This window comes from Epinephelus moara, chromosome 6, assembly GCF_006386435.1.
Source record: "Epinephelus moara isolate mb chromosome 6, YSFRI_EMoa_1.0, whole genome shotgun sequence".
Lineage (NCBI taxonomy): Eukaryota > Metazoa > Chordata > Actinopteri > Perciformes > Serranidae > Epinephelus > Epinephelus moara.
This window is the reverse complement of record NC_065511.1, coordinates 13501031-13573119: the sequence shown is the minus strand read 5'-3', so window position 1 is coordinate 13573119 and position 72089 is coordinate 13501031.

Here is a 72089-nt window from a genome sequence, read left to right as displayed (position 1 = left end):
TTTAATTAATTTGAACCTGACCCCTCGTCCAATACTTTGGAGTGTGCAGACTTAAAAGCACTCTCTGCTGAAACCACAAGCTCTTAGCCAATTGGATCCACTTACCTATACACATACCTCACTTTGTTAATGGACATGAGAGAATAGTATTAGCACTTTAGTAAATAATATGACTCTACTAATAGTTGACTTGGAAGCCACAAAGGAAGCGGTGCTAATTATGTTTCATTTAACCATGTTTTTTTAATATTTGGTACATGAAATAACACGATATGTTGAGACGTGGACTTTTGAGTTTCCCTTGAAACAGTAAGTCTGCAGCTCTGAATGAAGTCTGACTTTTTTTTCCCCTACACGTCAAAAAGTCGTGGAGAGTTTAAATCAGATTGCCAACCGACGCAGCTCATCAAATCATAAAATAAGCCAAGTTCAACTTGGGAGAAATCCTTTATCACTGTCAAACCTGACTCCATATTTTCCCCAGACTTTAATTCATTCATTTCCTCCCTTCTAAAGCTCTTCATTATTAACCATGATTGGACATAAAGACAATATGTGAGGAGTCGTGCCGCCGCGTAGATGAGTGCTCTTTCTGTAAATGACCAGCAGTGGGCTGGTAAAACAGAGAGTGCATCGGGGCAAAGGGAGGACAGTAGGACGACTAAAAGCACTTTAATGACATGGCTGGACTCGTGTTTCCTAATGATGCAGGCGAGATTAATTATGCTCTGCGTATGGGTCATAATTATACGAGCACTGATCCTTTCCACCGGCTATGCTCGGGCACTCTCCACCCATGCCTTGAGTTTCAGACAATCCATCAACACATTCGCATATTCCTTTCATTATCTGTTATTTATTTATTACGGTTATATATTTATTTCTCTATGTTTGACATTAGGAAAGGAAGAGTGGATATTATATCCTGCAGAGTGATCGCATAACATCCTCACTGTGCTGTTATGAGTTGGACAAGAGGGAATTGAGCTGTAAGTAGTTCTGATAAAGCACCCAGCAAAAAATCACTTTTGTCTTTAGGTCTTTAGGTCTTTTAACTATTTACATCTCCATTCACTATTTTAAGACAAGTAAATTGCCTATTCCTGGTTTTTAATGCGGCTTTTCATACATTTCTTGTGTAGCACTGATTTGCATGAGAAACATGTGGATTTAGTTGGCCCATCTGGCTGATTTTTGGAAAAAATGCCGGAGTTAATGACACATTAAGATGAACATTTCTGGCCATATTTGGTGTTCATGGAACAATTTAATGAACTACAAATGTCTTTAAATGACTATATTAGTCATCTGATCCACAGGAATGAAACTTGTAAAATTAGACTTTGTATGATAAACAGACTAAATATGGATGAACTCTGGACATCAAAAGATGACTTCCTGCCATCAGAAAGAAAAATCATGAACAGGGTTAAACAATTGTGATTGGCTTGGTAATGACAGCTCTTCTGCACATGCTCCAACAAACTGTCATAAGAAAACTAACAGTGTTTTCTTAAAATTGAAGCTTTTGGGAAAGTTGACACTTGGCAAACTGTCAATGTCTCACTGTCTACATTCATATGGGTCCAGAGAACTAGCAGCGACAAGAGCCCCCTGCTGTGTTGCCCTTTGTCGCCATGTCTCAGCCAGAAAGTACTACAAGCACATGTGCTCTCTGCCTGCATGAGAGGACATACTCCTCAATACCAGCAGACGGTGGTATTCTGTATTCACATCAAAAAAGGGTGACTGGAAGACCGTCTTGGTGCTAGTTAGCCAGTTGCATATCAACAACACAACTCAAGGTTGAAAAAACAAAGCATATTTACCAGGAGGCAGTACACAATAACACAAACCATCAAACGTTTCTGCTGAAGAGTTCAGTGGCTAAAGAAAAACTATCTTACCCCATATAACAAGTTTGTTTTGACCTCACTCTCTCTTGACTTTAGCTTTTTCCTTACTTCTGTGTACTTCTGTTTTACTTCTGGCACTACATTTGGTGAAGAGCACATTATGACTTCCTCAGGGCTCAAAACTCAAAGTTTAGGACTTTAGACTTACTTGTGACTTGTGGCAAAACAATAGCTTGGTCCCACCTCTGGGTAGAGTCACAAGCAATGTGAAAATACTGATCAGTCTTTTTCTGGCTGCGTTTTTGTTAAAAAAAGAAAAGAAAAAAGTACAGATGTGAAAAATACACGCAGTCATGAAAAGCAATTTACTCTGCAGTCTCTTAATATGTATTCAGGGAATAGAATGTCTACTGTACATCAGTCATGTCTAATATTGTCACATAATGCAACAATGTAACACTCAGTGGATTTTCTTGGAGAGCAGAGGAGTGATCTTCAGGCTTATGTAGAGACCTGAGAGGCTGGAAGGGGGAACAGGAGGCAATTTTCTTTGAGGTAAGTAGAGTCAGTACTTGATTTAATAAATCTCTATGAGATGCTCCCATCGAGCATCCTGAGAGACCAGAGCTGGAGGGGGGGTGTGAGTGTGTGTGTTGGGGAGAGGGATGACGGGCTAACAGGGATGTCTTAATTCCTTGACATAAACATACACACAGATTAATGAAGCCTTGGGAGATTGTGAAGAAGGGGAAAGATTGCTTATCGATCCATATCAAAATTTTCATGCTAATCCCAGTCAGGAGACAGAGTGTCTGGTATCAGAGTTAATAATCTGATTTCTAGGCTGTCCAGGACAATTCCAGCCAGCGTGAGAGCCTAATCACAGCGCCGTCTTCCCATCTGAGAGCAGCTGCCTTGGTTCTGCAGCACGTCACCCCCTCCCTCACCCACCAGACCCCCTCCCCCCTGGGCCTCTGGTCCCTGCCACCGGCCCGGACAGTGATGGAGCATATGATAGAAAGACAGTGACAAATTAAATTTTTTAAATTTCAGAGGAGATTTGCAGCAGGGAGAATGGTTGATGACAATGGTGGCGCGCTAAGTGCTGGTGGAGCAGTGCTGACCTTCGCCTGTGAGTGTGCTCATGGGATTCCTCGGCATGTTCCTTCCCTGTGTTGTTTGACCTCCTGAGCAGTTGCAAATCCTGAGTTTAGAGTTACAAGGTTGTATCTGGGTGAAGTACACTTTGGAGACACCAAGACTTGGCTAGCTGGCTTAATTGTTTTGCCATTTTAAAATAACCAAAAGTTCATAGAAGACCTGCAAACCTTCCATTTCAAAACCTAAATGGACCCAACAAGTATGAATGCATGTTGTGTGAATATCTCTTATGCATTCTGTATTTTTGCAACATGTCCGATTGTGCGTCCTGCTCCTAGTGGCCCCCTGCTTCAACAAGGGATGTGAGGAGACAGGGTGGGGCACCCTGAGGAGAACCGGCTGATGTGTCTTAGTTAGGCTAATATCCTCGCCTCACATTTTTCTCTATTAAATCTTAATCACAGACTTGTCGAGTGTCACTTGACATTTGCATTTTGCCAGGCGGAGCCGTGATGCACACGGCTCTAAGAGGTTCGACAGCTTCCTTCCACTGAGCGCTTTGTTCAATCACCAGCTCTCATCTTCAACAGGGTTGAGGTAGCAGATTGGAGATGATGAGACTGGGTATATTCCTCTTTGGGCATGCTGGGTTTTGTTTTCTACAGTAGAGAATGGATAGCACAACACTTCAAACTAAAAATCCACTAAAGGGCATGAAGGACCATTTGTAAAACACACTTAAGCTTTCATGTATCTAATCTTTAGTTTTGATGAAAGACATACTTAGCTGTGGCAAATGGAGATGTGAAGCACAACAGCAGAGATAAATGACAAGGACATGTGAAAAGAAGCAGTCGACACTGCTTTAACTTCTCTCAATAATCAATCTCCTCATCTTGATGTTTACAAAAAAGAGTCAATAAGTGGAGAGGGAGCTTTGTGATTGGCTTTGATTTCTACTTCCAGTCCAAATCAGACATTATTGTCTCTGTCTTTCATTCTCGATATGACATTGATGATGGAAGGCATGATGAAGGCCATCCGCATTGATAAAACAGGCACACATTTTCTGTGACAGACTGTACAGACAGACTCACCTTAGTGCTGTAAAGCCTCAGTAGTGTGTTGGTGGCACCAATGGTAGCAAGTGTGTTACTGAAAAACTGTTGTTTAGGAGAGGTTCAGAATTGTCACCTTTTGTAGGCACAAGTGACCAACCCAACAACAGAACCTGATTTGAAAAAATAGCTTCAATCAACTGGATCTTAATTAATGAAGATGAGGCACTCTTTCTTTGCATCCTTCCTGTCTGACTTAGACTGGTAAAATGGTAAAGTGTTGCCTTAACCCAGCTTTAAAATTTCAAATGTGTTAGAGAGATAGTTAGGTAATACAAACACACACATTACTGACCCTTCCACTGCCAAAAATGTGCAATTCTGCAGGACTAAATCCCTGAATGTCAATCACAGCTAGCAAGCTAACATCAGCAATCGCGGCTACACTGACAAGTAATGAGGGACTACCCATTTAAGTGGCACAAAATTCTGAAGCCCCATTAGTCCAAAAAATGTCCCATTGGATTGAAAGCCCATTATCCCAAAAGCAAACGCCCATTTCTCTCAAGTTCTGTTTCTTCTAATTGTTTGCATTGTACCTTTCTGTAACCGTGGACATGTTACATTTGTTAACAATGCTGTGGGGACAGTGTGGTTAGGTTTAGGCACAAAAACTACTTGGTTATGGTCAGGAAAAGATTTTTGCCTAAAACATCTACGTTTGGTGGCACACAAGTTGCTGGAAAAGCCAGGATGGGTTTGGGAAAAACAGCTGGGTTCAGTGGCTCAGACACCACCGAAAAATGTTGCAAAGGGTCAGTAAAAACATCCAGGATTGGTGGCTCAAATGGTCCTGAGAAACATTGCAAAGGGTCGGTTATAACAAACCCGGGATTGGTGGCTCAAACACCCTAAAGAAACACAGTGAAGGGTCAATAAAAACACCCAGGGTCGTTGGCTGAAATGCTGCTGGGAAATTAAATCTAACTGCAGGGAGCGTGTATTTTTGGAGAAATTTTTCAGACTTTGAAGCAATGGCCATTTGTTTGGGGGATAACAGGCTGTCAGAGAAATGGGCTCTCCGTCTAATGGGACATTTTTCGGACTAATGGGGCTTCGAAATTTTGGGCCATTGCAACAATGGCTTGGCACCAAGAAATGTTAGCTGTACACACTAGTCACTAGTCACTAACTAAAAAACACACAAAACAAACAATTCAAATGCTACACAAACACATGACTGACTTACTTTTCCACTGTCAAAACACTGTCTTTTAAAAGTCTTTTTTTGCACAGGAAAAATTCTTTTGACTTACCCTAATGCGGAGAATGCTTCGTTTGGAGTCGCTTGTTCAATTTGTTTATTTCTAAGCTCCGATTACTGAGCACCTCCCCACATAAAACAACTGAGGCTTCTCCAATCAATTTTGAATGACTTTGGTGAAGCAAACCTTTATACACTCTTCTTTGTATTTTGGTTTCGCCATCATGCACACAATTGAGAGTGAGGAAATCCCAGAAGTCACACTCAACGCTACCTCAGCCAGACAGTGTGGACACGTTGTCAGGTCAAGGTTCACAAGGAGAAAAGAGAGAGAGAGCATTGTTATCCATTTAACTCTGCCAATTGGCAACCCAATAAAAACGGGTCCATGACCCATTTTGGTCACAACCCTTACTTTGAGAAAGACTGGTCTACAGTAAATGCCTGCTATGATTCAAAAACATTAGGCAGCTTGAATAGGTCCAATGTGCCAGTGGATGTGGTTTCATTATTGTAACGTGTGTACATGAACGTGTAGCTGTATCTGTGTAACTGTGTGTGTCTGTGGTGCGAACAGCCTCTTGCAGTGCCTGCCAGTAAGAGCAATAATTTGACAGTAATGTTGCCAATAAACAAACAAAACCCGGCCTCTCTCATAATCTGTATCTGTTTGGGAGAGCATAATGATGTGTTAGCATGGCCCGGTTTTCCATTGTGCTGCAGCCTTGTCATGGTGGCTCAGGGGAAGACTTATCCATATGAGAGGCTTAGGGAAGCCTGTTCAGATCCGCCAGGATTAGGCCCAGGCTAATACACTGGGTCAACAGCATGGTTCTCCTAATGAGACAGGTGTACAGTACTTACGACTGTCTCTCCACGTAGCTGAGGCTCAAACAAAAGCTGATATCATCCCTCCCGGCTTAGCCCGACTCATATGATATCCCCCACTAGTAAATACAGTCGCTATATCAGCCATCCAACAAGCTCAGAGGTGATCTGGGCTGCACAGCATGCGCGGGAACTGGGATGCCAATGGCCATTTTTTAAAATAAGAAATAAAACATTTTAGGCGGATTTAAAATGCCTTTGTCTCTGTTTGTCTTTTCCAAAGCCAGATATTCACAATATAGCTGTAGGAAGGCCTGGGAATACTGGGCCACATTCTGTGGTACTACAATGCAGTGGTGAAAGAAGCATTCATTCCCTTTACTTAAGTAAAGTGTATCAGTATCACTATGCATATACTCCATTAGAAGTATGAGTCCTGAATTCAAAACTTACAGTACTGAGGTAAAAGTACTAAAGTATCATCAGCAAACTATACTTAAAGTGTCAGATGAAAAGGTAAGATATAACATTTTAAATTACAAAAATAGAATTCTTTATCCACAAAATGACCTTCTGCATATCAGTTACTTGCCCCATGTTATGCTGAATTTGTGTAAAAAAATAAAAAATAAAAAATAAAAAAAAGTTTTTGTCCTGCATGCCATGGTGAACAAAGAATCAAAAAATGGCGAACATCCGTGAGCTATTTTTTAACCACTTGTTTGTTTAGCCCAGGAGTTCTCAGATAAATCTGAGAGGTTATTAGATAATGATAATGAAGATAACAGAAAAAAATAACTTCTGATATACATTTTTTTTTCTTGTGACTTTTCTCTAGCCTTTGCTTGTTGGTAAAATATTACATAGTTTTACATGTCTTAGCCCCAAAGTGTCAATTAAATGAAACCATCTCTGATGTTTACAGGGGCAAAGTCTCTTTGGTGAAACTAATAATGCACGGTAATCTAAAACATGACAGGAGGCCTGAACTAGACATTTCTTTTCCATCCGTGGTCACAAGCCCAAACAGTTGGTTCCAACAAGTTTAATTTTCAAACCTGCAATAACTAATTTTTTTTTTTGGCCACTAGGGGGTCAATTCTGAGCACAACATTGACATATCATCACTTTTTAAATAGATATGCTGAACTTGTTAGTAAACAGTTGAATGTAAATACATCCAGACGTTACGAAGCAATATTAGCATTCATTTGGAGACTTTGGTGTCTCTGGACACCTTTTTGCTGTTTTTGGTGTCTACCGACTCCTGAGTGAAATATCTGCTGCTAAATGCTTCACTGTGTTCACCAGGAAGCTGCTAACTTTGTCTGCTGTTTGGTGCTGAGCAGGTGGTGTACAGTGTTTTTTCTTAAAAGAGCTTTTTTACTGAAAAAGCCTGCAACTGAAAGCAACATTATTAGAGTGATCAGAGTGAATCAAAACAGTAACGTTGCCAACAGGACAACTAAAAAAAGGATTGCTTTATCCTAAACAATGAGCTGAAAAAAAAAAATAATAATTCAGCTGCTCTAACAATGTGTTGTATTTTATAAGCTCATCATATGTGTTATTGTCAGTGGCTGACACAATTACAATACACAGTACAGTACAATTTCCCTAGGCAAGCCTCCAAAATGCAAATAGACAACCTCACTAACAATAAAAAAAAGATAAAAAATATATGCTAATTTGCTTTCAGTAACATGTTGTACATGTGTCTTGATAATCATATAAAACAATAATCAATAAAAAAAATTACAAATGAACATGTTCAGAAGAATAAACAGTAAAGTAAAATGAACTTTCTAATTGAACTAGGGATGCACTGTTTTTTAAATTCTGGGCAGATACTGATACCAATGTTTAAAATAACAATTTTGCCAATAGATGATACCAGTGTTTTTATATTGGTGTAGTTATGTTGTTTTGGCCTTATGTAATATTTCAAAAATAATAGTAGAATAGTCTTGAAAGAAACTGTTAAAGAAATAAACATTTTGATTTTCTTTTCTTTCCCCATTTGTGGCGCCCCCTATGGATGATGGCATTCTCAGCATTTGCCTTCACTGCCTATGCCATGGGCCAGCATGGGTTACTGTGTGTAAAAGCTTAATCCGAAAACAATAGCTGTCAGATAAATGTTGTGTTGTTAGTACAGTGATTACCCTTAACATGTGGTGGAGTGTAAGTAAAAAGTAGCACGATATAAACAGTAACTCACAAATTGTACTTAGGTGCAGTACTTGAGTGAATGTCCTTTTTTTTTTGCTTTCTATCACTGCTTACAAAACGTGTGTGTTTATTTGAAACTAAATATCAGATGTAAATATTCACTAAAGGAGTAAAATTACAGACCATTAAATAGAACTTGGTTCAACTTTCAGTAAGTAAGTGGCACATTGTAGCCAATAACTTCCACAGTTTGTGGTCCTCTCCATCATGGATTCATTGTAATTAATGTGTGATCACATGATTCACAGTGTGTATGGTTGCTTAGATACAAGTAAGGGGGCTCATCTCACCCCTCTACACCCCCCTCCCAAATCCTCTGTCATGCTGTGATTTGTGTAGCAAAGATGAGACAATCACCCATAGTCAAAACTGGTGTGTTGGCTCTCGCAGCCTCCAGGTATTCCATCTCCACGAGTTGCATTTCCCACTTTTCTTTACCTAACCTTTTTCATGAACCTTTCTCACAAACCATGAATCAAGCCTCTTCTGTTGCCGTCAACACCCCCACCTCCCCCCACCCTTCCACCCTGCATCCCCACCCTACCCCTCCTCCTGCCCCCCGCTTGTCAAAACATTTGTGAAATCCTATTTTCCTTTAATAAAGTATAGTTCTGTCCTGCAGATGTATGCTTGGATAACATGTCATACTCTGTCTTTGTTGAGAATGGCGCCCCGCTGATGTTCTTAGGCAGTGAGAAAATTGCCTTATTGAAACACGTTGCTTGGAGTGACTATAATGCCACACTGAGGGCCAGCATTATGCACATGACATATTCAAGACCTTGGAGTGGAAAAAACTATGAATATAAAGTAATCACTGAAGGCACCTACATGTTTCTCTACCATGATAGCTTTGCTTTTCCTCTAACCTTTGTCAAATATGATGATTTCATGATTTTAGACAAAGCATTTGGGTCCGAGCTGGCTGCTTCCACAGTGGATTCTCTCTTGCATCTTTGCGAGGCCCTCACACATCCACACAGACACACACGCACACACATGTAATGGCATCAACAGTGAGTGAAAATAATGAAAATTATAAAGATTATTAGACACACTCCCCTCATAAATCAATATATTCCTAATTATTAGAAACACCCACTTTCGAAAAAATTGATCTCATGTTGTTCACGGGCCTGAAAATAATGCTGCTACATTGCAGTCAGTACAAGCACTTTGAGTTTAATGGGCCAGGCTGTGTGTGTGTGTGTGTGTGTGTGTGTGTGTGTATGTTTGTTTATGTGTGCATGTGTGAGTGAGAGAGAGAGAGAATGTTCTGGGGAGCTGTGTAAACAGAAATACTAAGCTACCCCAAGAGTGCACTTTCTCTGTGAAGTTAAGAGCCGGGTACACATGTTTATTACAATTTCAAACAAAATGCAAATGCCATTAAACAAATGGGGTTGAGGCAAATTAGCCAGGAATTTAATATTCGCCGAGTCTATGATATAGGACATCTTGTTACGAGACAGTGGTCTGAAGTATCAGTCGCGAGCCGAGCCTTTCATCCAGCCGGCTCTCTTGAGGATATTTGTAATTAGCATCATTTGCCTAATACTTCAGGTTAATTAGAATATTTAATTGAATAGCTCTAATCTTCGGAGATGACTATATTATAATCAAATTAGCACCACCACTAGGCTGGCTATTGAACGTGGCAGACTGCCTGGCTCCTGGTCTCTTATCTGCTCCATCTCCATAGAGCATTCTCACATACTTAATGGTCCATTTGAACTATGCTATCAACATTTGATTATTCCTGAACAACAAAGGCAGCCACACAACCAGTAGGCATAAAAGGAGAGATGATAAAGAAAAGCGCTATGGCTCCCATATGGCAGGTTGGGGAGAGCGCGCTCGCTCTGTGTGAAGCAGCCGAGCCAGGCAGCGGGGCCTGCGAGGCCATCAGGGAAAGGAGTCGACTCAACTCTTACTCTCCTCCATCCGCCCCTCATATACCCAGCCAAGTGTTTGCCAAGATAAGCAGATGAGGAGACATATGCTTGAGAGGCTTCTGGAGAACTATTGAGAGAGTTTTAGTAGTCAAACCAGATGAAAGGCGGTCTGTAACCCTGTGGTATTTATGCCGCTGCATACAGTAACTGTGTCTGTCTTTTATATACCTATACTGGGCATGGATGAGCTCCAGAAGTACATCATTTGCCTTAAACCCTGTGATAGGCGTCTTTATATTCTGAAATGCAGCCACACACATACTGTATAAGGAGGCTATCATTATGAATAATGCACTCAAACTCCATTATCAAATAAAATCCTGGCTTTATTGAACTCAAACAGTCCTATGCTCATACACAGTGATCTGTCTCGCTGAGAGAAAAACAAACTAATGAAAAGCTAAATATTACAGTGCGTTCAATTGCAACAAACAGATGGTAGCTAAATTAAAAGAAATTACATATACATTATCTTCGCTTTATGGCTTCGCTCTAATTGAGGCGATTATAACTCCTACCTTTCTACTCTATAATGAAGTGAATTAATTCATTTAGGGTGGAACGTGTTGAAATTGTACTTGCCAGTATTTTGTGTTTAGCGTCTCAAGTGATAATTTTTGACAGTGCCATATGTTTCACTGGCAATATTTCTTCTTGGTTGAGTTTTATTACATAATTTTATTTGTCCCCGCGCTGATTTCTTTATATATCTGCAAATGAACTCTTGTTGCAAATAGGTAGCCATATGCCACTAGGATGCAGAATAGAGGGTAAAAAATATTCCTTAGGCTTTCCGCTAATTTGTTTTCCTCGGCTCTGCCTCGCTGTATTGCAGCTGATTGTGCACTGTGGCTATATTAAAATGATAATGAATAAATGTATCATTAATTCAACCCCGCCTTCAGTGGATCCATTCAACATTGCCACTAGGAGGAATGAAAATATAATTGTGTCCTCGGCCCTTTCAGTTTCACACGTTGCTGGAGTGAAAAGGCGAAAAGCAATACAGCAGGCCATCATGGCACCTTTTATATGGGGAGAATTTAAAACCAGATCATTGCTTCTTTGCAATCAGGAGCTCATCTCTTAAATAACTTCTTTAAATGTACTTTTACAGACTTTTTGTGCCTTTTTATGGTTTAGTTTTGCTTTTCTTGCTTCGATATTTTCTGCCTTACTGGTCAGCTTAATATCTTTGTTTTTCGTCTTTTCCTTTGTAGGGTACTTTACACTGGTTCTTTAAATATGTGTCATTTAGCACTACTGTTGCTGTCATCATTATTATAAAAATCATTGTTAGTTCTGAGGGCTGTCTTGCTCCCATCTGCCTCTGTTCCTCTGGATGATGTCAGTCAAGAAGCACCCTTGCATTGACTGTCACCCTTATTGTTGAATATGGGATTCAGACTAATTATATGTGTCTGTGGGTGTCATGTTGTGGGGGGTTAGTGGTGCTGACATCACCCCCTGTGGTGGCAGAGGACAGCCTGATGCGTCTTCCGATGCGGAGGCTCCAGCTCTGTAAAGCAGGCCCAACAGTTTCCGAGTCGGACCCCCTGGGTTTTAAATTGCCACATAACGGATGCAGAGTCGAGAGGTAAATGTTGTCTAAGCAGCACTCATGCATTTCAATCCATATTGTTGTCATTCTGGAAACAATGGCACCATGATTGGCATACCTCTTCAGCCTTGGAGAGGACAGTGTATGATTGGTGCCACAGCTCGTCAGTGGAAGCAGGCAATTAAATCATTTACAAATGCTCCATTAAGGTGTCTGTAATAAGCGGCTTTGAGCACTAAAATTGTATTTCTCGCCTCTATTTCTAAAAAGCAATCAATTATTATTAGGAATTTGGAAACAAGAAACAAGGCCTCTGGTGATTTAGGCTGCCTTTCAAGTTGTTTCCAAAAACACTCACATTGTTGTTGACACTGTAAAGCTCCTCATGCACAGCCTGACAAATTTTCACAACATTTTTTTCCTCCCCTCCAGTCGGAAATGAATGAAACACGCAAGCACATATGCTGAGTGTACTTCCTTAACTCTACCAGATAATTAGAAGGTTCAACATGTTTGTCCAAGGCTTTCGGGGTTGCGATCATTCCCACAAAAATCCCATGCTCTCATAAACATTTCAATTTTAGAATATATTTGGGTGATTAAAAATGATTAAAGTCAACCCAATTATATGAAATACTTAATTATGTCAAACTAGTAACAGTTTTATTTGGGAAGTGCGGTATGGTAAGTTGAGATGCTCGAATTGAAAGCAGTTCAAAGTGTGCGTGTCTTGATGCCACATGCTTTGATATTAAATACTACACGGTGCAAAAGTCTGGAAGATCTAACTAGACCCCTTTAAACTCAATAACTTGGACATAAACAGAATATAATTCAAACCTTCATAATTCTTCTTCTGCAACAAAAATAAGAGCACATGCTGCACTGCTAGTGTAAATAAACTGCCTGAGTCTTCTTCTAAAAAATGCATCTAAAATTCCTGAAATTCTACAGGGAGAGGCAGTGAGAAAGAACCCTCTGTGATCTATATTAGGATTGTTTAAAAAAGCCTGCACCGGCCTACTCCGTGATGTCCGAAGCAGTCAGACCCCAGTGTATGGTCAGAGGCGGTTTGATGCTGGGTTTGATGGAGTATGTCAGTCCAATCAGCCCAGCTTCCAGAGTCTGATTGGGTCTGCCAGCCAGAGAGGCAGCCCTGATATTAGCTCTACAGCCAGCTGACAGCCGGCATAGAGAGCAGCTCATACGACACACAACAACAGAGCCGGCACACTGAAGGGGGCCACACTTTGTCTGGCTGAGTGTAAAAGATAGAAGAAGAAATGTAAAGAAGAGAAAGTGGTTTTCAAGCACCAAATGTAGATAGAGACCAGAGAGAAGCACTTTACTCTCTTCACCCTTCACTGCTCTGTTTTTTCTATGTGACATACACAGATTTACATTTTATCGTCACAGCAAAACAAGTTGTAAAGCTTTGTGTTATATGAATGTCAAACACCAAGGTCATTATTGTGCTGCGTACTTGTGGGATCATACAAATTCTTTCTTAGGACTTCAATGACTTAAAACCTGCAGGGATGTGCACAGACATGTTGAGGGGCTGTTACACAAACCTGAAATAAAGGGCACCCCCCTCCCCAAAGCAAAGATTACAGAACAATTACAAAATGTCATGTATGATTTCATGAACACATTTTCTGTTCCCACTATCCCATATTTCACTACAGCTATTGGAAGTATTTTACTTGATCACCAGACTCTCTAATGCTCTTTACCAGAGCTTTTGGAGTTAGCTCCCTACAGAATAGCACTTTCTTCAACATTATCTTAAAGATGAAATCATTCACAATACTATGCACAGATACAATATACTGTGTATTTATCATTAAAAGAAGGAGCCTGTTCTTTTTAGTTAGTTACTAGCCTACTTCCAACTTTAAAAAATGCCTCTGAGAAAACAAGCCCCCTTTCCTTAAATTAATTTGCTTGGTATTTCCATCACAATGTTTTACCTACTGGTAGTGTGAATTCAGCTCTACAAAGTTGCGCTCCCCTTAAAAACCTCTCTCAGATTTTTGTCTTTCTGCTGCCTCTCCCTCTTGCTTGTAGCCTGCTACCTATTTGTTAGCCATCTAGCTCGCTAGCTAAGATTGGTTCCTGTGATAGCTCATGGCAATATTGCACAACATGATGCCAATGTGACAAATGTGACATTGTTCAGAAACATGTTTGGAGATTTTTATTCAAACGACATCCCAGTAGTTAAATCATTCATCGTTAATGGTGGAGCCCTCGGTGGTTGGCACAGTAACAACAGTGTCACATGACAGGGGTCATAGGGCATCGCTTTATGTCACGGCCATGATTTTTTTTTCACAAGTTTGCTTAACTTCAATAATCATGTGCTACTTCTCTTTCACAACAGCAAAAATTAAACTTTTATTTTTTCTCCAGAGGGCCAGCTCAGCCACAAAAGCCAGATGGGCTGTTGCAACTTTAGCACATCCCCGAAAAACCTGTATGCTTTAACAGTGTGTTTTGCTGAGTTTAGCTTTACTTCCTCGCTGTTATGGGTCCCACAGACCTGCTGTCTGTGTAGAAATAATAAGAACTGCAAAATTAATCTTTTAAAAATGTATATTTTCTTTTAACTTTTTCAGAGTTCATTTTTAGTTACTAAAACCTGATGTGTACAAACATCATAAAAACACTGAAATCTGTCTATCTATCTATCTATCTATCTATCTATCTATCTATCTATCTATCTCTACAGAAAAAAATATTGTCAGCTCCACTCACAGATACAGAATATATGAAAATCTGCAATGGACTTCTGAAATATGTCATCAGTTTAAAATCCTGTTTATACACAACAAACATAAGATTAGGAAGCATCAAGGTGATAAAACAATGTTAAGTATGGTTTTGCAGCTGTTAAAGAGGGCCCAGGGTCTCTGGGAGCCCAAACAGAACATTAGTGTTCAATTCTCGACAGCCCCATTTATGCATTTACAAGAGTTAGACATGATGTATCAGGGATTTTGGCATGAGCGAAGGGGGTGATGGGCTGAGACAAGGAGCTGAGTTTGGTTTGTGTAAAACATCTCTTGCAGGCATGTGGGAGACTTAAAGGCTTTGCAAAAGTTCTGGGGGAAATTTTCTCTAAGGTTTATGAGCCATAGCAGATGAGTAGATGACCCAAGTTAATTATTATTGAATTTGTTTTCCCTGCTCCACTGATACTTACCTCTATCCTGATGCAACAATGACAGTGGGTCCTCTCATTAAAGCGAAGGATGTGGCTTGGTAGAGAGAATCGTCTATTTTTTTCACGTGAAATTTTTCAGCGGCAGTCTAAGGCTGTGAAGCTTCATCATTTGTTGCGGTTATTGTTCAGTTTTATGCATCATCTTTTCATAACAACAACACTGATAGGAATATTCCATGTGATAATGCTTTCAAATAAAAAGAAAGTAAAACAGCATTGCTCAGTGTTTCCATGGATATGTTTTTTGCCTTCACACAATCTTTAAGTGCCTGCAAATAAGCGAGCTGACGGAGCTGCCATGACAGCAGAGCAGGTTATGAAGAATGAGTGAAAGACAAGACAAATTATGCCAATCAGATGCATAATCTTGAAATTAGATGGTCAGGCATGAAATACAATATAAGGAAATTGCTGAAAGGTTTAGGAGCAGACTTGCCTTCTGTTCTGTCTTACAAAGAGACATGACATAAATTGTCATGATATAAAGATAAACCCTCTCCTGTCATGATGGAATACAAAACAGATGAAACACAATCTGTAGCTTGTCACGCTGGAGTTCACCAACTTAACTGAAGCAGTTGTTGTGTGCTCAGATGTGTGTTTTATGAATTACCAAGACTAAAATATCTCTCCAACGTATACTGGCAGGAAAAAATCCTTGTTGCATGCACTTTTATGCCACGTGCAATTAAACAGTCTAATAAAGGAAAGAGAAAAATCTACATGCCCTCTGCAGGGGTAGGTAAATATACTTACAGTTGTTTTCAGCCTTAAAGTTCTTTGCATTGCTGTGGGAGTTACAGAATGACATCACCATGACTAAAATAAAGACATGCAAAAAAAGAAAAACCCTCTTGAATATGCTTGCCAATCAATGAAGACAATGTTAATAATATATTGATGTAAAAGCATGGTGAATATTAACATCAAAATATTTCACTCATGTTATCCATGAACTGATGATGCACTGACTTAGCTTGATGGTGCAGATTAAAACTACATGATAAAGTCAATGATGAAGTACTGACTGATTTGGAGTAACAACACAGTAAGGTCCACCACTTGAGGGACACAAAATACAATGTAGTGCTTTGGTTATGTGTAATGTAGTACCTGGTAAAGAGAAACAAGTCAATAGATTTTTCTTCACAACAGGAAAAAGGTCAGGTTAAAGTGCAAGTAAAGGCCCGGACACAGCAAACTGACTTTAAAGAACTAGCAGCAACGAAAGCTGACTGTTGCGTCATCCCACGTCGCCTTTGTCTCATCCAAAAAGTTGCACATGAGCACGCCGCAAAGACTTCTGCCGACGGCCAACCAGCATGTAGGTTTTGTACATATGTAACAGCAGATGGCGGTAGTCTGTATTCATCACTAAAAAAGTGAAAGCAGAAGAAAGTCGTGGCGCTAGGTAGCCAGTTAGCACATTAACAACACAGTCCAATGTTGAAAGAGCAAGGATGTTTACCATGCACCGTGCAAACCGTTGCTGCTGAAGAGTTCAATGGCTAAAGAAAAATAATCTTAACTTATGTAACACGATTGTTTTGATCTCACTCCCTCTTGACTAGCTTTTGTTTACTTTCCTCACTATTGTTTCTTTTCTTGTGTGCTGGGCTGAACAATCAGAGTGATTTCATTCACCAACAGACTCTGCCTTTGCTGTTGCCGACTTATCATGCTGAATCAGCTGGAAAAAGCCAACGAGGGCCAGCTATGGCCAATGGTGAGGGACACACCGGAGCAACTAGGGTGAGAGACAGTCAGCGACGGCTCAACATTGACCGATGGCCAACCATTGGATCAGTGTGTCAGGGCTTTTAGGCTATGTGTTTGCATAGATGTTAAAGTGGAGGATGGTTGCCTCTCTAAAGGCCAATAATTCCTGATAATGGACACTTCAAAGGCCATTATCCTGCTTATACTATGGTCACTTTTCAAAGACAAAAGAACTAATAAAAATATTGATTTACATTTTCATGCTTTTCATGCATTTTCAAGTTTTTCACAAGCCGTGACTCAGTTTCCTTGGTAACACCTGAGGGTAAACTTCATATCTGGAACAGTCATTACTGCCTCGTTCTTTTTTATTACTCCAGTAAGGAGGACAAACCTTACATACAGCTTGGCGACAGGAGATATTTCTAGTCAGCTCATGCTTGCAAGATTCAAAGTCAGTAACATTGCTTGCAGTTGAGTAAATATAAATATATATAAAACAGTATGTTTAACAAAAAGACAAGCTAGCTGTCCAGCCATGTCATTGTCCCCACATCAGTAAAGATTTTCACAAACAAACAATACCCCATGTGTAACACTGAAGTCGGCTGCAGCCTAAAGAAGTGAGTTTAATAGCGAAAGGGATTTTACTTCTTGCAGCTTGTGTGTTACAGTTGCCATCCTATGGTGTCTAGTAAATGAGGCACCGAAGGACTACACTCAGTGTTGTAAATAAATTGTAAACAGAGGCTCTGACTGCGTCTCCTGTTGCTATAGTTACGCATAATACATACAGGTTGATTTGTAGCCAGTGCATTCATTCAAAACGGTGAAGAGACAGTTTCACCGAAACTATGTAGCGACACCCTGCAGCCAATCAGAGTCAAGTGTTCACCCAGACCAAAGAATAAATGTTACTTTTTACACCTGTGTTAGACAAATCAAACTGTCCACCATGATTATGGTCAGGCTTTTCTCGTGCACTGTTTGTATGTTTTCCTACGTTGTCACCTTGTTTCTTTTCCTTAACCTAACCGCACTAACTTTACTTGCCTAAACCTAAACTCTGTAACTTTATGTTGAGTACGTAACGTTATTCGTGGGACGCTAATTTAGAGATATCTTACAAACCACTGTGTGTGCATTTTTGTTAGCCTGGAAATCCAGACTCAAATCTAGAAAGATTTTGAGTCTGGCCCTCACCGATGCACCCTTCCTACCCAAAGGGCGGCACTAACTGAGGCATATTTAATGCAGCCACATGCAATTGGATAGCACGATAGCCAATCAGAGCAAAAAACAAGGTGACGTATTCATTGCACTAAGCCCCATTTGTTTGCCGAACAGTGGGGCTAACTGATATATCATGCTTTTGCCGTATCCCGTCGGCAAACCGGCAAAAATGTCCTTCCTGGAAGGGAAGGCTTCTAGGGCAGTCTTCTGTTCCTCTCTCAAGGAAACAGATAAGTGTAGTTGGCTTAGCGTTTCTTCCAAAGTCAAATTGAATGAACGCGGTCCTTCGGCAGCTGCCATCTTGGCTGTTTACTTTTCGACTCCTGTCGTCATCCTGTTACGCCCACGCAGAGCCCGCCTCTGTCAGATAGACTGATCTGATTGGTCCAATAGGCTATTCAGCGGGCTCTGCTCGTCGGGGCCAGATTCCCGTGCAGTGCAAATTCGGCGGGGCATCTGGATTTCCAGGTTACGTTTTTGTAGGATATCAAACAAACCGTTAGGATACGTCATGGTCTATTATATACAGAAGCGCAGTGCATTCATATATAATATATCTATCTATCTATCTATCTATCTATCTATCTATCTATCTATCATATATATATATATATATATTGCCCCACTATATATTGCCCCATTTTTTCTGAATTAGTGAAATTATTATCTCAGAATTCTAAGAAAAGTTTTCAGTAAAAAAAATGCTTTGAATTTCATTCTCATTTTTTCTGAATTTATGACATCATTATCTAGTTTATTAACGAAAAAAACATGCAGTTTTTTTCTCAAGTGAATGCAATACACTCCCATAATTAAAGCCACTATGTGAAGAATTTTAAGCCCTATGACTTTGGTCTTTGTGAATGTGATGTCCTCAAAAATGCCCACATACTACACAGTTACATAGAAGCATGACTCTTGAGGAAGAATGCCATTCTCCCACCATGGAAGACCAACACATGAAGACAAGCCTACTGGCCTACTGACCAAGCAGTGGACTTTTTTCTTTTTTCACTGAAGCCTATTAGGAAAAAGAAACATGGCAGGCAATTGAGTGGGCATCATTAATCCCTCATATTTATATCTTGCTCTTGACTAGAGTTGAAGGAGGGCCTGACATTATAGTTTCAACCCGGGCTCACCCTTGCTTCTTGTTCATTAGAGGGGCCACAGGAAGAACAAAGCCACACCGCATTAACCAATCTTCCACCTTGGGCTACTAGGCACGGGGGAGAGACAGAGGTGAATGGTATGGTGATGTGAACTTTTTTAAATCTTAAGCACCAGCTGTGACCAGTCATTAATGTTGACTACACCTAGGAAAATACCAAAAGTGACATTTTGCTCTCCTTCAACATGACAATGGGTAACTTCCCCCTGTGTGAGGGCGAGAAAACGAGACACGGGGCCACCCAGATGGAAATGGATGACAGAGCATCCTGTTCACTGAGCAGCACTGAATCACTGTCATCCTCAAGAGGTCTAATGTAAGCACGAAGGAGTGAGCCTCAGAAGAGCTCAGACTTCACTTCATCCCCACTGTCATCATGGTGAGGCGACATTGAGGAGATGACTGAAAAAACACCTAACCAATAAACCTAGTCTGGCTAGGCAAGGACACTTGTAACATGCAACATGCTTAGTGCCAAGACACATAAACCACTGCCGGTGTGGGTCAACCATGGTGACCAAGTGGGAGCAGGAGAGGCACAGTTGTGTACGGTGTTCTCATGAAGCCATAGCAAGTTATGTTCTTGTCTGCTGTCGCTGAAGAAAAGTGGTCATAGACTGATTTGGAGACTTCCGTTTTGTGGGTGCAGCCCTATAGAATTAAATAAACTCTGAGTGGCTGACTGTGAACATGAAACACACATGCAAAATTACGTTATAATAGGGTGGGAAAAAAATGGCACACTTTAGATAGAATATACTGATATCAACATATATTAACAAGTCATGCAGGCTAACTGCTGCGTAACATATCTCACATCCAAACATCGTTTTTTTCCCGCACTCCGTCTTTGCTCTGGGACAATATGTAGGAGCGTTTGTCATTGGTTATCAGGGGGATGATATATAGTCTAGCCTGCAGAGAAACATGTGTTGTGCTTTAATCTAGAGTGCATAGGCCAGTATTCATGGCCAGCAGCTGGAGAAAATCACAGGAGACGAAGAGTCCACCGTGGAGAAAGGAGACATACTGCCTGCCTGCCTGGCAGATGCTGGTTCTTGTTATCAGCCCTCTCTCCACCTTATTTATGTGGTGACTTACAACCCGACACCCTCTTTTTCCCCTCGTGCACTGCTCCTTTGCCCACACAGACACATTTTCATATGAATAAATGTCTGTTTTGTTGCTCTCGATGGCACATTCTGGTATTGTACTAACACAAACAACAAACATTTTTTGATGATTGGCCTCTCAATTAGAAGAGCAAAGTCCTCCAAATAAGTAACAATATACTAAAGACTTGTGAAGAGGCAGATGCAAATAGAGAAGGTTGCAAATTGAGTCATCATGTGCTCTTGTGGCAAAAATTAAGAAAAAAAGATATTCAGCCCTGTGGTTGAGGCTGTTCTCATGCACTGATGGTAGGTATACCTATTAAAAGTAATACACTACAACTCGTATATAACCCATAAAATCACGAGCCAGTAATTAGTGTATAACCCACCTATTCGGGAAGGCTGCAATCATGTGACCAATGACAGGAGTAAAGAAGGAAGTAGTATAAAGACAGTAAATCTGTGTAAGGAGGCAGGCTGGGGAGGTGGATGGGTCAAACAACACAGGCCTTTCCTCCAGGAGACTGGTGTTGAGGACTGTGTGAAACCAAATAAACTTTGAGTTATTTTAAGGTATGTCATCACCATGTTTCTTTTCCTGAACCTAACCTGCGTGACTTTACTTGCCTGAACCTAACCATGTCATTAAGTGCGTAACTTAATATTGAGTTTGTAACGTCATTAGTGGGGTGCTAATTCGTTAAAAATCAGACGAACTTGTATGTTATTATACAACCTTTTGTATAAGGGTACATTGTATGGTTAGTTGAAATTTTAAACTGTTAAAGGGATAGTGCACCCAAAATTCTCCAATTATCTACTCACCCATATGCCGATGGAGGATCAGGTGAAGTTTTGGAGTCCTCACATCACTTGCGGAGATCCAAGGGGAGAGGAGGTAGCAGCAAAACTCCACCTAATGGAGGCTTATGGTGCCCCAGATTCAAACGCCCAAAAACACATAATTGAAACCACAAAATATCTCCATGCTGCTTGCTTTTGCTGGTCTCGCGCTGGCTGGTTGTTGCAGCCTGGACCCAAATGTTTTTGTTGCCATTTGCAGAGCCTGGGCTGCCTACAGAGACCGGACTTTTTCACATCTTATTCAGAGGACATGTAGCTAGCGGATCGTGAGGAGATGTTTGCTGTATGTGACAAAAACTTTTTAAGCTTAGGAAGACTTAGAGAGCCTTTAATATTAAAAAAAGCTAGCAAACGATCTACTACTGAAAAAAAAACAACTTACCAGTAAAATGAATGAAAGAAAACATGCTCACAATGAAAACGTTTGCATGCTGATGTTTACCAGGTTATGTTTACCATGGTCCCCATTTGCTGATCATTACTAAACACAAAGTGAAGCTCAGACTGATGGGAATGCCATGGCGTGGCATTTGGTCATGAATTGAAAATATGGATGGATGACATGTAGTGCAGGAAAATGCTTGAAAGGACTCACTGGAAAGATTGTTTGCAATAATGTTTCATAGGTTATGTCAAAGGTTTCACATTGTAAAAAGTCAGATTTTCATGTGTTTCTCAATATAAAGTTATAGGTGCTATATAAATACTGTGAATGTAACAAAACACACAATCCACAGAGAAATGCACACAGTGCGTATTCAGAAACTGTGCCCTTTAAACGAGTCGTCAGGATTTCCATGAAGTTGTGATGTCACAGCTATACTATATGGACTGTTCCAAACTTGAAACATAAACATTGTCAATGGATCCCTTTATATTTCCTGTTGGAGATTTTAGCAGTGTATGTGAATGACACCGGCTGACAGGAAGTAAACATGGAACCAAGCAGTTGGCTACCAAAGCATTTCCAGTGAAACAGTACTGAAGACAGTAAGTTCCCCTACAGTGGCGTTACGGTCATTCCCTTGCTGCAATGACAGAGAGCGTAGATGGGGAAGACCTGAAATCACTGACCAATCAGAGCAGATTGGGCTTTTTCGGGAGGGAGGCTTAAAAAGACAAATGCTAAAATGGAGCGTTTCAGACAGAGGGTGAAAACAGGTATATTCAGGCAGACAGAATGAGAAAACCCATGTGTTTTTCAACATTAAAGCATGTAAACATGTTCTAGTAGAAACCCCAAATACAAATACAAAGCTAAACCTGAAAATGAGCATCAACTGTGACCTTTAATGTGTTTACAAAAACCTCATGCAGGTTCCTTCCTTATTCAGGTGCAAGGAGACTTGTAGTGATGTGGTACCATTCCAATATCTTTAATAGCTCCTATGGTGCAGAAGGAGCAAAACATCTTCACAAGCTTCTCATCTCCTCTCTGCCTCATATCCATATATTAGTTTCTCTTTTACGCCCTAGTTTCACACTGCTGCTCTCTTATTGACAAGCCCCTACTGTGATATTTATGTCACATATTTAATATGGACATGGGAATGATTATCAAATCCATAGTTGCCAAGAGAGTCCGATCAGCCTTAAATAATGGATGAGCAAGGATGCGACTCAATTTGTGAGGCCGCACGGAAAGACAGGGCAAGTGCAGCCATCGACCCCTCCGCCCATCCCCATCGCTTTCTCCCTCTCCGGAACGTCATTATTCTGGTCGATCTTTTCTCCCCTCGCTTGACATCATTCAATGTAATCATCCTTCAATAAAAAACCTGCTTGTAATAAAAGGAACAACCCGGGTCAATACACAGAATATGGAGAAGGATGACCGTGTGGTGGGAGACAGCGTATAAATGGGCCTCTTTATCAAAGCGGATAGCCGCCTGGTGCCTTAACAGGAATTCGACCGTGGCTGGAGTTATCATTACTGTTACCTTTTGTATCATTGGTGTTTGTGCTCTGTGAATATGAGGAAGAATGATGGCTACATTAATGAATCAATGGGCTAATGAAGCAGCTATTGTGTTGGTTTATTGAAATACACTGAGGAAAAGTGAAGACTTCTCCGGCATCTCTGCGCTGAGTGTCCTGCTGTCATATTACTGGATTGCCGCACTCACCCATAGCAAAGAAAAAAAGGATATTAACATTGTGTGAAACACAGTGACTGGCATCTATCATGTGACAGCTGCACACGACACGACATTGTGTGTGAGGAAAGAAGTGCTGGAGAAAAGAGCAAAAAGGAAACAGAAGGTCAGACTTTTGTCACATGCTGTTCTTCAACCACACACAAGCCAGTTTGGACTGAGGATGGTTCGGGGGTCAAATTAGCTGACGGGGTAATTTTGTCAGGGCGACATGCAGAGCTGCTGATTATCCCTGAGCTAGCATCATTTTTTGTTTATCAAAAAATGTTAATTGCCTGTTTTTACGAGTAGGAAAAGATTAAAAGTTAATAGGAGAGACTAAATAAACACAATGCAATTGCATGAGGCTGTAGAAGATGGTAATTAATTTGTGGCCACCCCTGAGCTAATTAGCTAATATAAAGCAGGAAAAAAGAAGTTAATGAGGCTTAATGTAACTGATACACTGAAAAAAAGTTTAGACTAATGAATTTATGAATGCGTGAGGAAATCAACTTCATGCTCGCTCCAACTTTCACGTTGCGAGGCACCTCCTGGAGATGGAGAACTTAGTTGTTGTGACTTGATCACCTTTGATGTGCCATGTAAGAGTTTAGCGCTATATAAAATTTCATAGCTCTGACTCTGTGTGTGAAAGCAGAATCAGAAGTACCGCCTCCATGCTGAGTGAGAGATGGTGGACCATAGGAGGGCCTATACCAGCGCAGCGGTTAGTTTGTTTTGTGAATCCTCAGGGTGTAGCTGGTCTGAGTATACAGGAGCTCGTATATTGGGAGGTCTGGGGAGGTCAGTTTGGCTGGGGAAAGGGAGGAACAGAAAATAATAATCTGCTGCCAGCTTCCTGTGGGGATCATGGTGAAGATGGTCTGGGGGGCTTTGTCACAATGTCAGCAGCTCCATGCCAATCCCAGCATATACCAGCATCTAAACTACACCTTTCATATTCTCCACTGGGTCCTGAGTGATTGAGATGTCGCTTCTTAGCATGTTCATACCTTTAATATCTGTCTGCCTCACTCTGTTCACCTCTGATGTTCATTTCAAGAAACAGCTTATTATTTCACTTACTACTGTGCTGACCGCAGAGGACATTACTTACACTCAATAGGGTCACAATGGCATTTAGTGTTGACACTATGGACTAAGGTTCATGGGTAATTTGAATGAAATTATAGGGCCGTGATGAATCCTGCTAGTGAGTGGGAGCCAGAGCGGCGAGGTAATCAGGTAATTGCAGCTTTCATAAATGTAATTTATCACGAAGGCAAAGGCCAGCAGTGGTGGCTGACTCGCCTGCATGCTTGCCGTCTCTTCAGACTGACCCGCACTGCTTTCACGTGGTGACATGTGTCTTTATGAGCTGTAGGGAAGCATAATGGGTGATAAGGCAGAAATACCCCCATCAAAGCATTCCTGTCATATTACATAAATCAGCGCTCTAAATGGACATCTTCCCACACAGTTTGCTTTCTCGTTCATGGTTTACAGCGGGTAATTTGTCAATCACAATTTGACGGAGTGGCGCAGATGCTGTTAATAACATTCATATAATAGATTTACAGTGTCAAAGACTATATCACAGTGTCACTAAGGGAATCTGAGTGGTGAGCTGGTGTGTCATGTAATCTGTACAGTACATAATCAACACTGTCAAGAAGGATATTGTGCTTGTTAGTAGAGCTTATACTGCCAGTTTTTTATATGAATTATGTCAATTTCTCCACCACAGATTTGTTTTTGTGACATTCAACTATTTGGACATCTTGTATCCTCCTGATCATCATGAAAAAGCAACACACTCTCACTCCGACCTTGTCACATATTGATGTTTGGTCATGGACTTTCCACGTCCAGATACAACGTGAAAGGTACCCTGGGCATGTTCGTTGTTGACGTTCCAGGTACACTGTGTCAAGTTCTGCCTGTTTACATGTATTGTCTTCTTTCAAAATACACTTGGTTTTCACAGGAAGTTTGCTGTTACATACAGTTTCTTTCAAAATAAATGCACTACGTCGGTAAAACACTGCAAATAGAGGGTTTTTTTCCCTTCAACAACAAACACACATGGTTGGGTTCAGGCAACAGAAACAAGTGGTTAGGTTTAGGACAAAATAACAGGGTTTGGCTTTTTAATCTTACACAATGCGAACACTGCTCTCCTGGGTGAAGATCGGTGTTTGTTGAATCCATCCACCACCACTCCTCCCAACTCTACATGGACTTTTGTCGCGTTAACTTTTGTTCTTGTTTTCCCCCAACGCCATTTAGCGCTGTTAAACTATCACGAAAAGCGGCTGCGTATCATGCCAACATTAAAGGATGGCTATTTTCGTCAGTGTCTGCCCAAGCGCCGTGTTTCGACGACTTCGGAGTGAGATCAGGTTGGAAAAAGGTTACCTAAAAGTAAACAGCTGCAGGGTTACTGATAAAATGGTAATTGGCAGCATTAGCACTTTTAGAAAACAAAACAAAGCAACCACTAAACTCTTGATTAGTAAATAACCTGCTCTACTTTCTGAGCCACAGTCGCTTAGGTTACTAGAAAAAAAATTGAGCTGACATATTGGGAAATAGTTTTAAAGAATTCTTCATTTTCTTTCATGTCAGGACTTGGATGAGGAGATTGATACCACTCTCACATTGTCCATTAAATATGAAGCTAAAGCTAATAAGCTTAGCTTTGCATAAAGACTGGAAACAGATGGAAACAGCTCTTCTGGCTCTGTACAGGGGTAACGAAATCTGTCTAACAACACCACTAAAGCTCTCTGATTACCATGTTATATCTGATTCATGGATGTAAAAATATAATGTGGCTTCACATTTAGCATACAAACATGAGAGTGCTATCAATCGTTTCATGTAACTGTCTGCAAGAAAGCACAAAAATGCTTTCCAAAATGTCAAACTATTGCTTTAACAGTTTGGCAAAGGTGTGATTGTGATTGTAAGGTTTTGGTTACAGTTTAATAAAATAAATATTACAATAATAAAAAAATAAAGTATGAATGTGTATGCATATGACGTGTGTGTACCATCCAGCATGCTAATTCAATGTTATCCTACCACCTGTGTCTGGTCTGTCCTATACATCATACTGAGAAATCATGTTTCTTTCACTTTTTGTTTAAGCTAATCAAAGCAGTTCCAAGTCCTTTCTTTCTTTCTTGCTTTTTCCCTTTTGCTAACCAGTACAGTACATCTATTTCAAATGATGAAGTTTGGGATTCAGCTGGTATCCCCATATGATTTATTGTATTGGCGGATTTCAGTGGCCATCTCAAGCAGAGTGCTCTTGGATCGACTTCGCTCAGATCTATATGAAATGCTGGTATCGTACCTGTTGAGAGGCATGTCGAAAGCTCAGTCAAAACAATTTGTCCCCTAATTCGAAACTCTACAGATACATTCAAGGCTGATTCACACGTAGCCAGACTGACAAGCAGGTGCACGTCATCGAAACAAAAACGAGGACAAAACCAAGCCAATTGTAGCTATGGGTGGTGGCGTAATGACCCCTGCTTTATCCTCTGTAATAGCCTTTGGTGGATGGTCATGGAAAACACAGGAGAACACAGATAACAAAGGCTTCGTTTATGGGTCAAATACTCATTTCATAAGAGGCTCCAGCAGAAAACTGAAACATGATAGGTCAAACACAGGTCTAAATGCCTTTTCCAGTTTTCCTATTTTCCCATTTCAACATATCCGTCTGGTGTCCGTGCTCTCTCGCCTCTGTAATGGAAAACTATTGCAGAAGCATTTCTCCGTCAGCTGGGGGTCAAGGGGTCATCACTGATGTCACTCTCAAAGTAACCAGTGGCAAATAGGTCCTGACATGTGCTCTCCAATGAGAGAATGAGACTGGACAGCTCCTCTGGCTTTCCGACTGATAAGCCATAGAAAAGAATATGTGAGGCTTGGAGGATCACGGACACTGCTCCTGCCTTTTGAGAGACTAATACCAGCTGCTGCATTAAGGCACAAATAACTGGGTGATCCAAGGGAGAGGCAGGTTTTTCTTTTTTTTTATCTCCCACAATGCAGTTTGACAAATTCAGAATGTGGCTATTGGACCTTATATTTTTTGTTGAGTTATTTTTTTCTCTCTTTTTTTATCAACTTGTGCAAATGTCAAAACATCTGTATTTAAAAAAATGTAATATCACCTCACATATTTGTTTTACTACACACAAGTGGCGCTCTTCCTCTTTCCTCCTCCCTCCATCTATTTCCCATCTTTGTCTCAAGTGTTAAAGCGCAACAAATTCCTCTTGTTCACTGTCAGATGCATGTCGTGTAGTGTGTGATTTGCTATGCACGTCCCGGTCTAGTACAGATTTCTACGCCTGTTTGTTCTATACAGGCGTGCAGTGCGTCGCCATGCAGCGTGACCGCTCACTCTCTGCCACGGCCTCTCCCATCTTCAGTCTCATCTGTTCTCCTGTCAGCGCAGGATATACTCTGGGAATGACATAAATTACAAAAAGGAAACACGGCAAGAGTTAAAATATAAAACCTAATATATACCTTATATTTTAATGAGGGGGTTTGGTTTCTTTATTCTGTCACCATCTCCCCGTCTCTATCTCTTCTCTTCTCTGTCTGATTCTCCGCTCAACCAGTCAGAGAAAGGATGACTGAATGAGCAGGAGACTGGCGTTTTCTGATAGAGTTACACCCCACAAATGGAGTCAATCAAGGGCCGGCTGAAAAAAAAAAATTCATTTTCTGACAGATGTGTCAGCAAGATTGTCGGGCCTCCATGACAACAAATCCATAGCACTAAAAAGAAAAAAAGAGAAGGTGTGGGGTGGAGGGAGAGAAGAAAAAAAAACTGCGGAGAGTTAAGGAGAAGCGAGAACCCTGACAAAGTGTACAACAGGAATCCTCGGAGTGGATTCCCAGTCAATCAGAGCACTTACCTTTCAGCTGTCCATAACGCTATTTCATACCAATTATTACCCCCACTGAGCAGGTGACAGGCTTGTGTGCCGATGGCAGCGCCACGCAAACTCCCGGTAATCCTGAAATGACGGATTGGGAGGGAAGCCTTGCAGTGATTTGTGACAAAGTAACTGAACATAGACTTCTGTACTTAGAAACGTGAGAGCAGTTTGTCTTCATGCTTATGGTAACACTCTCCACTTTGATTTGATGCAGGGGTTTTAGTCCGCCTCACCAATATACTCTCTCGGCTTACGGGGGGCCATCGCCATTCAAGTTCTAAATTGAAAAATTGCTGTAGGGTGTCCATTTGGTGTTTACCGTGTATTAATCGATAAAAGTGATGTTTCTGTTTATAGTAAATGTCCTGTTTTATATCATCATAATTAACAGTAGCATCACTGATTTCACTTTGTGGCTACTTTTTATATTGTCTTTTATTCTGATGCAACAAACTTCTCCTGCATTGTTTCTGCAGAGCTGAAGCAGGCATATTCACAGACACACGATAAAGATGGTCGCTTTGTTTGACTGTTACCCATAAAACCCCGAAACCCCTCTTGCTTGTAATTTTTTTTTTTCCCTGCCAAGCCCTTAAGTCTTAAAGCTTCCCGCCTGTTATATTTCCTCCACATCAATATGTCACCTAGTTCCGCTACAGCAGGATGTCAACTTAATGCAACTCTGGGGTTAAGAAAACACCATCTTTGCCTGCTGACTGATAGCCTGTCACCGCTCACACAAAAAGTTTAGAAATTTGATCCACCTGTCATCTCGCCTGTGATTATGAATCTCTTCCTCCAGCAGCTCCGAGGCCTATTCAGATGCAGTCTAGCTTGGCCTCGCTCAGCGTTAGTTACATGGATGAGAGAGCAAACTTCAAATCACTCCAAGAGAGTGAGGGAGAAAGAATCCAGCTCATCTTAATGTAAACAATTGGGCCCGGTGGTGAGCCCACCAAAATAGACACCGCTGTAGGGAGGACTTTCTTTTTTGAGAAAATCTCGTAATCTAGTTTCACTTATAGGAGTCATACAGCTCAGATTGAAGCATCTGAATGATTCTTAAAAAAATCCCCGCATTTACTTGAAATAAAACCATGAGGACAAATTTAACAAATAACCATTCGAGCTATCGTTCTTGCCCCCACCTACCTTTGTGATGTTTTTTTTTTCCCTTTTCATCCCCAGAAGACGAGAGCAAACACAAAAAGAGAATACGTGTTTCTTTATCTCTAACCTCATGGTGAACTACAGATGACCTTCTGAGTCAACTGCATTAGCTTTGGGGTGGTCAGACTAAAGAGTGTGTATGTGTGTGTGTGCTTGGGGGGTGCGAGAGGAGAAAGAGAAAGAGAGAGGGATTTTTCATGCTCTCCATTACAGTTGTTTAGGTTAGAGGGGTTAACTCAATGAGGCTAAGTAAGTTTGAACTGTGAATCACATCAGCAGACTTGTGCATTCACTTATGCACAATTGCAAATGCACAACCCAGAGGTAATCACATTACCTCAGCTCTGCCTTTATATAAATTGCAGAACTCAGGCATGGTGAACAGCAGATAGTAAGCATAGACTGTATAAAAATAAAGAATGTAACCAGTGGTGTAGTGGAGGGTCTACGCAAGTATACGGGGTATACCCACCTCTTTCTGGCTGCTTACAGTATACCCACCTATAAGCCAAAAAGCCATTGGTATATATTGGAGAGTATACCCACTTCCTCCTCTGTAACCTACCCATCTACCTAGTAGAACACCCATCTCATCAACTACCACTACATCAATGAATGTAGCCTACGTGATGTCACTTATAGGTTTGTGGGCTCCCATTTTGAAGCCTCGAGTTTGGCAGTTTGGTTGGCACCAGCATGGATTTTTAGGGCCGGAAGTGACTTGAGGTACCAGTATTGGGATGAATTGAAATGCTGTTGTCATGAATGGAGAGAATAAGCTACAGAGACCAAGACCAATGTTTTGTACTAGGCTGTAAACATGTATATTTCTGCTATAAAGTTGGACATTGGACAACATGGGTGTCTATGACGATTGACTCACTTCTGGAGCCAGCCTCAAGTGGCCGTTGGAGGAACTGCAGTTTTTGGCTATTCTACATTGGCTTCATTTTTCAGCCCTGGAGACTGCGGCTTGATCTCAAGAGGTCCTTAATTCATGATGCTGTTTTTTTTTTTGTTTGTTTGTTTTTTTACCTTTATTATTAAGGATTATTGAAAGGAAATGTTACGGTAAGATTTACTCATTCATTTCACCTACTTACATTCTTCAAGCTGGTATAAGGGATTAAAACTAGCAACTTTGCCATCTCAAAGCCATTTGTCTAACCTGCTTTCTTCAAACTGCTAAAGAAAATTCATTGTTTTCAGTTTTTCAAACAGCAATTTCCTTGACTGGGCCCCCTTTTTTCTTTCCTCAGATAGAGCCTGAGACTGATTTATTATAGATTTTCTGTGTTTTGATTGTTTTGCTGAGAAGCAGGATGGGAAGATGGGACTTCCAGCTGCTCTGGATGCTTGGGAGTCCTGGGAGTCCTGGCCCGGCTGCCCTCCCGACTGGCCCAGCCAAGTGGGCATGCGCTGTTGTGGGCCGCGGCGGGGGGTTGATGGGGCTGCAGAGGCTGGGCCAGAGAGGCCACAGATGCCTTAAATGACTTGGCATGATGGGATAGCGCAGGGTTAGGAGCACGACTCGCAAGTAAATCAAAACAGTTTTTCAGTGATATGTGAGCAGGTGTCGGGAGTGTTGTAAGAAGAAGAAAAAAAATATGTACAGACGTGGTAGAAGAGTCACACTTATGAGTTTCTGTTCCAATTCACACTTGCATTCTCCTAGGCTTTATAATCTGCATATTTTAAACTCTTAAAATTGTAACTCTAACTAATAGATAATTAGTTTTTTAATTTCATCCAACGCTGTCAAGTGTATTACTTTTTTTGTATGTTCAGCTAAACTGGTGTTGAAAGGACAAATTCACTCTCCTGGACTGTTTCCCTGCACACCTTTGAACCAGGATGATCCCAGTTAGTCTTGGCTGACTGTCTCAAACAAAGACGCCCCAGGAAGAGCTTCCAACCTGCACTTGGATCAAGCACCCATGATACCAGACCACCAGAAGGGCCCCCATTAGATAGTAATTCATGTGGAAGCCGTGGGACCCAGATATCATTATCAAGCAACAGACCTGCCAGCTTTTTGTTGTGCCACAGTCTGGTGAGATGCACATTCTTTGACTTTGAAGAAATAAATGTGTATTTCTCATGTTGGGAAAGGAACTGCTCGCTCTTTTTCAATTTGAAATAGGAAGTTTTACATTTGAGATCCAACCAGCGTATCATATTTAAGTAATTTTAGGAGTAATTTATTTCCTTTATCCTTTACATTCTAATCATGGCTTTTTTATGTGCAACACTGGTCCATCAAGTTTTGTGGTAATCATTTTAAACCACAATTAGTCCCACTTGCTCCCAATTACGTGCCCATACTGCAGCTTACACATGTGGTATTAATACATTTTTTTTTTATAAACAGTGGCTTTGTATCAGTCTGCACAAGTACTTTGCCTTGATAGAGATCTGCTACATCAGTTTTAAGCTGTGTACATTTTAATAGATGATTATAACATCTGGGAATTTTTCACATTCATCAGCATAAAATAAAAATATTTCATTAGTGCACACCAGCACAGAACAACTCTCAGATATGCACCATTTTTGTGACTTTCTGCATGCTCTTACAATTACAAACACTCTCCTGTGACAGCGCTGAAGCACAGCAGCTCACACTGTGAAATGCAGGAAAAATGTAGGTGATCAGGTGGGACCCGAGGAGAGAGAGGGAGGGAGAGAGAGAGAGAGGGGGGAGGAGAGAAAAAAAAAGCCAAACTAGTCCCTTTAACTTTTTAAAGACTTTTCAGCATTTGTTCTGCACACTTACCTACGCAAACTCCAAGGGGCCACAGTGACTAGGGTCCCATTTCAGGCCCAGCGTGGAGCCAGAGAGCTCCTCAGCTGTAAAATGAGAGCGCCGGAGCGCAGTGTGAAAATGGATTAGCCTCGCTGAGATAAGGGGAGCCCTCAGCGAGCCATGCACGCCTTCAATGGGGAAAAAGAACTGCTGTACAAATTGTTTTTGGTACATTAAGTACCTGTTACTTTATTTCACAGATGGAAAACAATAACACAGGCTCCGGGGTTGGAACCACCGCTGCACTGAGAAATGTGAGAGGTTTGGCCCACCTAGCGCCCTCGGAGTTTGCCCCTTTTTCTTAATATGCAAAGTGATTTTCGTAAGGACTTCTGACTGAAATAATTCAACAGATTGACATACATAACATATGATGATAAATGACAAAGTGCCAGCTTGGTAGCTAGGTTACTGAGGGAAATCATACAGAATATCCATGTTAATAAAAATAAGATAAAAAAAAGGGCTGAATGTTCCCACTCAGCAAACAGGGCAGGGATTTTTCATTAATAGGCCCGCTGCTGCACCAGGGCCCCCCAAATTAAATGAGTGTGTCAGATCCTGGATGATTTATACATTTGGACTGATCTAACAGCTCTGTGGAACAGCTATGACACCCTGACAAGCCAACAATGGATATGAAAAATGAGCCAATACCACTGCACTAAATCTGAGACTTTCAAAGCCAAACGCACGCGTAGAATCGAAACCTCTAACATACTCGCAAGTATAATGAAAATAAAGTGGGGGGAAAAAATCCCCATAAGATTCTCTGCACAATTTTAGCTAAATCATTCAGTGTTTGTATGACTGGAGTGATGGAGACAAATTGGGCCGAGTGGAGAGTGGCAGTACTTTGCCTTTCTGATGTCTTTTTGTGGCTGCGTGGAGAGCACATCACTTTACAGCTAAATGAGATATCAGGCCTATTGCTGAGCTTTGACTCAATAGGAAAATGTCAAATCAAGTTAGCACTAAGGTGCTTTTCAAAACACCTCAATTCTCCTTCTGCTGCTATCAAATTTAAAGTACGTATGCAATTTATTGTGTATTTCTTTCCCCTTTTCTTTCTGGTAGCTTTATTCAAAGAATAATGTTGTATGCCGCTCAGCAGCAGCAGCAGAACCCAACATCAACCTTTCTGCAGAGAACATAGCAGTGGCAAAAGCTGTGTTTATAATTATGTTTTGTGGAAGGCTAGTGGCCTTACTCACTTGTTAGATGAAGTGATAAAAACCAACATGATGGACTAAAGCATTTTTGCTTTTCTTAGTATTGTCCTTTTACCCTCTCATTCTCTGTCTGATGAAAAACTGCACTTGGTGTTCCTCAGAGCTCAGCAGATTTAGAGGAAACAATTACCAGTCCGGTGATCTCTGCTTCTCCAGTCCCGCCGATAAACACCCAGCGCCCTGAGGTATGGTCCGAAAATGATACAGTTTTAAACGGGTTAAATTTCATTGTTTCCCCCCTCCCCTCTTAGCCCCCCCTTCTCTCCCTCTGAGGTTTTATTTCACAAAAGTGTGAACGCATTTTTTTGTTGATGGGGGCAAAAAAAAAGAGAGAGAAACAATAAAGAATATGAAAGGCCCATCTTCACAGAACATTAGACATCACAAAACAACCCAAAGCTATGATCGGATATATCAAAACTGACAAGTAAAAGTTGATTGCTGAGTGTCTATTGATTGAGCTATATTTCACTGGGAGAGCACAGCCTCATAGTTGTCTTCACAGTGCACCAGACCCTGCTGCAGAGCCACATTTACTGGAGATGGTCAGCGTAAATACAAAGAAATAATCAGTATGCTACAGACGGTAACTTTTATAATCATATACACATATACCAAGTAATGTCAAGTCAATGTTTTACAGCTCAAAATGACCTCATGTAAAATACATCATACATGTATGTTTTTATGCACAAGAGAATGTATGCTGTAGTGCTATGCAGAACTGAACATTGTTGTTAATGTGTTTATAGATTTCCATATATGTATCTATTTATGCATGATACAGCATTTGACCAATACATTTCTATACCAAAAACAGATCAAATAGACCATTTTGGAGGCAGTAATTGGTGGTGCTGTTGAATTGTATTGTGTTGTACTGATGTATATGTTTCAGAGACCCAAACAAAATCTAACTGCTGATATTTTGCCAAGGGCATATGTTTTTTTGTCTGGTGCCTGATATGTCTAATTTGCAGTCCTGAAATTCAGAACCTTGCTCCACCCGACGCACTGCGGGGAGCTGTCGCAACACACCACATGCACGTTAAAACCGTTTTTCTGCCATAATGTGAATGTGCCTTGGAGCCAGCTTCATTTTTTTCCTTGAGTCTATGAGGGTTCGTTTTGGTCCACGTGACATTAATGTCATCATCCACCAGTGTCCACAAGGGTTTGTGCCCGCCTGCATGGCTTCTATTTGTGACCATGTAGACTGTACGCATAGCAAGCATGCTGACTGTGTATGCTCCAGTTGCAAAATAATCCTTCACACTCCAGTCCAAGCTGGTTTGCCAAGAAGAAGATAACATAGTGTATGCTTGTTCTGAAGAGAGGTTGTGTGAGGAGATTCGCTGCACATCTTTTGTCTTTAAAGAACTACTAAGAGTGTGGATCGGGAAACGCCAGACTGACGCAGACCCTCAATTTTAATGTGAATGGAATTGCGCGCACATCCACGCAACTGGTACAATGGGAGATACACTTTGTAGCTGTTGCCAAAAGTTTGATGATGGTGAGATGATGATAGTAACTATGAAGCTGCAGCCAGCAGCAGGTAAGCATAGCTTTGCATCAAGACTGGAGACGTGCATTTTGCTCTGTCCAAAAGTACTTAAATCAACCAAAATTTGAAAATAATAATAAATATATAAATAAATTTAAAAAAAAAAAAGGGAGAGAGAGAGAAAGAAAGACAAATTGCACGTGACATTTAGCTTTTCATGTAACTTCTGTATCGGTAAGGCAGCATCGGTAAGAAGCGCATTTCCCAACATGTCAAACTATTGCATTATTGTTTGGAGAGGGTGAATGTTAAAGGTCCAGTGTGCAGGATTTAGGGGCATCTGTTGGCAGAGGTGGTATATTATACTCATATCTATGTTTTCATTAGTTTATATTCACCTGAAATTAACAATCGTTATGTTTTCCAGTTTATATCTACATATAGAGAGGGTCCTCCCCCACGGAGTCCGCCATGTTGTTCTACAGTAACCCAGAATGGACAAAACAAACACTGGCACTAGATAGAGCCATTCGAGAAGTTTTAGTTGTGCAGCCTCACAGCTAGATGCCACTAAATCCTACACACTGGACCTTTAAAGCTGTTGGTCACAGTTTGGTTATGTGTTGTTGGATTTAAAAAAATAAATGACTGTAAAATTCGGTATAATTAGATATCTCTAATAGTTCTGATATTCAGATAAAGGGAGGGTACAGATAATGAAGGCCAGGCTGAGGCTGCCATAGTGGTGAAGGGTGGGAAGGTAAAGCAGTGATTTATGGGTGGTAAAAGAGAAGATAGGTCATGAGAAAGGTGACAGACTTGGATGGTTAGTGCAGGCAGAAATGCACTTTCTGTGTGTTTTCCAGATTCTACGTGACCACGTGACATTTAGTTATGACAAGCACGCAGTTCTATGATCATCTGTAATTTGTGTCTTTATCCCTCACAAGTAAAAGAAAGAGGCAGGGGGAAGAGGGGGATGAAAAATAGGAGAGATGCTGACAGGGGGTGAAACACTTGAGCTGTAGAGAAGGCCGAGTGTACCGAACACTGCACAGCCCGGGAGTGATTGAATGATCCCATTCTGGGCTCTTTGTTAGACACTAGGCAGCGATGTATGAAGATTGATACACAAGTGCTCGACTCGGTTTGCTGGATCATCAAACGGATTGATATTATACTCCAGCCAAGGATGAAGACAAAGTAAGTGTTATCATACTCAATACTGGGGCTTGTCAGAAGCGGGAAATCATCCAGTGTCACTGGTTATGGGAGCATTTCGCAGACTGTCATGAGAATTTATCTGGGAGATGTGGCGCTCTTTGGCAGTCTGCAGCTGACGGCGGAGGCCCCGGCCGTACCGTAAAGATCTTAGCTAAAGATTGAATTACAGCATCATGCTTCGGACTACATTTATTTCACTACTATCATGTTTGTCCCCACAGACATTGTAAATCCCCGGTCTTCTTATCAAGCAGCCATTTATTGCCCTTCAAATAACATTATTCATGGTGATATCATTATTTAGATAACATTACAGCAAATGATTTGTTTATCTGTTGTACAACAAGGGCTTCCTACATAACCCCTGAGGTTTTCCTCAGGCTCCTCATTATTCCTCAGTCCTGAGATCAGTCAGAGTGAAGGAAACAATAGATGCATCTGTTTGATTCCTCAGAGGGTGCTACATGTAGCTTTTAAACAGCATTAAATGATTACAGCCTTACAGTTTGTGCAGCATGATACCCACTGTGCTGAATTTTACTCTTTGATTTTAGTTGAGTTCAGGTGAAATTTTGGGGCCGCAAAACGAGTGCAGAGCATTTTACCTCCAAAGCAATACTGCCAGCTTTTCTCCTAATTACAGGTTTTGGTTTTCAGTGACAGAGACATTTTGGAAGTGAAAAATAACTCCAAACATGTTCCTTTTTCCACTAACCCAAAGTACAAAGACATTGAGCAGAAAAGCTTTGCAAGAGGAAGCGAACGCAGTTTCAATTTGAGAAACAAGCCCACCGATAAGACTTCAAGGTCTCATTGCTTTCATCGCATGACAGTGTTCTTTGTTTAACAGTTATGCAAGTCGCATCCTTCAAAGTGTCACATTAGTTCTGTAACTATTTAGATCAGACATTTTGTCTTTCTGTCTCTTTGTTAATCGGATAAATGTTTCTTGTCAGTGGAGCTTCCTTAGATGTAAAAACTGTTCTTTCCCTTTTACAGTAACATGACTAATGCAGTCAGGTGTTTGCCCCAAAATAATAATAACAAGGTCTTCCTCACTTTCTTTTTTAGCTTCTTTTTTTTCTTAATTTACGTGTGCCAACAAAGTATACTGAAGCTCTACATGGGCATTTTCCTTCTATCTAGTTGCAGTGGAGGAACAAGTATTCAACTGAGCAACACCGCAACTTATTGTCTGTGTTTTGTGCTGTTTTATACATGTTTTGCTGAGTTTTGTGTTATGTAAAGCTACTGGTATAGGCTATATACTTGTCCCTGTGAAAGTAATTATTAAATAAATGAATGTATTTAAAAATACTCCTTTGTAAGTGGGAGTCCTACATTCAAAATGTTATATAAGTAAAGTTAAAGGAGTATGAGTAAAATCACCATAGTGTAATTTAAGTATCAATTGGGGAAGTTCTCATTACGTAGCAAAATGGCACCTGTCAGTGTTATGTACAATAGTGGATTATTATTACAGCTGAATTCATGTGTATATATAGCATTTTGTATTCTCATACAGTGGTTCATGTCATACCTTCATTCATGAAAATGCGCATACAGTGGTTTGTATGATATCTAACATACAAACACAAAGTTAGCTACATACTTTACATAAAGTTACATAGATTAGGTTTAGGCAAGTAAAGTTACTCTGGTTATGTTGAGAAAAAGAAACATGACTGGGCATCTTTAGGTTTAGGCCAGTAGAGTTATTTTGGTTAGGTTTAGGAAAAGGAAACATGGTGATGACGTACCTTAAAACAGTTATTCCCAACTGGCGCAGCCACAGGGTCCAGATTTCTCCTTAGCCATTAGTTCAAGGTCCACACAGTTTAATATATTTAGCGTCATACCTGCATTTGCCCATGTCTCAAGTTAGTTTGCTGTCTCTGTTAAGTAGCTGTCCATTATTCACTCACTCACAGCAGGAAACAGCACTTCAAAATAAAAGCTCTGTGCTGGAAATTCACTGTACCTCAAAAATGATGTGTGTTTTTTACAAAGTTCATATGCTCGCAAGTCACTTGCGGTCCATTCAGAATGGATCTGCAACCCACTTTTGGACCGCGACCCATCAGTTGGGAACAACTGCCTTTAAGTGACTCAATTTTCACCTGGTTTCACACAGTTCCGAACTCTTCCTTATATGTGAATACTTCTTTCGTAAACCCCATCAGCGCATTGGTCTCTTGATTGCAATCTTCCAAATTACGGAAGTTATACTCAAACAGTCTACAAGAACAACCTGAGCATTTTCATAGTGCACATGGCTGAGATGCAACATTTTACATACTGTTGGGACGTTAAATCTGACACAGTTTATCGTATTTTATAAGATGTTGATACAGTTTGTGTATAAATTGTGAGTTTGCAAAGACACTGCTAAATTTAAAATACAGTAGTCTGCCTATGTTAATATACCACCAGAAGCTTCCTTAGGTTGTTTCCTTAAGAGTTGGAGACACGGGCCAATATACATATGTGCTTGTCTCTGCGGAGTGGTTTTATGCACACTGTAAAGCTGTCAGTTATGTCTGTGCGCATACAGTGCCCTCACCATGTCGCCAGGCTCTGTAAAAGCCATGTATGGGAAACACTGCAGGCCATGGCACTTATGGATATTTCTCTTTACATTCATCATTTTTACATGTACTCACTGGAAGCCGAGGGGCTGTCAAAAAGACTTACTGCTTTTCATCTTCATATTGAAATACCACAGGAGGTTGTCGCCCTGCTGCTCGTATTATATCATTTCTATTGTTATGGTATAGAGTTACACTACAGTTATCCCATCCATGCACAAAGGCAGACACACACACACACACTCTCACACACACCTAGTCCAAGTGGGATGCTTGAGCCAAGAGGTGCTTGCTATGATTTGGCCTTGTTAAGCTGTTGACCCTGAAGAGAGAGAATTACCTCTGTTGGGAAGCAGGCGGTGTGTGTGTGTGTGTGTGTGTGTGTGTGTGTGTGTGTGTGTGTGTGTTTCTGTACCATATACGAATGTCTGGTGGTGATGGGAGCAGGAGGAGGGTGGGGGTGCACTAGCTTTGAGTTAAGGGCTCTATCAAGGGACAAACTTCTCCGGCACCACAAAGCCACATGATCCATCTCCTTTTTTAGCTGGTGTCAGGACCATTTTATGTGATGATGATTTGATGCTTGGGCACTGGGCCTCCTTCTCCCCCTCTCAGATTGAGCTATGATAGTCGGAGCTGGGATCGCTGGGATCACTGAGCTGCTGGGCTCCAGCCGTCACAAAACAGTAATGTGTCCCTCAGCTGTGAGAACACACTGACAAATCCCTTTCCTTTTGAATTCACAAATCCTTCTTTGCTTCACAACTTCACACCCAGAGACTCTTATCTTTAAAAGTGACATAACTAGAATTTATTAATCTGCAGCTGAAATAAACACCAGCTTTACCCTTTAAAGGCCCAGCACACCCACACCAGAGGTTTCAGTTATACTGGCTAACTAGACCCCTTGTCAGGTGTAAGATGGGTGGAGCTACGCTGTGAATTACATGATATCACCAAACTGTATAGCTGTGTCCAAAATCACTCCAAATGTCCTATATTGCACATTATATTCGCCTTCTGCCTTTTTATTTGAGTGTCTGATTTCGGAGTGGGAATTTTTTTCTCTATAGTACCCTGAAAATTTCCCATCATGGAACGGAGGAAGTAGAGTCTACAGTATGTACAGTACACTACTTTCTGCTCACAGTCACACAATGTGTCACACCAGTACTCGTAAATATAAACCCATTTTCAGTCACTTAGAATAAAAGCCAACAGGTGCTCTGCAGATTGATGGATAAATATTTTACTTTAAACTACAGTGAATACAATTAAATATGTTGAAATGTTAAATGCATTTCTTGCATTTTCTTCAAAAAAAAAAAAAAAGATCTTACACTTAAACGGACAGTTCACCCCAAGATCAAACATACATATTTTTTCTTTTACTTGTACTGTAGTGCTATTTATCAGTGTAGATTGTTTTGCTGTGAGTTGCTGGGTGCCTTCTCTTGAATATAATTGAACTACTCATGGACAACAGGCTTGTGCTCATGACAGCATGAGACGTAAACATTAAAGGGAAATTTCAGTTTATTTCAACCTGTCTCCTATCGTCCTAAATTTGTTTCAAGTGACTAGTGACATAAAAATAATAGTTAGCATGTTAGCCGTTAGCCTAGATACAGCCGGGGCGCATAGGTTGAAATAAACTGAAATTTCCCTTTAATGGTGTCCTTCTCTGCTGAGCTGTACTGCTAGCTCAGTGGTGCTAGGTGAGCTAGCAGCAGACGCATGCATCTTTTTGTGCAGTGATACAGCTGGTGGGTGTAGTTCGGTACAGAGAAAATAGTTCCTACATGAAAATGCTCACAACAAGGTCTGTGAATTATCTTGTGTAACTGCATCATGATTTCTGGAAAGGCACATTACTATTGAGTTTTTCAAATGTTTCTTTATGGTGCTTTGAGAACCTCAATCCAAGTGCCATCTGCTTCCATTATACTGGAGAGAAGGCAGACATCTTTGACAACACTTGGCAACTCACATCAAAACAATCTAGAGTGATAAATAGCACTACAGGTAAGAGGAAAAATACGCATTTTTTATTTGGGGTGGGCTGTCCTTTTAAGGTGTAGGCTACATGGACAAATAAACAACACAAAACAAACAAATAAACAGAAAAAGGTTGCAGACATTTTAATGGGACATGTGCTACTGTCGATGTGGGGAGAGCACAACTTGTAGGTCTGACTCCATTGACTGAGCCAGTTCACACATATAGGATGTTCAGAACACGCAATACTACAGAGATGGCACACAATAATCAATATTCATCTGACACAAGCAGTCAAAGTCTTGTAAAAAAAAAAAAAAAAAATAAGATCACAACTGAACATTGTTTAAATTGAGATTAAAGGGTCAGTTTACCCAAATTAAAAAAAAAAGAAAAATCATAGGTGGGTTTTGGTGAACTGAACCTTTAAGTAGTTTTCCCTAATGTACATCCCTAACAGTACCACCAATGCTTTAGTACTGGCAATAAACAAAATCCTTTAACACACTGCTATTATGATCATAAATGTTATAAATCTACTGTATTGTCCAATTACACGCAGCTTTTAAACAGTGTCAGTGTGTTGTGTTTGTGATAGGCTGTGTAATGGTGTAATAACTCTGTCCCCTGTAAGACGGCCAGGGAGGCTGTGTTTAAATGAGACGGTTCTGCTACATTAGCTTCATAACACCATAATCCTTTCTCCATAAACCATTACATGCGCCGCAACATTTCTGATTTATGGGGGGTCGAGAATCAATGGGAAAAAATTAATGCTCGCAAAACGTCCCAGGGACAATATTGAGCAGATTTTAATTGTGATTTCGTTCAAGTGGCTGTTAGCCAGATGATGAATGGGAGCTAACCTTCCACTCTGCCGAGCACTGGAGAGAGTCTTTAATATGACAATTAAGTGTCTGTCCTTTAGATTTTATTGTATCCTTCTCTCTCTATCTTGTGGGCAACTCTGTCCTCCCTCCTCCTGTTTTTTTTTACCTCCCTCCCACTCTCCTTTCCATTGCTCCCTCTCTTCATGTCACTTCATCTGTACAGTGCAGCTTTTGCACAGATTAAATTGAGACTCCAGTTTTCTCCATCTCAGAGCACTTACTTATGTTTTATGACACGCACTAAGTCAATTTTATGTTGTTATTGATTTTTCCCCCCCTCCTCTTATTACCCTCTTGCTTAAATCGACACAAACCATTTTGCCTTTTGCTCTCGGATTCTTACCACTCTTGTCTTGCGGTGACCTTAAGTGTATGACTGAGAAAACCATCTATGAGGAGTGTGTGTTTGTTTTGAAGCTTAAAAAGTGTGGTTCCCTCTGAGAAAAATCACCGTCTGATGTAAAATGAAAAGGTATGACCAGAAAGTGGCAGGTTCAACTCGGAGGTGCCACTCAAAACTTCTCTTGCGTGTAAAGAATCAAACACAACCTTTTTTTTTCTTCTGTAACATTGAAAAACGGAAGTAAAACACAGATTTTGTTGCCTTATCTTACTACACCTGACAGGATACAGGCTTTCAGATATTTCAGTGTAGGGGGATGACATCACCTACTCAACCCTATTTGTGGCCCCCAAAGGAAAAATAAACATTTTCCGTCACGCATCAGGCCCCGTGTTGGCTTCAGATATTTCATAGAAAACATGTTTTTCCATGAGTTGTTTTCATTTAGTTCTTCAAATAAGCGAAAACATGGTTTGTAGGGATTTTTGATTTCACCTTCATCATGAAGAGTGACAATGCCTCTGGCACAGTGCAAGCCGTATTTTCTGACTGTGTATTTATTCACAAGTGTCTCTGCAAACTGAGCCAACAAGACTGAAGGCCAAGATTTTCAATAACTGTGTGAAGCATAACTGAATAGACATTAACAAAACAGAGTGAATACAGTCAGCAAACAATTAGAATTAGAAACAAACATCACTGACGAGCCGAAGAAATTATGAAAAGTAAATCTTTTTATTGGAGAGCTTGTTTTAACAGCACCACTATTTACACTTCCTTTCCAGTTTACTCATGCATTGCTTTAAGCAGAACTAACTGCTAAGTGCGGGGGGGTTAAATGCAATAAGAGCTGGCTTGATCTCAATCAATTTGTCCCTGTCTGTTGGCAGGTGCCCAGGCTTTGCTGTGTCCCAGTCCCCAGTGTTGGCTCCATCAGGACTCCCAGCAAAGAGCTAAGCAGCAGCATCAATGTGACCATTTAGAGCGTGATCTGTGCAGATGCAGTAGGAAGGTCAGGCCATTGTGCGGCCCTCCTCCCTCTTGCCTTTCACTTCACACTCTAGGACGGCGTCCACATCAAAGTTGTTATTGAGGCCCCTCAATCGGAAATCCCGGTTTGGCAGGGAAGTGAGGTCTTTAAGAAAAGAATGAGGGCCTTGACCCAACATGGGCGACTAAATCAGCCCGCCGACAGCCAAGAGGAAGATTAATACTCATAGGGCCTCTTTACACCTGGCGTTAACAAGCATCTCATATCTGGAGTCTGGATTGTGTTTACACTTGACCTTAAAATGCATTTCCAGTCAAATCAAATATCACATTCTCTTGTAAGATTTGACAAATTCTGTATTTCTTCATCCATAAAGTCAAATTTGACTAACATGTTATGAATTTCCCTGAAACCTCTATGATGATTTACAACAATTTCTTTACACACATTTACATTTTTTAACCCTAGTGTTGTGTATGAGGTCCTGCAGATCCTGCCCCCCTTTAACAGCTAAAACAAACCCACTATTTTTTTCTGATTTTATGAGAACTGCTTAGAAACAGGATTTAAAACTGATGACATGTTTCTACCTGTTTGCATTATTAAAGTCAGCTCAGTCAGTGTCCTCCAGTCCCCTTTTGTCCTCATGTAAGTTTGCTGTCCCCAAACTGAGAAGTACCCGATTCAGCTGCAAACTGCTAGAAGATGCATGGAGAGCCTTGTTTCAACTACAGAGCAATTTATATTTATACATGCATGACCCATATTACATAAAAATTTGATTTATGTCATGAAAAATGTTCATTTTTGGTGTAATAAGGATGCTTTCTTGTCATTTCTGTTGTGTCAGCTTCCTCAAATGTGCAAGCCCTGCAGCAAAGGGAAGAGACGGGAAAAAAAACAGACCCAAAAAAAAAAAAAAGATACTTTTGCAATTGTCATTATCATTTTGACACATACCGCAGTGGGGTCTGTGGGACTTACAACAAGGAAGTAAAGCCAATGTCAAAAAGAACACGACGGTTAAAACTTTTATTAGGAATGTTGCATCATTTTTGTTAGCACATATAAAGATACAGAGAAAACGACAGAATCTTATAGCGATTCAAAGGTGCAATGTGTAATGCCCGGCCACATGCTCCAAACAAATAGGGGGCAGCATTTCACCTCCTCACACACTACTTAAAAATGTATAGCGAACAAGTGATCAATATATAATGAATTGCTTGACATACAATGCAATCTGAATTTACAGTCATCGGTTATTTATTTAAAAAAAAGAAAGAAAGAAAAAGTGAAATACTAGCAGGACAAGAATATGCAACAATTCTCCAACCTACTTAAACTTTGAGAACCAGTCTAAATAAAACTGCTATCTTATAATCTTGTTGTGTTGCGTCTGTTTTTATGCTATAGCTTGCGTAGCTCAGTTTTAGCAAGACCACAGTAGCAAGTAAACAGCCACATTAAAATGGCATTTGGAATGTTTATCTGTACAGTGTGTTGTCATTAATTGCATTAAGATACATCTCGCTAAATCACCAACATCAGATGTTACTTACCAGTCTAAAAGAAACATTTCAAGTTCAGCATCGAACCTCTATACTCGCCAAGAGCTGTCTCCAGTGGTGGAAAGCCATGCCAGTGTTGGAGTGGGCGGTTGTGATGGGGATAAAGGTCCCTAACCAAGAGCTTCAGCCATCTTTGTGTTTCCTGTGACGCCAACTGGGAGATGTACTCTACTTCTTCGTCCTCTCATGTTGATCTGAGGGCAGTCTGGATGCTACAGTGACTCACTACTGCCTCTTGAGGTAGAAGTGGTATGACAAGAAAGGGGCTAGCTGGTTAGCATGCTCATTTTATCAGATATATCTGCAGAATATGTAGACTTTTTGACATGACATCAAAACTTTAACCTCTTTACATCATGTTGAAATTCAAATTTATTGATTAGAATAAATGGTCCCTGGCGCTCCCTATTGATAATTGATTTTTGAATGTTTTAAACTAGGATTCTGGCCATATCTTACACATTGCACCTTTAACACCTTGCTACACAGTTATTTCATTAAATCCAACTTCAGTTTTTCAAATAGCTAACTCTTGGAGATGTTTTCCCACAACACTGGCAAATGTAATGTCGACAAATATCTCAGAACACATCAATAGCTGGTTTTGTGTCTTGTGCACATTTACAGCTCTGTATTTAAAGCACTTCTTCTTTATTTGATAACAGTCCCAGCAGCAAAGACAAGTCAAAGGATGCCATGGCTCTCTAGTTCACCATCTGAAAGGGAAGAGGAAACAGCAGCGAAGAAAGAGAGAGGAAGAAAAAGTAAGGAGCAGGAGGGAGGGAGGCAGATTGAGGAGAAGGTGGCAGATAGAGGGATGCATGACTTCTTTCCTCTTTCTTCCTCTCCCTCTGTTTTCAGCTCATGAGGAAAAAGCTTTTCAAATTATGATGTGGATTGACGTGCAGCAGCTGTCCCCTCTCCTGGGTCCTGTCCGTCACCTCACCGGTCACCGCTGACAGCACTATGATGGATTAGGAATTGTCATCCAGGACGCTTGTCACTTGTTTACAAGTCGGCCATCCCTCATCTCTCACCACAGGCCTTATAATCTGGCCGACACTCCTCCAACCCCACCCCCCCACTGCCAGACACGCTATACAAGACAACACCATACATTACAACAGCTTTTTTTTTTTTTTTTTTCCTCCTTCTCTTCCCCCTAACCTTTCTCTCTCTCTCCCTCCTACATCCCTGGGCTGAACACAGTCAACACATTTAATGCATTAATATATGTGTTGTGTTCGCCAATCTCCCAGGGACTGGGGCGATGTCTTCTCCTGTCAACCTCTACCCCTGAGAACTGACTGGGTTTTATACAAACATCCCAGTGGGAGAGGGAGGGAGGCTTAGATCTAACCTGCATTCTGTTATTTGAAGAATGGAGCTTTTAAATCTGTTGCCCAAAACTATGGACGATATATATTCTCTATCACTAGAACCTTTACTTTGGTGCTGTGATGGTATATAAGACCCTGTGCAATCCATAACTTCTGGTTGGTAATAATCAGGTGGTAATGTATGCAGAATTGCATTAGTTCTTGATTTTCCCTCATAATATTTTATTCTAAGGTAAGTTTACCTTCGTCTACAACTACATAATCAATGCTGAAACAGTGGGTAGTCAACTGATTTGTATATTATTATTATACTAGAAGACGTTTCAACTAATTAATCGAGTGAAAGTAGAAAAGAAAATGCTATTTTCAGCTTCACAAATGTAAAGTTCAGCTTTATCGATTTTGTGTAATTTTAAATAGAATATCTTTGGATTTTGGATTTTTAGTAAAGACATCACCTTGGGCATTATCAACTTGTCATTTTTTTCTGACATTTCAAAGTCGTGAGCATTTAAAAATGTGTGTATTTGTGGACTAAGAGACACTTCTTTACTCACTTAACTTTTTGTCGTGTACATTGACTTGAACAGGTTTTCACAGTGTGAAGCAAAAACAGCCAAGACCATTTTCCAAAAGCTTTCAGACCCAATGATGTTGAGCCTGCGTCTCAGAAATATGGAGGAAGGAAGCCCCGCAGAGCGCACTTTGATCTCTCTCTACAGCATCTCTCAGTCTGTGGCCTGCTGTGGGAATGTGTGAGTTTATGCTCCCTCTGCAGGCATAGTCCAAACTGGAAGACGAGCTAACCAGCCTGCCTCTGTAGCTTGGACTCAGCCCTGCCAGCTGTGATCCTGCAGAGAGGATGAGTGGATGCCATCTACCCTGCACTGCTGAGACCCTCCCTGTGCTCCCAGTGTGGCCCTTGAGAGAGGCCATAATCTTCTCCTATCTGCCTTAATGGTTCCCTCTGTGGATGCTGAGATGGCAGGCCTGGGAATGGGGGCGGCACGCTGAATCCTACCACGAGCATATTGTCATTAAATTAAAAATTTCTGAACACTCCCTTGCTCGTGGCATAACCGCCGCCGTGAGAGCGATCATAATTGGCTCTGAAAACATGCATAATTGCCTTCAGCTGGCGTTCTTTTACAGTTGACATTGTTGAAGCAACTGCGGGGCGATTGGTGAATTGAATATGCAGCTTGTTTCACAATGGCAGTCGTAATTGAAATATGGTACGTGTGAGTGGAAGATTACATTAAAGCTCCTAGATAATCACCTGACAGGGGAGTCATTGAATCGACAATCTGCCGTGGAGTTTCGGGGAGCGGGCCAGAGCGAACAGGCAGAGGGAGGAAGGGGAGGGAGGAGGGCGAGTAGGGTGGGGGTAAAGGAAGGCATCAGGCAGAATTAGAAGAAGAAAAAAAAAAAAAAAACAGGCTCTTGGCTGGCGCACTTATTCAGAGCAGTCCTGGATTGCCAGCCTGGCATTCCTGGGCTCTTTCTATCACCACATTTATCCCGCTCCCTCCCACCCTTCCTATTCTCTCTTAGATGCTCACCCCTCCACTGCTTTGAGTAGACCACTTCCCCTTTAAGAGCTAACAGATGGCTATCCATTGCTGTTGCATTTTATCCTCATTTTCATTCATATTTTTATTGCCTTTTTTCATTGTGGCAAAACAGTACCTTTTTAGTCCATACAGCCAAACAAGACTGCCGACACAGACCTTAAAATAATTGAAATTATGTATTGTTGTTGATTTTCCTTTTACCTGTACGACATCATTTTATAGAAAGAAACATCTCATGATTCAACTGGCATATTAACGATTTGATTTCTCTGAAACTTCCTCACACCATTTTTTTTTCTGGCGTTCCTTTCACTTCCTCACCCTAATAGACAGCAGGAAGGGAAGTGTTATTTCACAACACATACACATTAGGCACATTACTGGAAAACTGATAGAGAATGCACAAAAGAAAAGAAGCTCCCATTCATCCTCTCCTCCTCCGCCGTAGACTATCAGCGCTGTTGTTGTTGCTGAGGTAAAAAACCTTGCAGGTGCCTCCTCTCTTTAATCTACTTCTCCCCTCACCATTATCTTATATTTGGGTATAAACACACAGACTGTGCAACCCGATAATATGCAATTAAAAACAAAGATCATTAAAAAGTTATTGGTGTCTGCCTAATTACTATAACTTTACCCCCCTTATAATGAGCGTGCATGGGTATTGATTCGAAGCAAATCTCCCTTTCCTCCTGGAAAAAAGCAGGTAGTTACTTTGTGTTAAATCATTAATATAGTAATGATTTTTCCAGAACACTCTCAATTAAGACCAGAGCAGAAAATGACCCAGGGGAGCTGAAGCTCACGCTCTTAAAAGTGTGATGTTCCAAATATATCCTGGCTTCTCTCGCCAGAGAATATGGATAGGGCCGAGCCGTGTCTTTGAATCATTTAAAGTGGGGCCCGTTGATTAGGATGTGTGTAAATGTGTTTCTGTGTTAAAGGTCTGCACCTTTAATGTAATACAGTATGTACTAATACACTGGATTGCATAAGCAGGTAATAAGGAAGCAGAGAAAGTGATGTGGTGGTTTGGTTTGACCTCCAGTAGATAATAAAGAAAAAGTCTGCCAGGATTAAAATTGATGAAAAATATTAATAATAAAAAGGACAGACAATTCCACTAATGTAGTTGTAGAATAAAAATAGTACATACTATGACCTCGTTAAAAGGTTAAACAACTATCAATTTACAAATACCTAAAGAAAATGCATAGGATTTACATCGTATTCCATTACGTACAGTAGTTAGTTGATGGTTACCATAACACTACATACTTAATTCACTCTATGTAATGTAGATTTGTGTCAACCGAAATAAGGTCACTTAAATGTGTTCCGCAAATAACAAGACTAAAAGTATGTTCTGACAAAGGGCAAAGTGTATCGTTGTTTTGCATCATTACTCCAAACAGCCAGTGCACCAATTGTATGTTCAACACATTCTCACTCCTACCTCGTCACATATTGACGTTTGGTCACGGACCCTCCATGTCCAGATACGACGTGCAAGGTACCCTGAGTGCGTTGGTTGTTGATGTTCTGGGACACTGTGTCAAGTTCTGCCTGTTACATGCATTGTCTTCTTTCAAAATACATTTCTGTTTTCACAGGAAATTTATGAAATAAATAAATGCATTGGATCAGTACAACACTAACTAATGCACGTGGTTGGGTTTAGGAAAAAAAAGAACAAGGTTTGGCTTTAGAATCTTGCGGGACACTAACACCGCTCTCCCAGGTGAAAGTCTGTGTTTGTTGGGCCCATCCTCCACCTCTCCCACCTGCCCTACTTGGACTTTCATTCTTGTCTCACTGCGTTTCCCCTGATGCCACCGAGTACCGTTAAACTATAGCTGACCGGCTGTGAAACATGCCGATGCTAAAGGACAGCTTTTTCGTCAGTGTCTGATGCCACAAGTCACTGCCCAAGCGCCGGATTTCAACTTCGGTTGATATGTTACCGTAAACTAGGTAGCATCAATTTGCTTCACCACAGGTGAATTCTAGTCTGATCAGTAAATCAATATGTTTGCCGTTTGCATGTGAGAAAAAGTTTTCACCATGAATTCAATATAACACAGCATAACTAAATGATATAGCCTACAAATGGTCATTTTGTGGGTGACGGATTACTTTAAGAATATAATGATAGCCATGTACACCTTCTTATTTTGGTGTGTTAGCTAACTTTTGCTAATTAGCACTACACACGTAAATAAGTACAGATGAGGCTTAGTAGAACGTCATTAGTTTTGCAGATATTAGGTCATAAATCAAGCTATTGGATGAACTAAAATTTTGATGGGAATCACAAAAGGCATTTCAATTAATCTAAAGGGGAACATGAAGGTATTTCATTGCAATCCATCCAACAATTGTTGAAACATTTCAGTAATGTCAAACTCATAGCGATGTTTGAAGAAATGTCAGGTGATCATTAGGATACATTGTGGAACCATTAAGTGTTTGTAAAAAAAATTAGTGCCAATTCAATGGGCATATTGTTCTCATTTCCACATTGTCAGATACCAATCCTTTGCCACGCCCCTCAGCGTATGGTATCGATGCTGATGGCACCCTTTCGTGTCTGTATGAGACACACCAGACTTTCAACTAATTCCAATGTAAACACTCAGTGCAACTGATAGAGTGCATGAACCAAGACAGTCCATGTAGGGAGGAAGCGAGGGTACATAGGGAGGGGTGGTGGCTGGGTCAAACAAATACAGGACTTTCATCCAGGAGACTGCTGTTTGTGTGAAACCAAAATCAGTGTTTTAACATGACGCCAGTATTTGACAACCTGGGAATGACAATGGGTTGTGTTGAAAAATTTCACTGGATAAGTGAAAACTGATGTAACCTGCTGATGGTATAAGAGGAAAAGACAGGGGACAATTAAACTGAGCTTACTCCCAGGCCTCAGTGTAAATCTCCAGGATATAATCACCCTCTTCACATGGTAGATGATAAGGTTAGAGTGCAGATATGAAAGACTTCCTGTGTCTGCTATGCTTTCAGGTTTGCGTATAAAACTTGCTTGCCTTTGTAATTCTAATCTTGCTACTCTGTGATCTCTGAACCTCCACCCTGACCCATATGAGCCCATCCCCCACTGGACTCTCCCCAAAATGTTCCAACAATTAGATCATTTGTCCGTCTATTATCTCAACACCTGCAAGAAAATCTGTCTCAATTTTCCCCTCTGCTTCTGATCTGGTCTCCCTCCCGTCTTCTCCTGTGGCCCCACTGAGACGCTGGTTTGGCCCCAAGCAGCTTCTGTCTCTGTCAGGAGGCTCCTGGGCGCTGCCATCCCACCATGCATTATGCCCATGCCAAGAGTCTGTGCCAGTTCACACCCCTTTAGTGCGGAATGCTTGTCCTGACCCTGCCTTTTCTTTTCTTTGCGCTCTTTCAAGGCCCATGTGCCAAACACACACAGGGCTCAAGTAGGGATGCACAAAAAACATCTCTCTCTCCTTCCTTTCAGTCAGACCCGTAATATTCACTTAGTGAGGACCAGGAGGGGTTGGAACAAAGAGACCTTTGGGGTTGGGCAGTGATTCGTTATAGTCCCCATAACCACAGTTTACAGCAGCTGTCTTTTGAAATGTTTGACATTTTACTTCCTATTCCTTAGATTTGGTCGGCGGGTACAGTGCGTCATCTTTGTTTGACTTTATCACACGTAAAGAGCCATTTTCACTTGGTTTAATGTCATCACCTAGGTAACCAGCAGGTTTCTGGCAACAACGCAGAAACAGCCAATTTGTCAATGGAATGTGTGAAGTGTCAATATAAATCTATCTAACCCCTCTGGGCCCCATTCAGGAGATAATTTTTCATATGCATATGAGAATTTTTGGTGTATTACTTTCTCACACTTTTTTTGAACAGCCAGCGACAGATTAGACAGAAGCTCCAGTTCAGGGGTCAGGAGGAGTGAGGAGGGGGAGAAGGAAGAGAGGTGAGGGCAGAGAGCTGGTTTTGTGGGAGAAAGCAGTTGGATGAAGAAATTTGAGCTCCATTCTTACAGCAGGCATTTAAATCCTCTTGGAGGGTTGCTTCAGGGGTTTCTGAATGAATCTCCAGTAAAAATGAAAAGTACACTCACATTCACTGTTTGACTAAAGTACAATCCTTAAGATTTCAGTTGGGGTTGATATGGTGACACCTGTGGTTAGCAGTGATAATAACAAGTGCATTTTTAACTACAGTTTTCATAATCATGACGTGACAGTGGATTGGTTGATGTGTGGTTAGGTTTGGGCAAAAATGAAATTAAATTTAGGGACATTTGATCTTTTTGGAGGTTAGGGAAATGAGACCTCCATCATCATTGTAATACCATAATAAAAACAAAGCAGTTTCCCATGTTAAGTCCAATTTGTTTTTCACCCATCCATTCAGCCAGACGTCTTCCCTGCACAGACTTATAACAACATCACCTACAGGGCTGCCAACTCTAAAGCCTCCTACAGACTGTAAGATTTTACGATCATAGAAGTTTAGTGCAAGCGACACTGGATCTGATAAACTTGGGTATGACATCAGGTTTGATGTATGCAGATTGTACAATGACATTTCATGCTGCATTTCTTTCGGTTGGTTAGTAGATGTAGGTCATAACAGCAGTCACACAGTGAGATGGTTGTCCCAAATTTCTGACACTGTCAGAATTTTATCCCAGGCTGTCTTTGATCGCAAGACTGTGACAACGGCCATCCTTGAACCTCTCACTGTGCGATGTAGGACCGCTGTTTTGGAGCCACGATCAAAGATATCACCATGTTTCTTTTACATCGGTCATCTTTTGTCTGGGACAGGAAATCGCACAGTGTATACCAGACTTTCCACATTAACCATGAGACTCATGCTTCCTTTTTTTTCTGCGCTATTCCATCACGCAATAAAAAAATGAATTTATGACTGATAGCGTTGCGGCTTGGAAAAGAGGACATTGGCAACACAGAGACAGAAAGAGGACAGAGGAACACAGCACAACAGCAGCACCTCAAAAGACTACATTCAAGTGAGTCCTCCTTTGGAAAAACCCGGCCGTCACTAGGATTTTGATGCGCATCTATTCATGTTGTTGAAGTGGTGCTTGGAGAGGTCAAAAAACACAAAGAAAGACTCAAATTACATTAGTTACATTATTATTATAATTTCTCACGTTATATACCAAATAAAACGCCATTATATTAGGCTACACATCATACATTAAAGAATTCTTGTTGAATATTCGGCGTGACCAAAGAAGTCCCAAGTTGATAAAGCATTTTCTGTAATAGGTTTGCAGAGAAGCGCAGTGGATTTCTTATCAAATTTTTCCTGATTATGACCCATATAAAATCTAAAGTAATTTTATAATCTAACGCCAAACTAAATTAAAAAAGTTTTTTTTTTTTTTACTTGATAAAGTAAAGACAGAGTGGAAATAGGAGGAGAGAGAGGGGTATAACATGCAACAAAAGTCCAAGGGATGGAATCAAACATGGGACATTGTGATAATGTGGTATGCACTGTAAACACATGGCTACCAAAGCACTCATGCTAAATCGAAAAGTTGGCAGCCCTGGTCACCTGACATCCTTCTTTGCTCCCATCATATGGCCGCTAGAGAGCTTTGACACTTAAATTGAAGGTGCTTGCTGAAATAACCAATACTGTCATTTGGTGGACAGTCTCATATTTAGAGGTAATTTAAAAGACCTACATTGAATTTCTTTTGCCAAAATGAAATTAAAAATTAAATCAAAATTTCCAGGATTTCAACCTTAAAGAGAGAAACCAAATGACTGAAGATAATTTCTATCTAAACCCAACAACAACCAAGATCTCCACACTGCTGCAGCCTTGGGATAAAGTCAAATGGAGGTCCATGACCTGTAATGATTTTTTTAATCGAGGGTCCGTGATGTGAAAATGTTTGAGCTCCCCTGCTGTAAATACTTATGATAGAAGAAGAACAGTGTGTCACAGCATGGCATTTATGTTCATGTGACATTATCAAAATGCTCATATGACAGCACACCAATTATGAATCCTGACGAGACGACACTGGAAAACATTTTGCACTTCCACTCTCACTGACATGACCTTTTACTATGATCCTACATTTCTCCGATAGACGTCACCTCCTGCGCTGCCCATCTCTCTCTTTTTTTCTATCCATAGCTCCATCCTCTCTGCTTCCATCCTGAGATAAATCCCATTGGGTGGATGCTTTGTTGTGGAAGCTTGTGAATGTTTTCACCGTGCTGCTGTTATTTATTGGCCGCTGACAGGGCCATGAATTCCGGGCCAAAGTGAAACTCATATTGTTATCAAAAGCATAAAATTCCTATCACTTTAGGTGTCAGAGCAGAGACAAGAAAATGAAACAGGTACTCATAAAGACAGCGGGTGTCATAAATCAGCTGGAGGGGCCCGAGCAAGGAGACGCTTGATTAAATAAGGGGAATTAGGTATTTTTGCAAAAGCGGGAAATAACATTGATCTATGCCCCTGTCAGCGACGAGGCTTGACACTATTGTGTATTGTTTATTTTTCTTGTGTATTTATAGTATATCAATCTCCGTCTGACTGAATGATATGAGTGAGAGAAAAGCCGTTCTCCTTTGGCTGCCATGTGCTCTGTTGCTGGAAAACTAGGGACAGACTTATCCAGGATCTGAGTTCACCATCTCTGGTTTCCTCAGCAATTGAAACACCAACCATATCCTATGGCTTTGTTTACCAGGACATATGTGAAATGAGCCAATAGGACTACTGTTTTTCCCTACAGCGCCATCGGCATCAAGAGGCAATTTAAGGTCAGTCAGGGGTGAGACACTGCACTAGTTTATACCAGAGTGCAATCAAATTTCATTGTGTTTTACGGAAAATCACTTTCGGGAAATCATTTCTATTTTTCTACTGAGTGTCGGATATCTATTTAATAAGAAGAAGTCTTGTTGTTTGGAAAATGCACTAAATCTTCCCACTTCACTCTACTAGAAAATTCTAACACAACAAACAATCCCTTACTTGTGTGGCCTGTTTCATTGCTATTTTGTATACTCTCTGCAGAATCTCTATCAAGAGTTTGAATCTTCCACCATGGAACCAGCACAGCCAAAGTATAAAACAGAAAAGATTTAATTTAAAAACCCATGAGTAAACACTTAAAGGCGAACTCCACCAATTTAATTCATCAAAGTCTGCTTCAGAGTAGGCTATTAGGGAGAACTACTGCATACATGAGTCTTTGGTAGCTCCAGAGGGAGCTGCATGAAGTCTGATAAAGTGATGTCAAATTATGTCACGAAAAAATCTGTGGGTGTTGAGTTAGAAAGAGGTGAGCTTACAGGACAACTTTAGCTTTCTGTCCATCTCTGCTTGAGGCCAGTGGCTTGAGGCAAGAGGAACCACTACCAGCTTAACACACCTGAATCTCTGACCCATGGATATATATATAAAGAAAACCGGGTACAGCATTGGAGGTGGGACCCCATCCATTCCTATGAAAGTTGATAAGTAGCACGTGAAGTCAAAAAAGTTTGACATGCCAGGTGTAAAAGTACGTGGACCAGGTCGTGCCCGTAGAGCAACCATTCTAGAGATTTATCTTCTGCCTGCTGAGCCAGTTACATCTGGTTTAACTTGAATGGAGATAAATCATGTGGCTCTTCTAAACTTTCAAAATGTTTTCAGACCAAATGGATTAAATCCCAACAGTTATTTTAATGTTGGTAGTGATGTTAAAAAAAATGTATCCCGGATTGACAGCTGTCTCTTTTCCAATGTAGGTCTAAGGTGGAAAGTCTTTTTGGGCCACATGGCATCATGTGATGGACCCAGAGGTCGTAGTTACACTGTTTGGCAACTCTGTCAAATCTGTCTTAAAGTCCAGTGCACTTCCTGGAGGCCTGCTTTGACCGAACAGTCAGAAGCCAAGTTGCACTGTGGGTAATGTAGGCAGATCATTTTGAAAAGGAGGAAGAATGCATGGAATAAAAAAGACATTGTCTCTACTTCTGGTGGGTCAATTTTGATCCTTTTTTAAAAGCAGTCATTTTGATTCTTGCTTCATTATAGGAGTGCGATGCATCATCTGTGGAGTACTCTTCTTCACACATGAGCTTAACCAGTGCTTTAAAATGTCCCTCCTGCATGGTTTCCTTGGAAAATAGTGTCAGAAATGCTTGACAGCAGAAGTATGACTTATTGTCAATGACATCTCCCTAAAGCAAATTTAGCAAAGCAGCACACCCCTGTTTCAGGTTGCTCTCCCTAAATGTATAATTTCAGTAACGTCCCCCACTATGATTTGGAGATGTCTGCATGGCTGATAGGATCAGTGAACTCTGGAGAGTGGGGTGACGACCTTCCACCTCATCCATCACCCGGTGATGGACATGGGAAGCCGGTCCTTGACAGGCTTGGGGGTATGCGGGGGTGGAGGGTACAAATGGGGTTAAGGATAGGGCTGGAGAGGGATCTCAGTTACCACAGCATGGTGGCTGAAAGGACAAGGGGGGAGGTGGGGAGAAAAGTGTGGCCAGGATTGAGGTCAGGGATATATGATTGGGGTATTAGATGGACCACAGCTAGCCTGGTTAAATGTTTGTGTGGGGGACGAAGATGGATTATCTGACTGGTTGTTCATGTCTTACGTGTGACAAATAAACAAAAGTGCATTACGTCATTTTGCCAGAATCTTTCTTCCTTCAGCTTTTTTACAGTGCAGGACATGACTAATTTTGGTTCAGTTCTGAGGCTGACATTCGTGAAAGAGCCACCCAGACCAATACAAATGATGAATCTGGTAATCAGGAGCAGTGTCACTCCATTGTCCAAATCTTGCTGAGGTGTAATGAGTCTCCGAGGGCCACTTGTTTCTTACACCCACTGAAACGAGCACCAACGTCATCAATCTTCAGAGTGGCTGAAGTGAAGTTGACTTCTGTCTGAAGGTGCTCCCCTCTGTTGATTTCTTCTCGGGAGCTCGGTGGAGAGCCCACGTTCCCGTCACACGCCGAGAGAGCGTGCACGCGAGAGAGAGCAGGGTGTGGTTGCACGCTGTGCGGACAATGAACACCAAACCTCCAACTGACACGACCAGTATTGAGTGAAACCAAGCCGTGAAGCAGGGATGCAGCACACACACACACACACACACACACACACACACACACACACACACACACGTCAGTGTGGAATGGGTTCAGTGACTTTTGACCTGGTGATCCAAACGCCTGTCAACTCCATATACTACCATCATTTTGTGCGTGACTGTGTGATCATATGTTTTCCTCCGTCTGACCTAAATGCAGTCATGTCTAGACACTTCTTTCTTTCTGCTGCTGCATTGGTATATATTGTGCACCTCATGTCAAAAGTTTGCTTTTCAGGAAGTTAAACAAGACTCCTTCCCTCTCCTGTCAGACAGTAGCTTCATGCTTGGCATAGTGAAACCAGGAACAGGCTGGGGTGAGCTGCCCAGTTCACTCTCACTCATAACTCTGTGGTTTCACTGTTTATTTTTTCTACGCTGGTTCTGATTTTATTTTTAACTGCAGTGTTCTGTTGTATTTAAGTATGTGTTGTTTTGCCAAAGCTGATGTCTTACTATGAAGCAAATAAGGAGGCTATCATGTCTTAATGTCTAGATCAGGCTAAGTCTCATTCTGTAAATAAGGATAAGCACTTGTTATAACCTGAAAACAACAGGGATTGACACAGATACTGTATATTATAATCTCATGGAAGATTTGCCCTGATTGATCCTGTTGTTTCTGACTTTCTTCTTCTGTTCATCAAAATATTTACAACATATGGCTTTATAACGTATGGTGGCATGTGATCTGTTGCTACCGTTTCATGTTATGGTGTGGATCAGGCCAAACAACAAGCTGCCCTTGCTTGTCTTCTGCTGGCCAGAGCCTCAGTGGGATGGGCAGTTTGTGAAATGACAGGACATGCCAACAAATTGCATCACTTCTGCCTCTGTGGCCGAGGACAATGGGCCACCATATGCCGAAGTGGGGAAATGAATGGAGCTCATTTGTGCTGGCACCCTGAGCCCCAGCTCCCCCCGACCCTGCTGGGGCCTCCGTGGCACCGAGGCCGACACAGACAGACGAGCCCACCCTCTGCCACGCCGCCGTGCTGCTGTCCACCACACCATCCCATAAGCCAACACCAACAAATATGTTGTTAGATTTGGTGTTTGGTGTTTGGTAATTAATAAAAAGGAGAAATTGTTGAGTTTTTTTGGTAACATTTCACTCAATAGGGCTGAGATGGCATGTTTCAAACTAAAATTTTACTTTAGCTGCAGGGACAAGTTTCTCTGATTATTGTTCAGGAACAGTTTTATTAATATGGAGCACATCACTTATTCTTTATGCAAAATTATTATGATATATATTTTTTTCATGGATGAATATGCAGGGTGTGTCTGTAAAAGTAGCCTGTATGCAAGTTTGTGTTTATCTGTGCCTTTATTTGTGTGTGTGTGTGTGTGTGTGTGTGCATGTGTGTGTGCAGGCCTGGGATGATAGCAGATGATTAAGGAGTGGCTGCTCTGTTGACATGAGATACTAATGAGGATGAAATGAGAAGGTCAGGGCTCGTCTCCAGGAGGGGGACACCCCCCTCTCCTCCCACCACCACCACCATCACCCCCACTTCCCTCCCCCCTTCTCTCTCTCCTCGTATCCCCTGGTCGCCTCCCTCCTCCTCAGGATGGACGGCTAATCCTCCTCTTAATCGGCACAGACCAGTACACACACACACACACACACACACACACATGTGTATACACACACAGACGCCAACACACACGTATACACCGAGGCGCCTCTGATCAGGCACTCTGCATCTTCATAATGGAGGTAATTAGCAGCTCAACAAGGCTACCTCAGCATTATGATTAGCACCTCTTTTTGAGCTCGCTCTGAATCTGACCAGTCTGGCCTCTGCTGTCACTCCATTCTGCTCTGCGCTGCCAATAAAGCAGACATCAAAACATTTCTTTCAGAGTAAGATTAATTATTTATAAAGGGAGATATAGATATATTTGTCTAATAATGACTTTATGTAGTAAAGGTTTTATTTTAGTCATTAACATTTCAGAGAGATCAAAGGTCTATAAGTCCCATTAGCAGCCACTGGAGGCTGTGTTGCTTTTTAACCCAGCTTAAGTGGTTTGACCCCAGCTGATGTTGACAGCCCAAAACACTCAAAATATCACTTTTTAAAAACCAACAAGCCCCCAAACGTATATGACCACATAAGTCATATGTTCATACCTTTCAATACAACCTACAGGTGTGTTTTCTAAACTAGCGCACCTATCTGTGGACAATAGAATAGCTCATTATGACCATTAATGGTCACAGTTTTAAACCGCTTTGGGTCGCAGTTGCACCAAAACTGCCTGGTTAGGTTTAGAAAAAACCCCACAATGGTTTGGTTTAAAAGAACTACATTTGTTGGTAAGGTAACGTCGCGTGACATGCATCACGTGAAATTACTTATGTGACATACACCCACATTCTGCATTTGGTTGTTCAAATTACTCTAAATTGACTTCTGGTTTCACACAGGACATGAACACTGGTCTCCTGGATGAAAGTCTGAAGCATGTTTAACCCCCCCCTCCCCCCCCCCTCCCCCTCCCAGCTTGCTTCCCTTTCTTGCTCTTTATATTACATCACCTTACTTCCTCCTTTGCTCCCATAATAATTACTACAACCACTACAAGTCGCTGTCTAACAAAAAATGTATATATGGGTCAGAAGTTCTGCTTGTAAAAACTCCCTATGTGGTCGTGTTTTGGAGGAGGACAGTCACTTAAAACCCCGATACAAAAGCACATACAATATGAATAATGTTCACAATTTATTTAAAAGTCATGATCATGCTCAAAATGCTGTGTGTTTTGGATATTGTCCTATACGTAAAACCTAAATGGTTTCATTTGTAAGATTCTTTAACACAGGGCGTTTCTCATAAATCATTTAACTGTTTCACTTCTGCTGGTGCAGGCTAGCTAAAAGAAAAACTAAAAGTGCTGTCAGTCATCAGCAAAATAGTGGATGACTTATGCAGTGACGGAGGGATGTAACGATAGAAAACCAGGCAAAGGTAGGAGTGATGGCCGGCCAGCGATGCAGCAAAGCGACCTGTGTGAGTGCAGGGGAGCTCTCATTAATGAAGGTGTGAGGGTCTCCATCAGCATAGTGAACTGTTGACCCCGACAAGGGGAAGGAAGTGCTCGGCCAGCTGCGTGCCATTTTTCATCTCTCTGATAGACCTCAAAAGCGAGGCATGGGGGAGGGGGGAGGAGGGAGAGAGAGATGGGGGACAGAGGAGAGAGAGGGAAAGGGGGTGGGTCCGATATTAAAAAGAAGTTGGCCCCGTGAAGTGTGGCGAAGTGTTGGATGGAGGCCTCCTAAGCCGTGACCCCTGTGATTTTAAAGAGTGTCTCGCTCACCTCGTTAATCAAAGGCTGATGCGTATCACAGTGACCCCCCTCCCTCCTTCCACACCACCCAAACCCCACCTCAGCCAGGTCCTTACTGTCATTTTTCACAGGAGGTTCATGGGAAGATAAGGATCCTCAGGTTGCCAACCAGTTCAAGAGAGGAAATGTCTTAGATTTGTGTGTGTGTGTGTGTGTGTGTGTGTGTGTGTGCACATCAATGAAGGGGAAGGCCGGGGTCAAGACTGTAAGATGATGTTTTGCAACACTTTTATGTGTATGACACATTTGCTTAATGATGCTTTATATCAGCTCTCATTAAAAGGAAGTCAATTTCACACATCAGCGTCTGTACACAGGTGTTGGGGAGTAGTACACTGTATGTGAATAAAAGCTGAATGAAGCTTTTGTGGCTCCAAGAGGATAAGTAATGTCAAAATGAAAAAAAAAAAAAAAAGAAGTAATCTAAAAAAAAATCTGCGCGGTGTGGAGTTAGAAAGAAGGTGAAATGTTTTAGTCATTTTACTCTTGTGTGAATCTGCCATGTTTGTAATTTGTCATGTAAAAATTCCTGTGTAAATTACCTACCAGACTTTAGTTAAACAGAAGCTCTAATATTAGAACTCACGTGCAAATTGGACTTCAGGAGTAATGTGTGTTTTGCATGCGATTTCCTGTCCTCCTGGGCATCCTCTTCCTCCTGCAACGAGACAGTGGTGGAATTTATAGGGAAAGGTTTCGCAAGCATTTTCAGTGCAATCAGCAAGCTTTGCTTCGTTTAATCAAGGAAGTGACAAATTGTTAAATCATCTGCAAAAAAACTGAGGCTGCATAATTAGGTTTTTTTTAACATAAATTCCACACATAAAAAGTTCCTCAAGTTTGTGTGTCCCCTCCCTGCAAATCAAAACATGTTGTAACTTCATAAACCTGCTGTGTGTTAGCTTCAGTCCAGTGTGATTGTTGTAGCTTGATCAAGAGCGAGGGAGAGGGAAAGAGTGGGAGAGAGAGGGAGAGGAAAAATGAGCCTGCCAGTGGTTAATTGAGCATACAGATTCCTAATGTGTCAGGCGGTGGCCTCGCAGATGAGGGATGGCACTTTTTTACGATGCATCTTCCTTTGTTTCCTCTTTAAGGCTAATGAAGTCGGCCTTCCAGTCGCCACCTGGGCCAGACACTCAGACACCAGAGACACTCTCACATCCCATTCACAAAGTCTAACAGCGAGTCATCATCTTCTACACCCCCCCTCCACACACACACACCCTCCACCCTCTACCCTCAGCTCGCCCAAAGACAAACACACACATGCAATGACACATGCACAGCCATGCATGTACACATACTGTATGAGAATGCACACACGCACACACACATGGGGTTATTTGCTGGACATTTGTGATAAACTCACACTCTGGGCTGATGTTTACAGCATATTCATTATCAAAGCCGCAGACCTGTTTATTTTTACTGTCTCAAAACAGCAAGCATCCATTATCCAAAGATTCTTTTTTTTTTTTGTCTTTTCCTTCATGCCTTTAGGTCACCCACTAATGAGCTTAACACTGAGGAAACGTGGAAGCGATTAGACGAGGCTTGGCTGTTTGAACAACGGGGTGATGATATTGTACCTTACGATTACACGCATTTATATCAACAGAAACAAGAGAGGACAAGAGGCAGCCTAGAAGGTCTGTAGCTTTTCACAGCTATATAGTTGGGGGACTTCACATGGGTTTTCCTGCGTGTGAGCAACTAGTGAGTGATGTTCACTGTTGTTCGCAGCCTCGCACTTCCTTCCTTATCCTTGTTCTGCTTTAGCAAGGTGAGCCTAAACCTCCTTCAGCGCCTCTGTCTCTTTCGCTGTGGCAGCTTGGGCCAAGTAGTTCTGGTCACCCAAACATGTTCAAGGTGCTCCATGACCATATGTTTGCTCATTGGGGAGCGGAGCAGGGAAGGGCTGGACTCTATGACCTTCACCCAGGTTGAGCAATGAATACTCCAGGCTCCGCTCACTTGGGTTCATGCCAGGTGAACACAGTAGTCGGGCATCCCAGACATGCACCCGGAGCCCAGCAAGCATTTGACTGCTGCAGACACACAGAAGGTGGAGAATGAGAATGGGAAGGTGGGGTGTTGTTAGGTTTTTAAGGAGGAAACTTTTAGTTCTCTGCTCTGTGGTGGCCCAGTTTGTCCAAACTGGTGTTTAATGGCTGGTAGAATATTGTAAACCTGCAGAGGGCCATCAGACAGGCCTTCACTTGATGTTAAAATGAGTTGGAATATGCTCATATGTGTGTTGGGATGCTGTAAGTGCCACAATCAGAGCACAAAATGTTAAGCATTAAAAACATTTTTTGGGTTGATTCTATGCAACGACAAAATATTTTTATGCCATATATATTGCGGTTTTCACGGCACTAACATCCACTGTGCGTCTGCTGTTTCAGTTGTGAGATGATATGCTGTGCATGGTATACATTACTGTCACGGCACATTTCCTCAACTGTAAATAAAGTTCAACTTCCATTTTCACTTGTTATATTATATCAATTCCCCATTTAGTAATATTCATCCACGGTAATTTCCAGCAGTAACAGAAGCAGTATAAATGCCTAAAATGGCAGCAACAGTTCCCTGTTTTAGTTCTGTTGGGGTGGAGGCAAAAGTGTTGTGGTTTTTCAAGCATTCGGTGCCAGGAATATAATAATTATCAGTTACTTTTAGTTTCAGTTTTAGCACATTTACAGTCAGAGTCAGAGCCAAAAATAACAATATGTAAATGTTTATGTCAGGTCTATATATAGAGCACATTTAAAAACAGTGAATGCTGACTAAAATGCTGTACAAAGAGATATAATGGAACAGGGACACAATCAAATAAAAAGAGAATATGAGTAAATTAATAAAAGCATTTAATATCTTGATTAATTCATTAAAACATAAAAAAAACAGTGTGGTCATGGTCATGCATGTGAAATGATAATTAAAATGTTTAGGAAAAGAGATGGGCCTACAGACAGGTTTTAAAGGTGTCAGTGGAGGGGTAAGATCTTATTGTTAGTGGCGAACTATTCCACAATTTTGGGTCAACGATTAAAATTGCTCGATCGCCTTTGGTTTGAGGGTGAGCATCACCAGATCTGAGAGGTTGGGAGGTGAACCACAGGATTAGCAGTTCAGAGATGTGACCAGGTGCCTGTCTTTGCTGTGCTTTAAAAACAAATAAATTAATCTTACAATCTTTACGTCATTGGTAACCAGGGAGGCCAGTATCAGGACAACTACAACTGAAAAAAAAACACACCAAATTACACATACAGTACATCCAAAAGTCAATTCTCTATAGTCTAAAAATAAATAAACAGAATTTAGGATCAGAGTTTTTGATATTTTTGATATAAATAATTTTATTAACTTTTTTTTCTGCACTTATTTTCATTTCAGTCCACTCAGAGGCCACATAAGAGCATTAGTTAAATTTCATGGCTCCCAAATGGAGTTGCCTTCCCCCGCTTATTTCAATTAATTGTTTAGTTTTAACCTCTTTTAACACAAATTCCGTCCTGAATTATGGCATGTGCATGGGTGCAAAATAAGCAACAGATTAAACCTGTGCTGATAACTCAAAATGCCTCCGTAGTCGAGTCAACAAGGGATCTTTATGGGGAGGGAAAGGGCTGAAGGAAAACGCCATTACTCTCCAGATAATTTAAACATGTGTTGGCATTTATCTTGGTGGTCCATGTCCGAACACTAATGACAAACTCTTGTTATTAGTGGACTGAATCAATGCCAAAGGCATGCCCACCCAAAACTTTAATCCGTTAATGTTCCCCACTCTCTAATTTGGTATTACGGAAAAATACAAGAGATGCATAGGTACAGTAGTTCTTCAAAGTAGTATAAATACAGAGTAACACAACACATATTGGACATGGTGTGTGCTCTCTCCTTCTCCCTCCGTCTCTCTTTTTCTGTACCAGTCTTCCACCATCGAACTTTATTTTCGTGGGAAGATTAAATATTTCTGCTTGAGAACACCCTTTAAACTATGAAATGACTGCTGTCACTGACACACAGACACCCCCTGTATACACACACACACACATACACACACACCACGCTCCCCTGATTTTGGATGGATAGATGGTTGGGAAGAGGAGGAAGGGAGGGGGGGCTGAAATATATAATCTCCTGAAAAGAATGAGGCCCTCTGGGATTTTCTCAAAGTGGCCCCTCTTTGCACTGGGGCTGGGGGAGAGTAGTGGGTGAGTGCTGGTGGTGCGGGTGGGTGGGTGTATGGGAGGTAGGTGGGGGGGGGGGGCAAAAACATGGCCACTCCACACTGTAACCTGAGCCAGAAGGGGGCCAATCTGTCAAATAATTAGCTGTTGCCCAGCACAAAGGTTTTATTTGCAGGAATTTCATCGCGGCAGGATTGAATAATATGTCTGTGTATTGTGCGGGGTCATGGGAACATCATCTCTTACTGGTGGGCCATAAAAGACGGCTAAATGATAATGAGAAAAGGCTCTGGTAATTCAATTCCTCAAGCGTTGGTTTCCATCTTTCTCTCCCCTCCTCCTCCTCCTCCTCCTCCTCGTCCTCCTCTCCCCCCTTTTCTCTCAGTCTTTCTGTTCTTTCTCTCCGCTCAGCTAATTGCAGAACTTCTTGTTGATGTTGAAGTGGCTTTATTCAGCGTGCAGGAAACACACACGGTCATGTATGGTTTCTTAAAAGGAAAATGTTTGCAGATAATTACATCTTTTGTCTAATCTACTGTTATTTGGTATAGAATGCACTGATGAACAGGAAACCAGTTGCCTTTCAAGGTTCTGATGTTTTACTGTGCAAGGTGGCAACAGTAATAAAATAAGCCGGCACAGAAAGAGAGAAATCCTCTTTCACAGATAAAAGTTTTATTTAAATACCTTTGATATTTCACCAGTGCATCTCTTGCTAAACCATAAATATATAATCAGTAGTATGTGTGTCCCACTCTCAAACCCACTGGCTCAGTTGTCTTTTTGCACATTGACCCCTGACCTCTGAGAGCAGCCAACCAGGAAGTGGATAGTGTTAAAAGGGATTGATTGGTTTGTGGTCTATAGATGATTGTTTATATCATTCCATACTGGAGGTTTGACCTTTGGTGACCCCTCTGCGGACCAATCCGCTGAGAGCCATGACCTGCATCCATTTGCAACAGCGCTAATTAGCTTTGACGGGCCCTCGGTTTGCATCGGGGTTGTAAAATGAAGCCCTGCAGTGCCCTGATTGAAGAAAGACGTGGCGCGGCTACTCCACTTCATACCTACCATATCCTCCCGCCCGAATGTCAAACACATTAAACTTAATGTACCAGCAAATCTTACTCAATTATTTGTATGTTGTTGAGGTGTGTGTGCACGTGTGTGTTTATGTGCACGTCTGGTGGCCCCCCTAAATGGCGTTCATATGTCAGTGTATGTTCAGCTGTCTGAGCACACTCAAGCATGCTGGTGTTTACATGTAAGAGGGGGAGAGACAGAGTTTGCCGTTTCGCTGGTATGTCCGTGCGGGATGAGGTTACACATCCTGCAACACATTGCAGAGGGATGAGGAAACTTGCTTTTAAGTAAAATAATTGGATTATTGCATCCTGTGATCTCGCTAATTATAATGAAAGCAAGCTTACAATTTTCCAATTATTATTCTATGCCGATTCTGTTCCTCTCTAATAAAGAGGAGCACTGATGCAAAACAAAATGCCAGGACTCCATTTCCTGCCTGTGCCTTGGAGCTATTCAGAGATGAGGGATGTACACACCCTCCAAATATCACCCCCAACACCCCACTTAAAACATCGGACTACAGAACACACACAGCCCCTAAAAGTGTACATGCAAATTGTTGCTATGTACAGTACTTTTCCTCAGAATTAAACGCAGAGATGCATTTAAAAGAGGAAATTATTGATCTGCTTTTACATACACAGAGGCCCAACATTAAGCTTTTGAAGTTCATAAGATTTAAGAGAGTATAAACTGTAATGTGTGAAATGCAAAGGACAGTACAGTGTAGTGTCTGCGGATTCTCCACCATGTCTTTGGTTACCAGGCATCACACCAACATGAGTCACTCACTCGGCCTCTGACAAATCATTGTATTAAATCTCCTCCCCTCGCAGTATCTCCCACTCTCTCCCTGCTCCTCCTCCTCCACTCGCACAAGCACAAGCACAAGCACACACACGCTTAGTATCAGTCACTCATACGTCTCTCTGCCCTGCCTGTCAGTCTCCCACCAAATTCCCCTGGATCACACTACATCTGACAGTATTTCATCTTGGATTTGAGGATAAGTGAGAGGATTTCAGTTCAAGCTCGGAGCTTAGCATGAAAACGCTACTCAGTGTGAAAAGCTAAGGGTTTACACGATGTGGGATCCCCCACCCTCACCCCAACCTTTTTTCCCCCTCATATGTCTCTCCCTCACTGTTTCTCCCTCTCTCCTTCCCTCTTTGCAGGGTTTTGTTGATTTAGCTGTGAGTGGCTGCCTGACACAACATTGGCTAACTCCTCAAGGAGCTAACCCCATTGCATAGTTATTCTATCACTGAACTCCGAGGGGAACACAAAAAGGATGTATTTTAATTAAGCAAATCCCGTGGGCTTCAGTATTACTATAACCACATGAAGGTGGAGACAGTGAGATGAGGATGGAGAGAAATTGTAATGTTTGCAGTAACAGTGTGCGATACACCTGGTTTATGTGGAGCGATATGAATGAAAAGTAATGCATATTCCGTAAAATTTTGATAGCCATTGGAATATTTTTGGGATAAATTTTGTGTGTATATTTGAATTTAACTATGCCAGAAAAAAAATATTTTTCTATTATTACATCAGAATAAAGTCTCTAAGCAGCATTCAGTCTCGTATGTGTCATTACATCAATGCTGAAAAACACCAGCTGGTCGAAATCTTACATAAAAGCCCCTAATCAATGAAGCCAATATGTAATCAAAGTTATCAATGCAACTGTAATCTAAAGGGATTTCATCTGAGCCGATCCACAAACAGTGGATACATGTGCAGTGTTTGCAGTGTTGAAGTGTAGAACGGGTGTTTTGCATTCCTGTAATAGGATGTTCAATATCCAATTTTCATTTTTAAACAATACCATAAATGGTGAAATTAAGGAAATAAGGCAAAGAAAATGCTGTATTTTCCTTATTGCTAACAACCATAATAAAACCAAAAGTATGAATTGATCCTGCTAACAGGTAGCTGAAGCTTGGCATTCCTCTGTGCCGCAGAGCTCCACTGTTGTCCTAAAACATATCAGTGCGCCACACTGTCAGCTGAGTGACATGTATTGTTTTTTTCCCAAAAGGTTTTCCACCTGTTCCCGCTCTCCTGTGCTGTAATTGGCTTGTACTAACTCTAACCATGCCCTCTTACCCAAACCCTAACCACCTCAGATTGAAACATGTTGACATCATGAGCACTAGCCAATCACAGCACAGTAGGGCGGGACTCGGCGAAACACTCTTGGGGGAAAAAAAACTGCATGGCATTTTATACCATGAACAAACACGCTGTAGTTTATTTTGATTTACTTATTTCATGTCAGTTCCACATACATCACCATGCCACCATAAATGCCAGCAAATATGTATTAATGCACAGCAGAAAGTAGTCCCAAACAAACTCCGTCTTTACTCCTGTTTGAGTAATAATTGAAAAAAAAAAACAACTATATACATATATACATGTATATATAACCTATATACTTGTATACCCCTTTAAAAGATTTACATCTTGGGTAGGAATCAGTATGCTTGCGCCTGAACGCCACAGTAAAACATGATTAGATGGACTACCACATTTTTGGTTTTGGTCTTTTCAAAAATGTTGTTAATGATAAAAAATAGGGTACACCAGGTTTAGTCATATTACTCAGTCTCTCCATTTTGCATTAAAAATCATCGAAACAATTCAGCAGATTTCCCGCCAAAACCAACCAGGCATCACTCAAGGTAAAATACAGTGCTGCACAGTGCCTGACATAAACCGCCAGTCTTCGTACTTATAATCTCATTTACATTTAATTACAGTAATTATACTAATGCCTTCATATTTCTGTGGCATGATTTACATTGTGTAGGAGGACTGATAGTGATTTGACGTGTGTGTGTGTGTGTGTGTGTGTGTGCGTGTAGTGTATTCTGCTGCAGCATAAGCATCAAACAGACTCTAATAACAGGTGAAGGGTTAGAGTGGACCCCCCACCCCAACACATACATACACACACACAAATATCTGCAGCATAGGTTAACCCTGGAAATAAAGAAATAAAGGCATTACATGGAGAACCTGAGGAGAATCCTGAATGCCAGTTGCCGGTAGGAAAGATGGATTGCCTGAATTCTCCACCAATCACCAAACAACACATTGGCTGCAGCATTGATTGATGAAGTATTTAAGTCGTCAATCTCACATCACCTGCTTTTCTCCCCCCCTCCACCCCCCAAAATGGCTGCAGAAAAGCTATGCTGTGTCTGCAGATCGGATGAACCCTGACCGATGGAGAACTTTGCAGATTGTCAGCTTTTGGGATCAAAAGTGGGCGGTGATGAGGCTGAACATGCCGATGTAAATAAGACAACAAAGTTCAGCTCTTGTGAGCAGATTGTACTGTACACTGTGCACCACAGAGATGTGAGGGAAAAGCCTTTTCAGGGGACACACAGCTCGGTTCAAACAGAGGTCCGGCATTAAGTCTGTACTTGCGTGCTCCTACCTTCCATATTAAAGCAGTCATTTTCCAAATTGCACATTATGCTTCCACTGCCAACACCCTTGCACTACTTTCTAATAGGCCTCAGTGTATATAACTCAGCCCAATATTATTGATTACAAATCATGATTAACAATAATTACATTGATAAAAATGGAACATTAGCCCTCACCTCTGACCTTATTTGCAGACCTCTTTGTACTCTATGATGTATTCAATATCATAATCATGCTTGAGTACACTTGGTTGGAAAAAAGGGGGGGGCAATCAATGAGACTATGCTCATAAGCAGAGAGAAAACATCACACCTGCAGATATTGTGTTGACAGTGCATCGGAGAGCAAACACAGAGCCACTGTCGTCTTGGAGTTATGCTGAAGAGGCCATTGATCCACCGGTTAACCTATTCTCCTGCATCAGTACAGCAGCAAAGCCCTCAGAGGAAAGCGACCTCCCCCCACCCGGGCCATTGTTTCCCTCCACTAATATGATACCCCCTGAAGGTTCTCCACAGACCTCATTTCTAATCAATGCATGTGGTTGGTGGGATCATCCTGTCTCTGCAAATTAATGACTTCACTTTTTTCTGTGGTTTCATTCCATCGATTTGTTTTATTAGCCCATTGATCTCCATGGCCCCCCCCCTCCACTCAGCACACCCTCTTCCTCACCCAACCCTGTGCTTCCTCTTTGCTTATCAATATGAGAGCTGATGGCATCAATTCTGAAAAAAAAAATGTGCTTCCTTCATCAACCGATAACTTCGGGGGAAAAAAACATATGTAGGAGTAGGGAGGAGCAGGGAGGGGTGCATCCTGATGGGATGAGACAAACTTTTGTTTTCAAGTATGATGTAGATTTGTGCTATTTTGTGAGAAGGAAAAAAAAATCTTCCGAACAACATGGCTCCCTTTCTTTGAAATTAGCTCAACAGTTGTATGCAACATAGGTGTAGATTTTAGGCGGGACATAGGGGACACTTTCCACTCAGTATTTAGAACATGTGATCCCCCCTCCCAATGAAAACACTTTTATTTCAGCAAAATTAAAGACATTTACACCATAAATTGGTGCATAAAATTCACCAGAATGCAGGAAATTACGTTTGATGCTTGAAATTTTCTGGCAGGGGACCACCCTACCCCCGGTTTTATGTGTCCCTTTCAAGGTTAAAACAAAACCTACACCCTTGGAAACATACAGTTACAATGGTTACACTTCTAAGCAGGAGAAAATGCAATTTTACATGTTCTCTCCGGGTCCGAAATATGATTATCCAAGTTAAAGTAATCTGGGTTTATTAGTTTAATACAACTGTCATGGTCTAAATCACTTAGACGTTCATCTGGTCAGGGCTCGCTGGTCTTATTAACAGCCATATCTAACTCTCTCCCCTATAATTCCCTTTGAGATCTGAACAAAAGGATAGGAAGTGCTTTACTCCGACAAGTCAGACTTCACTTCACAGGAGGAATTACAGCTTTTCATTTTCTGTCACTGGAGCGTTTTAGCGAGGTGCCCCACTAGCATAACGATGTTCTTTCTCTCTTGTTTTATGACTTGAACCGTGCACAAAGAGTTGATTCACAGTAATTACATGTGAAAACACAAATGCCGGGGTGTATATGTGAACTCGCTGAGAGATCGCCGCAAAAGTACACACACTGGATATTCTAATGCTGAAAGAAATATATAGTCAGAGACGTTTGCGCCAGGCACAGAGACTTACACCCTGCAGTGAAACAAAAACACTCAGAAAAACCCTAAAGGAAACAAAAATTCAAATGTGTGGTTGTTCAGGTTAGCCCCCATGTCCATCAATGCTTCTGTCTGAATCCATTAGGATAACCACAGTTCGCATTCTCTGGACGACCGCAGTTAGACATTGTTCTCTCATAGCCACTGCTGTATTATTTCTGTCCTTCCTGAGCCATCAAATAGTGACACATCCCGTCTAAGAAAACAAGCTGAAGTAATGCTGGAGGCCATAAAAAGTCTGGCCCCACCCGTCCTCCCTCCTTGCTGATTCCTCCATCCTCCAGTCCTCTCTATGGTTATCTTGCTGTCCAAGAGATATCACTCATTAGCCTGTACTGTGAATACATGCAGTGTAGTTAGATTAAAATAGACTGTTAAATTAAAGGAATCATCAACAAACTTTCACCTTCAATTTGACAGAAAGCATGAGAAGTAAATCCTCAGTACTGTCCAAAAGGCAAATATTTCAGTTTTGATATTCCAATCACATGCTGGTGGAGGAAGCAATACTACAGCTACATCAAGCCTGCAACATCCAATCGTGTGGATGTGTCCACCCATTCACTCTGAAGGACAGTGAATTTCTATGGTCAGATAAGTCCTGACAATGTCCATGTTCAAAGATGAGAAGGGAGACTATCAAGCACCCCGCTCCCCACCAAACTGCCTGTTTATCCAGCTTGTGGGAATTCCTGTTCCTCAGGATGGATCTGGAGTCGTCACGACTGGTGATGTTCCCGTCCCACCCTGCCAGGCTCTGTCATGGAAATCACATCCCACACAGATAGCCGATTACTCACTTTCCCTCTACTTACATAGACATTACACTGCTGACCTGGCAGTGTGTTTATATTTATAAATAACAGAGAAGTGAACACTCACGAACTATGCACACAAACACATGCAAACGCGTGGGCTGAATTTATATTTTAGCCACTCAGTCCTCTGACAGAAGACATTACAGTACGATGCTTGTAAACACACACAATGTAATGTTTTCATCTTAAAGGGGCACTCTGCTTGTTTTACACCTGAAGTTCAGTTTACTCGAAACATCTGTATAATGTCTTCTGTGGCTCTGGAAGGGGATTTCCAAAGTTTGAAAAAATAACTGATGGTGTCCTTATCTTGGCGTCGGCTACAGAACTAAAATTATTAATACATGTGTTACAAACTGGAGATGTGGGTTTTGAAAAAAGCGGGCATTTGGTCGGGAGGGGTGACACTTTCTCACTCCCAACTCATCAAATACTGACTCTTATAAAGTGGCTCGTCACGTCAAACTATGACACATGTCAACTCACTACGCTCATTACATAGAGCATCTCTTTTCAAAATAAACTTTCCTTTTTCACAGGAAATGTACAGATTCTGCATGTTATACTGTCTTTTCAAAATAAACTTACAACGTAAGCTTTTAGGTTTACTTCTTAGGTTTACGCAACAAAAGCACATGGTTAGGTTTTTTAAAAAAAACAGCTTAGCTTTAAATAAGTATGCCTGTTACTAACATAGCATAACATCACATGACATACAT